This window comes from Coffea arabica, chromosome 7c (genome assembly GCF_036785885.1).
Source record: "Coffea arabica cultivar ET-39 chromosome 7c, Coffea Arabica ET-39 HiFi, whole genome shotgun sequence".
Taxonomy (NCBI): domain Eukaryota; kingdom Viridiplantae; phylum Streptophyta; class Magnoliopsida; order Gentianales; family Rubiaceae; genus Coffea; species Coffea arabica.
In genome coordinates, this window is record NC_092322.1 from 14,696,546 (window position 1) to 14,747,599 (window position 51,054).

At 35.2% G+C, this 51,054-nt stretch overlaps 6 protein-coding genes across 11 annotated transcripts; 4 read left to right on the plus strand and 2 right to left on the minus strand.

Moving 5' to 3' along the window:
• Positions 1 to 3,062: 3,062 nt before the first annotated feature.
• Positions 3,063 to 8,250, plus strand: LOC113700163 (uncharacterized). Of its 3 annotated transcripts, none has more exons than XM_027220669.2 (8): positions 3,063 to 3,487; positions 3,615 to 5,577; positions 5,699 to 5,789; positions 5,915 to 6,072; positions 6,197 to 6,248; positions 6,349 to 6,428; positions 6,517 to 6,610; positions 7,335 to 8,250. In XM_027220669.2, exons 2-8 carry the CDS (start codon positions 4,603 to 4,605, stop codon positions 7,910 to 7,912), a joined length of 2,028 nt encoding a protein of 675 aa, XP_027076470.2. In that variant the 5' UTR covers positions 3,063 to 3,487; positions 3,615 to 4,602; the 3' UTR covers positions 7,913 to 8,250. The 3 variants fall into 3 exon arrangements, with proteins under 3 accessions (XP_027076470.2, XP_027076471.2, XP_027076472.2); XM_027220670.2 differs by having other exon boundaries at positions 3,063 to 3,453; XM_027220671.2 differs by having other exon boundaries at positions 3,063 to 3,258.
• A 1,151-nt stretch (positions 8,251 to 9,401) lies between these two features.
• Positions 9,402 to 15,432, plus strand: LOC113698459 (uncharacterized). Of its 3 annotated transcripts, XM_027218284.2 has the most exons (7): positions 9,402 to 11,052; positions 12,549 to 12,634; positions 13,179 to 13,511; positions 13,650 to 14,009; positions 14,236 to 14,457; positions 14,544 to 14,668; positions 14,766 to 15,432. In XM_027218284.2, exons 1-7 carry the CDS (start codon positions 11,023 to 11,025, stop codon positions 15,074 to 15,076), a joined length of 1,467 nt encoding a protein of 488 aa, XP_027074085.2. In that variant the 5' UTR covers positions 9,402 to 11,022; the 3' UTR covers positions 15,077 to 15,432. The 3 variants fall into 3 exon arrangements, with proteins under 3 accessions (XP_027074085.2, XP_027074084.2, XP_071914242.1); XM_027218283.2 differs by having other exon boundaries at positions 13,179 to 14,009; XM_072058141.1 differs by lacking the exons at positions 9,402 to 11,052; positions 12,549 to 12,634 and adding an exon at positions 12,646 to 12,784 and having other exon boundaries at positions 13,179 to 14,009.
• Positions 15,433 to 15,761: 329 nt separating this feature from the next.
• LOC113697884 (splicing factor Cactin-like) lies at positions 15,762 to 17,416 on the minus strand. The gene has a single exon (XM_027217484.2). The coding sequence runs from the start codon at positions 17,374 to 17,376 to the stop codon at positions 15,883 to 15,885; it is 1,494 nt and encodes a 497-aa protein (XP_027073285.1). The 5' UTR covers positions 17,377 to 17,416; the 3' UTR covers positions 15,762 to 15,882.
• A 1,925-nt stretch (positions 17,417 to 19,341) lies between these two features.
• LOC113698035 (uridylate kinase PUMPKIN, chloroplastic) lies at positions 19,342 to 25,032 on the plus strand. Of its 2 annotated transcripts, none has more exons than XM_027217701.2 (7): positions 19,342 to 19,676; positions 20,940 to 21,090; positions 21,217 to 21,270; positions 22,133 to 22,224; positions 23,741 to 23,967; positions 24,346 to 24,522; positions 24,643 to 25,032. In XM_027217701.2, the coding sequence occupies exons 1-7, from the start codon at positions 19,483 to 19,485 to the stop codon at positions 24,750 to 24,752; spliced, it is 1,005 nt and encodes a 334-aa protein (XP_027073502.1). In that variant the 5' UTR covers positions 19,342 to 19,482; the 3' UTR covers positions 24,753 to 25,032. The 2 variants fall into 2 exon arrangements, with proteins under 2 accessions (XP_027073502.1, XP_027073503.1); XM_027217702.2 differs by having other exon boundaries at positions 20,943 to 21,090.
• Positions 25,033 to 34,917: 9,885 nt separating this feature from the next.
• On the minus strand, positions 34,918 to 36,439 carry LOC113698550 (protein MKS1). Its single transcript, XM_027218412.2, has one exon. The coding sequence runs from the start codon at positions 36,181 to 36,183 to the stop codon at positions 35,527 to 35,529; it is 657 nt and encodes a 218-aa protein (XP_027074213.1). The 5' UTR covers positions 36,184 to 36,439; the 3' UTR covers positions 34,918 to 35,526.
• Positions 36,440 to 44,078: 7,639 nt separating this feature from the next.
• On the plus strand, positions 44,079 to 48,510 carry LOC113699627 (uncharacterized). The gene is made up of 7 exons (XM_072057856.1): positions 44,079 to 44,100; positions 44,831 to 45,190; positions 45,363 to 45,839; positions 46,102 to 46,274; positions 46,414 to 46,558; positions 47,184 to 47,620; positions 47,736 to 48,510. Exons 1-7 carry the CDS (start codon positions 44,079 to 44,081, stop codon positions 48,360 to 48,362), a joined length of 2,241 nt encoding a protein of 746 aa, XP_071913957.1. The 3' UTR covers positions 48,363 to 48,510.
• Positions 48,511 to 51,054: the final 2,544 nt, after the last annotated feature.

A 51,054-nucleotide genomic window follows, 5' to 3' on the forward strand; every position in this document is an offset into this window, starting at 1 on the left:
TCTTTTGTATTTATATTTTTGTTTTTGTTTTTTAGTGTTAAAGGTCCATGATAATCCATCAGCCTAACCAGCCATGTGCGGTCAATATCCCTAGGATTCTGCTTTCTAATAAAGCGAAGGCAAATACGCCTGTAGACCTACCATTAAAGTGGATTTGATTGAGTTTTCTGTTTTCAGGAAGGGGAAATTTGTTTTTTTTTTTTTTTTTGGTGCTCTAAGACTAAGAGCACATTGTAAGAATTGATTTGGTGTCACTTTTTGGGTAAATTTTTTTTTTTGCCTAAAATATATGTACTTCAGAAAAAGCTGAAAATAATTTTAGAGTTCTAATAGTAGTTTATCTTCTTTTTCTGTGTATTTATCATGTGTTCTCAGGGCATGAAATGAGGGGAAAATTAAGAAAGAGAAATTAGAGGAAATCAAACGATATATTTGACCCTTAGGTAATGCAATTTTTATACAACTAATGAAATGTTCCCTTCTTGAAACTTGAAAAAGCATTAAACATTTTTACTTACACTATAAACACATTTTTCAACTCATCTTTTTAATTTCTGACGATTTTTTTTTATTTCATATATATTACATCGCTCTCATAGAAAGAGATGCAGTAACTATTTCAAATTATATTTCAAATAATACTTTATCGAAACACAGTAGTCTATTCGGGCTAAGCCAGTTATTATTAAGTCATTCTTGGATATTAAATGCCTTAGTTTTTTTTTTCTTTTTTAATCTAAAGGAACATATATATGGACCAAAGAAACTTTCTAGTCCAACTACATCAATACTGCGTAGCTGCTAATGGACCCTTCCAGTTCCCATCTTCACAAAATTAAGGGTTATCCATATCACTTTGCTTCTTCATCATTCCATAAAGTGTCTTGTCCAATAAATTCAGAAATTTCTTTTCACGAAAATTTGTGTCCAGCATATTCTATCAAGTGTCATATTTTTAATTTGCGTGTATTTGACAAGGCATATATATATGCATTGGTGAGAATTCCTGCCACTAAATTGTTTCTTGAAGGCCATATATACATAGGAGAATGATATTTCTTTTCTTTCTTTAATTTTTTGTTTTTCTAAAGCAGGAGAATGATATTTTACTTCTAATCTATAGACCCTATATATGCATTTTTTTTCTTTCTTTTATTTTTTTTCAAAAGCCGGAGAATGATATTTTACTTCTAAGCTAAAGACCCTATGCAATTTCTTGTAGTTTCTGGAGTTCAGAAAGTAACAAGAGGGATATCATGTCCACTTTCCTTTTTTTTTTTTTCATCTAAACGTCATCGTTTTTTGGCTTAGCCCCTTAAAAAATTGAAAGTTTTCAAAGATATGCCTTATATATAGAGTCATAGATAAAAAAAAAAAAAAAAAAACTTGCTTACAAAAAAAATTAGAAAAATGAATAACAATACAAATCTAAGTATAAAGTTTGTCCCTTGAAGTAAATGCTCTTCTTCCCTTTATGTCCAAAGTGGTTTTGCGAGTATAATAAAATGATCACAAAAGATTCTGAAGAATTCTATGAATGCGTCGAGGAGGCCTTAATCTAATAGTAATTAAAATTAGAATCCAGAAATTAATAGTTTTGGATTCTAATTCTTTAGCCCTTCCCTGCTTTTTAAATTCCGCCCCTCTTTGGTTAGAAATTTTTATTTAAATTCTAGCGAGTGAATTAAAAAAAAGAAAAAAGAAATTGGTCTGTAACATTCACTTGCGATCCTTACCATAATGTACCTTTAATTGATGCCACGTGAGTTCCTTTTTTCGGTCCAATTCTGCATCGTCTCAATTATTCACCTCCCTACTACGTGCCCATTTACAGCTTCTCCCACTTCTACATCTCTATATGGTATATAACTGCACCACTATCTCAGCACTGTGTGTTGTGCGTGTAAAACTTCCTGCATGCAAAAGGGCAAAGAAAGAAGATGGCAGAAATGGAAGTACTGAAAGCTAAAGATGATCCAAAATGGAAACATTTCGGCTTGCTTTTCTACTGGCAAAGAGAAAACAGAAGCAGTAAATACTAATCAATGCAATTTTTAGGGTCTTTTGTGTCACTCACGTATACATACGCCCGTGTGGTTCTCCGTACAAGAAACTTAAGCTGCACAAAATCCAAAGGTTAAAAGCCATAATATCCTGTCCTGCATCTACCATACCATATGTGTATACCCTCTATCATCATAATTAATGTTCTTGAAAATCATTTGATTTTTTTTTCTTGTTGCATATTTAGGCTACACGCCAACATATATGTTCTTTATGTTGATGGCCAACTAAAAAGATACCCTATTATCCTTCAATTATTGGAGCATAAAAGTTTTGATCCTCAAAATCACTTTGGAGTGAATTGCAGTTTAATCCCTCATCTTCTGACTTTGATGTACCTGAACCTTTTACGTTTTGATTATATGTTTCGATCAAACCCTTGAATCTTTTCTTTTCTTTTTTTTCCATTTTTGGCACGTCTAAATCCTCTTTTTTTTTTCTTCGAATTATCTTTTTTAGGATTCTCAATGGCAAATAATTGGGAAAGAAATTCTAAGGCTAAAATATAAGGGTTCAAAGTAGGATAAAACTAGAAATTAACATGGACCCTAGCAAAAGGCGAAATATAAATATAAGATGTCCTAGCAAAAGAAGAAGAAGAAGACAAAAGAGGTCCTACATCTATATCTATATTCAAATTTGCACGATCAACTTCTTAATTAATTCATAATTGACAAAATCTCAGCGGCTCACCAACGAAATCCTACACGCCCTCCTAATTGAAAATCTCTAAATTGATCTAAATTGATGAAATAAGAAGATTTGTTTGATCATTGATGCTTTGCTACACTCCAAAAATTTGCACATGCTACCAGGATTTTTGCTTAAAGTAACAAAAAATTCTATTGAAATAAAAGATTCTAAACAATAACAAAAACAAGAAAGGGACTGCCACTCTGCCAGCATGGTTGGCTACTTAGACACTTGTCACTTGATGATGCCCATTCTTTTTTCCTCATTTCCTCCTCCTTTATTTTGCTCCAGTATTCTCTCAGGAGACAGCTTCACTTCTGAGCTACCACCCCCCACCCCCACCCCATCCGCTAGCCTCCAAGAAAATATGACTTCTATGGATTTGGACCTCTTCACATAGAATGTCACAATGTGTGTGTTTCCAGTGAGTTTGTGGGGGTGTGTGTGAGAGAGAAAAAATACTGAAGAGGAGGAACAACTAGACAGCCTCACTCACAGCCTGTATGCATGTGTCCAAGGCTCAATTTTTTAGCTTTAGTTTAATCCCTTTAATTTATTATAATTATTCTGCCGCTCTCCCCATCAGTGATTACCTATATGTTTCCTTCATTCCTTCATCTTCTCGATTTATTCAGTAATTTTTCAGAGCTACTCTCCAAAAATTTTGAAGTTTCCTAGGATTATTCTAAACAAAGGGTAATGGACAAATGCCTAATGCCTTTAGTCTCAAGTAAATAAAGATTCAATTTTGATTAGTAGTACTAATTTTGATAGATATTATTGTTATCAGTTGGATTCATTTCTGGGTTTCTAACCTGGGTCCTTTTTTTTGTTTCTTTTTTTTTCGCTCTTCGCAGCATTTTGGCTCAAGTGGGATTCTTGAAATTCGCGTAGAATTGACTTTGGATGGTGTTTTGAGAGAGGTGACAGCACATTGAGGAGAGAAAGAATTCAATTCTCAGAGTAGCAGCCGAGTAGAGTAAAAACACAACCTATTATAGGCTTCTCTAGTCTTTATACAATTTATCTGCAGCATTCGTAATCAGTAGTATCTGTGGGTGCCGCTTCTGCTTGTCCCTAGAGCAAAATTTTTCATCCAATGCCACAGATCTCGAGACCCTTTTGATAAAAGCCAATTCTTTGGTAGTTTTGGACTGTAAAATGAGCTGGGATTTCTGTTTGAGTTAAAGGGAGGGTCTTGTTTACTCCACCTTTCCTTCATTCATGCACGAGAGAGAGAATTGTTGGAAGGATGGCTGAATACAGAGAACTTGACACAGGGCTTTGACTCTTGCGCTTTTGTTTATATTTAAGGGGTTGACCTTTGGTGAAGTGGTACAGAGCCCCACAATCGTAGGAGGGTCGGTGGTTCTGTTTGTTTTTGCCTCTTGCTTTGGATGAAAATCGAGGTAAAAAATAGTAGTATATGTTTTTGAATTTCATCAGTTGTGCTGGTCATTGTTTGATTGGTTAATTCTGGTTGTACTTTAGTTATATAAGCTTTCGTTGTGTTGGGAAGGCAATTTTTACCACTAGAATGTGTGAACAATAGTTGCTTGTTGCTGGTTTTATGGGATTTGGTTAATTGTACCTAGTACAGAGACATGGTTCTTGAATATATGCAGTAAAATATAATATGCACTTGTGTTGAAGGGGTTGCATTGTATGGGTACACGCCTACTGTTTCCCACTGTTTTGTGAGTGAAACGTGGACCGTGAAATTGGCATTAGCAAGGTATTTATGGGGATGGTGGTGGGTATTGTCCAGATCTTGATTTGCTTGAGGAAGTGAGAGGAGAATTTTGGGTTTAATGTGGAATTTTGATTTTAAATTCACTGCAAGAAATGCAGAGGTTTGATGAGGGTAAAGAGGTTTTCTTTGATGCTGTAGAGTCCTTTTCATCTGAGGAGTCTTTTATAGTTAGAGAAGACTTGGATTCTGTCAATTTAGGTTATGACATTTGGTTGAGTGAGCTAAGAAGTGTGAAGGACCGACGAGAGAAATTTTTGGTTTCAATGGGATTTAAAGGGGTTTCATCTGTAAATGATGTGGCACCTAATGAAGAATCTGGGACCATGGGAGCGGACAGGGTCGGAGAATGTAGTGGAGCAGTTAGTTGTTCTTCTTCATCATCTGTAGAGGAAAATTTAGTGTGTGACAGCAGGGAATTGAATGGTGAGGCAAATTGTTTGGTTGAGGAATCCGGGGAGGAATGGTCAGAGAATCTATCCATTATGACAGAAAGGGAAACAGCTGGAAGTCCTAGCTCTGCTTCTGCAGTTAGATGTAGCGAAATGCAGGCTCATGTTGAAAACTACAAAATTGTTGATGTGAAAAAGAAGAAAACTAATGGTTGGTTGAGAAGTTTTTTGTGTAAGATGAAGAAAAGTAGATGCATTGATGCATCCACGGCACAGAAATTTTCTGATGAAGAAAGAAAAATAACTCAGGTGAAAGTTCAACAGAAAAATAAAAAATGTAAGGAATTTACTGCTGTTTACGCTGGACAAGAAATTAGGGCTCACAAAGGCTTAATTTGGACGATGAAGTTCAGTCCTGATGGACAATATCTGTCAACCGGAGGTGAAGATGGGATTGTTCGGATTTGGAGTGTTTCATCAGTAGAAGCCTCCTGTACGACTTCAGCACGTAATTTGCAGAGTAACAACTTAAAAGGGAGCTCCACTTTTAAAAGAAAACAGTCAAGAATTGCATCTATTGTTGTTCCTGAGAAGGTTTTCCACATCAACGAGTCTCCACTACATGAACTTCATGGTCACACCAGTGACATTTTGGACCTAGCTTGGTCCACATCCAATGTGAGTAGATTAGCAGTTAATGACCTTATTTCTTCACGTTTTCATTGTTGCAATCAATTTCTTGGAGTTTCCAGTAGTCCTTAATTTTTATCATGAAGCTAATTTGGAGTTTGTAATGCAGCATCTTTTGTCATCATCCAAGGATAACACTGTTCGTCTATGGCAAGTTGGCTCGAATAAATGCCATTCAATTTTTCTCCACAATAATTATGGTAATTGTCAATCTAATTTTGAGATCCATGGTGCCTAGGCTTGCCATATGTTTTTCTTTTTTGACTTATAAGGTTGCAGCTTTGCCATTAAAAGTCTAATGGTTTTTCTGTTTCCTGTGGATCAGTAACGAGCATTCAGTTCAATCCTGTTGATGAAAGCCACTTCATCAGCGGATCTATTGATGGAATAGTACGAATTTGGGGAGTACAGGAGAAGAGAGTTATAGATTGGGCTGATACACGGGATTTAGTTACAAGTGTACGTTACCAGCCAAATGGGAAAGTAAGATCCAGTTCCATATTAGATATATGAATTGGTAAATAATTCAGCTTAGTATTATGTCTTTTGGAAATTGCCCTTGTGAGACGAAACTGACAGGATATTTGTGCTGATATGATGTAAACAGGGTTTTATAACTGGTTTCATCTCTGGTGCCTGTCGTTTTTATGAAGTATCAGGTATGTAATTTATGCATGTCGCTACTGTCGTTTAAATCTAAAATAAAAGAACCCGTTTGTGTACCTTAGGAGCCACTAAGTATGTTTCCTTGTCATGCAGGCTGTGAACTTTTGCTACGCGCGGAGATGCGAATTAGTGGTAAAAAGAAATCCTCTGGAAGCAGAATAACTGGCATTCAGGTTCTACTACTCGTATTCTAGCTATTTTAGGTATGATTATGTATCTCTAGTTTCAATGCTGCTCACACAGGTTTCTCAATTCTTGCAGTTTCTGGATAATGACTCACAAAGGGTTATGATAACATCTGAAGATTCCAAGATTCGAATACTTGATGGACTTGATATTGTCCACAAATACAAAGGTATAAATTCTGTTCATTCTTGTTTGCTGTAAAGTTTCAAGCTATGATCTTCTATTAAGTGTTTGAATACCTCGTTTTCTGTAAAGTTTCACGTAGCACAAGCTGTTTCATACAGCTTTATCAACTACTACGGTTCTAGAAGTGCCTATTTATGTTCAGTAAAAGATTTATAAAATTACTCGAGTCCATATTGAATGCAGTGTATCAAAAGTCTATCTGATATTTTGTGGATCTGCAGTCTTTGAATGTATTTTTTTTTTTATGAGAATAGTATTTGGATGACACTTTAGATTTTTCACTTGGGGATGTATTGGAACCATGTCCCTGTAAGTTGAATCTACATCTGAATTTTTAAATTATAAATGAACAATGAGAAGGAAAATCAAGAATGCAATCATATCATACTAGAAACAAACACAGAGTTATGGCCAATTGATTTTTCACCAGCACATCATCAGCATTTGGTATAGGTTGATTCCCAAATATTACATATACAGAACTTGTGTCATGTACGTCTTGTAGTAGATCGATTCTCTGTAAGTTTGTCTGTCTTGTTAGACATATTGAGTCTTTCAGACAACAAATCTAACTGAAAACTTTTCATATTTTTGCATACATCATGACCTGCAGTATGTGCTTTTGCAGCATTTGGATAATGCTGAGTTTAGAGCTAAGAATGTACTATTAGGCATCCATTTGATGAGCAACTTGTCTGGTTTAACAGGTCTAGCAAAATCAGGAGGTCAGACATCAGCTTCTTTCACTTCAACCGGGCAGCATATAGTATCGGTTGGAGAGGACTCGCGCATCTATGTCTGGAACTATGACAACATAATGATCCAATTATCCAAAGCAAAAAAATCAGCCCGCTCCTGTGAGCATTTTTCCTTTGAAGGTGTATCAATTGCAATACCTTACTCAGGCATGGGGACAGAAAAAAGGAGGGCTGGTAATGACAGCACCTCTGCGTCCTCGCAGACATGTAGCAACCAGAGCTCGTATTCATTGGCTAGAGATCAAGAACGATTTTCTTTAGCTAGTTGGTTCTCCATGGATGTCTCATCAAAAGCTTCTGCAACATGGCCTGAGGAGAAACTACCCATGTGGGAGATACAATATCCAGAACATGATGATCAAACTTGCGACTGCCCTGATGATCATCTTCAACAGCTACATCAGCATCAGAATAACAGCCAAAGTTGTGGGAATTTCCCCGCATCGTGGGGTCTGGTGTTCGTCACAGCTGGTATGGATGGAATGATCAGGACATTCCATAATTTCGGGTTGCCTATGAAGACTTAAAATTTCCAAGAAACAAGAAGACCTGTCTCTCTTGTGGATAGCAAGTTGGCTGACAAGGCCTTGAATAGTGCATGAGATGATTACTTGAGCAGCACGATTTTGCTTGTCTGCTGACTCCTCCTTTCTCTAACAATTAGCTAATTTCTTTGTAGACTAGATTGGAAAAACTGGCCATATAATTTCATTGGCATTTATTCTCAAAATGAAATTGTAAATGACTGTATAAAACCACAAATATCAAAAAAAAGAAAAAAAAAAAAAGAAAAAATCCCAATGCCTGGCTCTTGCTTTCCTTGTACAGTTTGAGGTACCCTAGAATTGCACCTATTTCTTTTAGCTGCACAACCATCCTAGCTTTTTTTTTCTTTTTCTTTTTTTTGCTTCTTGATTTAATTGGAAATGGGATGTTAAGAATGACAAACTAGGAAAGTAAGGGAATTTCAAGGAGAACCTAAAGTGAAATAAGTCCTACTGCTAGAGGAACATCTAAACAAATTTGGTGAACCTTCCAAAGTCTTACTGTAGAAAAGGCAATTCATTAATTTCACATCAGAAGGAAGTGAGAATGCATCGGATACAGACTACAGGAGAGTAATGGAACTGTGGAAGCTGATCCTCGTAGGTAATTATTTAGTTTACCAACGCATGGACATAAACTAATTTAGTTTAGTGTAGGAATAACAAATGAAGTGACACTACAACAGAGGAATTTTACTCTGTCTTATTTTGCTATAAAGCTCTGGTGAAATGTCGCTATATTACCATTTTTAAAACGGGGCTTTTTTGCTAGTAGATGTGGATGAGGCGTAAGTTAGGATCCATGAAAGGAGGTCGAGTCCACCAAGAAAGCTATCACCCACCCCAGAAATTTTTTTTTTTCCCTCGTGGTTTTGGAGGGGCACCAGAAAACTTTTTGATGAAATGCAACTGAAATTCCAATTTTATCCCTTCTCCCCTATCCTCCCTCCTCTTCCTCCTTCTCCCCCCTCCTTCTTCTTCTTCCTTCATCTTCCCCTCCTCTCCCCTCCCTTCCCCTACACCCCCTTCTCTCTCATGACCAAATCATGGAGGAGGAATAGGGAAAGGGTGGTGGTGGAAGTGGTATGTGATGGAGGTAGGTGGAGAAAGAAAGAGGTAGGATTTTTTTTAAGTATTTTTTTATGTTATTCTTAGGTGTATTTGAAGTGTCTTTAAGATGTTTTTAAAGTGTTTTTGAAATATGTTACTATAACATTGTGTTTGATATACTAGGGTTTGCATGGGTTAGATAATTTTGGATGTATTTTTGATAAACTATTCTGTATTAATTAGGTATCTTTAGAAGTGTTTTTGAAAACTTTTATGATAACAGTATACGTGAAAAACTTTATAGTAGATGGTTAGGTATTTTTCCAGTGTATTTTTAAAAGTGTATTTTAGGATATTTTTGGAATTTAAAATTTTTTTGGAGTATTTTTTTTAAAATTAAAAATAACATCACCTATCATTATCATTCACTGCTATCGGTCACCGCTATCATTTCTTTCCCCACTTCCTTCTTCTCTCTCCTCCCCTCCTTTCTCCTCTCTCTCTCCCACTCTTTCTCTCTTCCCTGTTCTCCCCTTCCTTCCCCTATAACCTCTTCCACTTCCTTCTCGCTAGTTTGGTCACAAGCTGTGATTTGTCTCATGATCAAATATGGTCATAGCCTATGACTAGATATCCGGTTGTCATGGCCACGACTAGACTAGGAAAGGGAGAAAGGGGATTGAGAAAGAAGGGAGGAGGAGGGAGGAAGAGAGAGGGGGAGAAAGAGGAAGAAGGAAGGAAATGGAGAGAAAGCAAAAGGGAGGAGAAGAAGAGAGGAGAAGGAAGAGGCGAAAATGGAGTAGAGGTGGAGGAGAATGATGGAGGAGGGGAGAGGGAGAGGGAGAGAGGAGAGGCAGTAGGGGTAGTGGGTGGTGATAGTAAATGGAAGAAGAAAATATGGTAGAATTTTTTTTAAATTTTTTATTTTATAAGTTATATTTGAAATTGTGTGTATTTTTCGAGCTATTTTTGGAGTTGTTACTGCAAACTCCATAAGTAAAAATAATTTTGAAAAAATGGATAATCCATATGAAACCACACTATATCATTGTGTTTGAAAATCTATCCATTGTATATAGTCCATATGAATTAAGTATTGTTTGGAACGAGTTTTGTTGTATTTTTAAAATTTATTATGATATTTTTAAAAATTTATTATTTTTGACCACCATCCACCACCACCTGCTCCTTCTCCCTCCTCTTTTCTCTTTTCCCTGCCTCTTTTTCCTCCTCATTTTCCCTCTCTCTTTCTCTTTCTCTCCTTCCTCCTCCTCCTCCTCTCCATTTCCATTCTTTTACGCAATCCTCTCTCCTTCATCCCCTTCTCTTGTCTCGACGTGGGGTAAAAAAATTATTGACGCCTCACAATGGTGGGCTAAGATGGGACCAACGGCAATGGAAGTGGAAATAGTCAGGGAGGATGATAATAAAAGAGAAAAATAGACATGTATTTTTTTAGTCTTTTAGAGTGGGTATTTTAAAAAATTTATAGTGTTTTTAGGGGTTTTTATAGACGAAATTGTTAAAAATTTTGTATAATAAAAACATGCCAAAGAAGGCAGCTCCCAAGTTACCGCGAATTTAGAGTGTTTTTGGAGTTACTTTTTTAGTATGTTATTATAGAATCCAAGGATAAAAACATCTATATAGAAAATTCACCATGCAAATAGGGCCTAGATGAGATTCGGGTCAATTAAATTAAAATTAGATTGAGTTGATTGGACGTACCTTAACTCGACTTGAAGATTAGATTCGGCTCAATCAAATCAAAACTAGACCAAATCGAGTCGACCAGCCTTGACTCGGCTCGACTCCTACAGAGTCCTACTCTTCTCAGCCGCCTCACCTCCACATGCAATTCCATGACCAAATATAGGACAGAGATGAACTCATCAGAATCTCCTTTGCCGTTTAATTCTCGAAGTTCCATTTCTTTCCCTTATTTCATTTCTATACGGAAAAATCCCTTCTTTCCTTTCCTTTCCTCCGTGGCAGTTCACAATTGACACACGAGCTCCTTCTCGCTGGCTTGCTCAACAGCAATGGCGTCGTCCTCAAGCGAATCTCAGGCGGTAGGATGTCGTGTTCTCATCATTGTACTGCTTATTACTTATGTACCAGTATTTCTACTAAGTTCAACACGTTTCTACAATTACATCGTCAAGCGGCAATGCAGTAGTATGACTGTATTGGGTTAAGTTTCGGCTAATATATGCTCATTTCACACGCACACAAATCACGCTTACTGTGTGAATGGTGGTTGTTTCTGGTCATGATGAAGACCTTATTTTTGGCGAAAATGTCTCTTTTTTTTTTTTTTTTTTGGGTCTGTGTTGAGATTATGGTCAGTGTTTGGTGAGTCTGCTGGTTTGGAGAGTGAGAATTTTTGGCAAAGAAAAAGGGGAAAAAAAAACCCCCCAAAAAACAAAAAGTTTTTTTTTTTTTTTTTGGGAATCTGAAAAGGGTTTTTCCTAATTGGGTTGATTTTGTCTTTGCACGCAACATCTTAAATGCTCATATCAGTATTTCTTTGTTTTAGAAGTTCACTTTTGGTATTAATTTTTTTGGGGATTCTGCTTGTTCCTTGATATATTTGGATGAAGGAAATGACACTTTTTATTGTATTTAATTGGTGAAAGTTAGAATATTTCCTGTAATGGGGAGTTAAAGATGTCAAATCCTTTGATTTTTGATCAATTGCTAGTGGGCTCTGTTCTACAGTTTGAATTCCTCTGTTTTTTGTGCTGTTAAAGTTATGTTCCCCGGTATTTTTTCATATCGAACAGCTATGGTTATTGTGTAATGGGCAGTCGGTTAAAGTCTACAGCTATGGTTCACATTACTCGTTTTTTGACTCGTCTCTGCCGCATTATAATCGCAACTATGCTCAAGAAAAACCTTGTTCAATTAGATTCAGCAAAAGAGCAATGCTTTGTGTCCATGTATGTATTACCGGGTATGTTAAGTGTTGTTTTGGCATGTGTGTTGGATGAATTAGCTAGAAAAAAATGGAAAAACGGAAAAGGAGAAGGGTTGTAATTTTCCTCTGTCATTTTTGGTATTTATTATTTTTCTTGTGCATGGATTTTTTTTGTAGTTGTAATGAGTTTTTATTGAAATCGTGCAGAAAATTGCAAAAGGGAAACGTTTCTATACTGTATATTTTTTGTTTGATTTGTCTCTCCTCTCCAGAATTTGTAGCTTTGAGTGGTACGAGAGGAAATAAATAGGAAATTTATTAAAAATGTTAGCACTATTATCTTTTGTAGCTCTCTCTCTCTCTCTCTCTCTCTCTGCGCACATGGTTGGACATCAAGAATTTTTAGAAGTGGATAAGAAATGGTATCTTTTGCACTCAATTGCAGAGATCTTGGACCATGTAATATCTTTTTATGTATCCACTTATAGTTTTATGCTAGGTCTGTGGGGAAAGTATGTGGCTACATAATTTGATCTTTTTGTGATTGCCCCACGCATAAAGACTTGAGAACAAAACAGAATCTTCTGTACTATTGCTTTTTTATGTATTTGAAAATTCTTGTTGTCTGATGTTTCTTTTTCCCCCTAGAGGACTGTATGTTTAACTTGTGGTGACAAAGGAGATGAAGGGCTTCTTATCTACTGTATCAACTGCCAAGATTCTGCAGCACACTTGTATGTCCTCTCATTAACTAAATACTTCTTTTCTTGGATTTGATAAATTAAACGTTTGGATTGCTTTCCTATTGGGATGATCTTTCAAGTACTGTGCATCCATCCCTCTTGGCAGATGATGTCAATCCAATTTGAACTAGACTGTGAAAGGTGAATTTTACATTGGTGATTGTTTTGCTCTTGCAATATAATCTCACATACCACACATTACGAGCATATTGAAACTTTGAAGTTTTTCCATATTTCATAATTGAACTTGCAATGAATGCTTTGCAAGTCAGTTGTTGCCCTTCAAGCATAACTCAAGCTTTTTGGGATGCTTAGCGCTTCTGCACCGTTTAAATCATTTTAGAATCTTTATGCATATTTTAAAAATTTTGAAATTTGTAGTTTTCAGCTTTGTATGTTCAGAAATATCTTTGGATTGCCCAAATGCCTTTGTTTGTCGTGGAGATGTTTGTGACTCTACAGCTGAAATTTATTTTAAATAATAAATTGAACCAATGTGTTTGACTATTTGTGTTTGGTTCATGTGACTTTCCAGCTATTGCCTCGATGATTTCTGCTCAACTGATGACCAGTCTGGTTGGAAATGTTGGGATTGTGCACCCAGAAAATACAAGGTTGATTCATTCAGAAAAAGTGAAAGAATAAGTACGAGGATAGATAGAGCTATTGATGTTCGGATGAAATTGGAGAAGAAACTGTATTCAAGGAGTTCACTTGCAGGAAGGAAATTTGTTGCGACAAATCATGGAATGGTGGAAACACCTCAGCTGTCGGGAGATAGTTCTTCACCAGTTCTGTGTATGAAGAACTTGTCTGACAGCAATGATGGGAATATTGAACTTAGGGACTATGATAGGCTTAAAGAAAGGTTTGACAAAGTTGAAGCAGAATCCTTGCCATTTACTTCTAACATCCATGATAGTGGTTTTTCTAGTCCAAAGAGGATAAAATATAGAATGACTGAAACTGCTCAATTGGAAGATGATTCTTCAACATTAATTGACAGGATAACGAACGTCCACTCATTTGCTGAACTTCCAAGAAATGAAGAGCTCAGAAACAGGAGGAGGAGGAGGAGGTTAATGATTGATGACAGCTGCAGTTCTGAGGAAGACAATCCAATTAATGTTAAAGAGTCTTCTCTGGCTTTTCAAGGATATGTTGGTTCACTAAATACGTCAAATAGAAAGAGGAGGCTAATGATTGATCATAGCAGTTGTTCTGAGGAAGATTGTACAATCAGTGTTGAAGAGTCTTCTGTAGCTTCTCAAGAACATGTTGGTCCACTTAATACACCTAACGGTCAGCTCTCATCACGACCTCACCGCCAATTGTTTGCACGGTCATTAATGAATCCAATTTGGCGGTAAAACCATTTTTCTTCTTAATGCATTCCCATATTCTGTTGCTGCACAAATTCAGTTTGTTTGGCATGCCATCCCACTTCTTTCCACAACTTTGAGAAGATTAGAAAATGGCTTTACCATTAATTCCCCCATGCCATTTTCTAATTATGTTTGTAATAAAGCCTTGTTTAGAAATTACTTGAACATTATGTTTCTTGTTTTGTTCATTGTAAGATTTTCTTGCAGAGGTTCCTTTAGCATTACACGTGAAAAAAATCAGACCAATCTTGGTATCTTAGCCCACTTGTCAAGGAAAGCTTGCTCGAAGGTCTCTGACATAGCAATTATGCTGCCTCCAGAGCTTGTAGCAGAAGTTCTAGCCAAACGCCGCGTGTGGCCAAAGAGTTTCCAGAATGTGCCACCAACAGATGGTAGTATTGATTTGTTCTTCTTTCCGGAGTATGAAAGGTACTGTTATGTGGATATAAACTGGATGTATTTACTGTACATGTAAAATTACCCCATATCTAATTTATGTTTATTGTCTGCTAAAGGGATGAGAAAGTTTACGATGGCCTTCTTGATGACATGATTGAAGGTGATAATGCTTTGAAGGTCATAATGAAGGATTTGGAACTTTTGATCTTTTCCTCTCGTGAATTGCCACTAGAGCACTGGAGTAAGTTTGTTACACTTTTCATTACAATCTTTATGTTTGGCATTACGTACTTAAAAAGGAATTCTGCTAAATGCACACCATTTCAATTAATTTGCAGGATTCCAGCAGAAATATTATTTATGGGGTGTCTTCCAGAAAGTGCATAGTTCTCTTCCTGTTAACAATAGCAGCAATGAGACTATAACGCCTTCCAAACAAAGCAACCAATCTGGACATAGTTCTCCTAGTCATAATAAACCTAAGCCTGATCCGACCTTTCAAATTTGCCACCGCCCTTCTAGTACAATTGGCTGTCCCTTCCCTAGTACGCAGTATACTGCTTTCCTTAACACAAGTAGAAGTTCCTCAGAAGATTCTTCAATATCTTCCACTACTATTAGCGTAGCAGAGAAAACAGCCAGCAGTTGAAGAAACACAGGCTGAAGAGCAATGACACTGAGATGAATGCAGGATAGATGCATTTCATGATAGCTACATGCAGCAGGAAGAAAGAGCTTTGCACATTCTTCAGATTTGATATGTATAGAAATGATCTAGTTAGGTCTACTCTGTTTCTTTATCTAGATGTCATCATACAAGTAGAAATGAAACTCTCCATTACGACTACTCTGACATGGCGAGGAAAGTATCTTCTTTGATAGTCACTTTCCTCAGAAGCATTATTTCTGGTGCTTTGGAGCTTTTCTTGTTAGATTTGACCTAGACAGGTGACTTGCACAACTGGTGATATTGAAATACTATTGTATACATACCATGTTTTATGAGGTTGCATAGTACTTGCTACACGAAATTATCAAATAGTCTGTGCTTCTGAGAAAGCCAAAAAAAAAAAGCCATTGACAGAGTTGAGCAACAAAGCAGATTTCCTATTGTTATACTCAAGCAGGATTCAAGTAATCATTTAATTTTCTAAGTAAAACTGATATGGAATTTCAGAAGCATTGACGAAGCTGATCAACTAGTCTTACTCATACCTAGCCTGCTTAAGGCACTAAAGAGGACAAAACTATATAGGATACAAGTTGTTCAAATTTTAAGATCACATCAGGTAATTGACTTCTGGAATAGTCAGATACTTTAGTACCTATGATAGTTGTTAAACAAGAAGCCATGAAACCTTTGTCAAAACAGAGAAGCATAATCATATAAGACGAAAAGGAAAACAGCATCGAGGTACATGACAAATTGTGTCTGAACAATTTCTTTACAGGGCATCACCTGCGATAGCTGTAACTTTTTATGTTAAAGTACAAACGAAGTATTCCACCTTCAAAGTTGCACTTAAACCCCTTTTTTCGTGAATACTCCCACTCCTTATTAGCTATCCTAAATGCTATGTCTTGATAAGGTGGCCCTGCACGAAACCTTACTATGCAAGTGTCATTCCTATCTGCATCCTTCTCAATCAAATAAGTAGGAGCTCTTGCTTTATCAAGAAGATCTGGATAGAAAATGTTGAACTTGTATCCCACCACCATCTTCGGCGGAGGATTATCATGGTCGTAGTGAGTTTGATTGTACTTGTTCCATCGGTAGCCAGTATGAACAAGATTGAAATACTTTGGCTTTCTTGTGAAGTACTTGGTATCAATTGCTTCCCCATTTTCATCATCATCATCGTAAATCATCAACTCTGGTGGATATGATCCTAAAGCCTCCTCATCAAGCTCTGAACTACTTTGTCCATCAGTACTACCATCACCAACCTCCAACGGTTTCTTATTCTGCTGGATATGTCCTCGATCATGCAGCACCTTGGCATGGATACTTTTGAGACGAGCCTTAGCCTTGAATACACAGAGCCTCTTCAGAACAGCTTCCCAAAATTCAACTTCCTGAGCATTGCCAGACCTCATATTAGACTCAATATGGGACTCTATATCTTCCAATTGGTTGTATGATTTTCCTTCAAGAAACCTTTCTACATCTGCTTCAATGCTCCTATGAATTCCCCTCTCTCCACAAACTCTAGCGTGATCCAAGGCATCCTCACAAACAACCAAAACTGTCTCCCAATACTCCACATGCATTTTTGTTTTCCTGTCCAAGCAAAGTTGCAACTTTGTCTCCTCGCGAAGTTTTTCCAACTCTTCTACATTGAGCCCCTCAAAAGCCACCATGCTAGGTTCTGCATTTTTATCCTTCTCCAAATCGTCATCATTTGAGCATGAATCAATGAGCCTAATCAATATATCGATTGGCTTTGGACGGCCCTCGCAAAACCGTTTTTCTGTCCTAATCTTCCTTTGAGCTAAAAGAAATTCTTCTTCCTTCTTCTCCCATTCCTGGACCTCGGATCGAGCACGCTCCCGAGCTAACAAAGCCATCTCTTCCTCACGTTTCCTTTTGGCAATATCCCTTTCTTCCCTCCTCTTCTTTAACTTCTCCACTTCACCAAACCTTTCCATCTGCCTTTTCCTCTCTGCCTTTGATGATAACATGTTACCCTCTATTCGCCCTTCCATCACATCCCGTTCAATCTTTTTCCTCCAAACAAATACTTCATTGATATGAGAATCTCCAAAACGCTTGCTTGAACCATCAACAGAATACTTTGACCTCCATTCTCTTGCAACTTTTGCTCGTTTTTTCTCGACCTTTCTCGCCAAATAGTCAGCAATTCTCATATTATGGCACTCATCATCAGAAGTATAAGGGGTGGTGGGGCACTGTTGTGATTGGCCAAGCCTCTCCATTCGCCTCTCCATTATGTTCTTGGTAGTATGCAAGAATATATAAGGCAGGCCTGAAAACTGAACAGTACCGATGAAACACGAGAAAAAAAAAATTTTTGCTGCTCCAAGAATATGCCGTGGGCACCAAACAAAGTATGCAAGAATTGACTACGATTAGCCGAACGTTTGCTCCAAGAATATACCGTAGGCACCAAACAACGTATGCAAGAATAGACCACGATGCCGCAAGGCCGGCCTTCCTTCACTAGGTCACGAACTCAGAATATTTTCTGTTATAGAACAGATACGTAGCGACGTGTATATTTGTAGAATTCTATCCGTATAATCCGCCTTGCAAAAGGTAGCGTAGCTAACTGATCAACTCACCAAAACTAGGACTCAATATATATACACACATAAATGTTTGCCGAATCCTATGCTGCTTTGGATTTAAGCGGACATAATGGTACGTATAAATGTTGTAGAATTTTGTTTTGTTTTCTTTTTTTTAAAGGCAATGTTCTATGTGCCGAGTGCCAATAAATTTTTTTTTTTTTTCATTTTTGCCGAATTAACATAGATAGTATTGGGGGAGGGATGGATTAGGTGGTCGGAGGAGGAAAAAAAGAGAATTAGATATTATAGGATTTTGTTTTTAAGCGATATTTTATGTGCCAATAAATGTAATTTTTTCCCCCTTCATTTGTTTGCGTTTTTTTTTTTGGGGCTCCAAATGGCGCCCTATGTTAAAGCCATGAGGGAAATATTTTTCCACATTACCTTGTAGCAAACGTCTTATAAAAATGTTTATAGCAAACTTTTGAGAATAAAATGCTATTTATCTTCAAGATTTTCTTAGAAGTGAAGTACAGAAGTAGAACTCGAAATCATATGGTGAAATTTAAAAGAAAATTTTGATAATAAACTAATGTTTTTCAGAAGGGCCATCATAGTAGGCTCAAAACTAAAATTGGATGGTGTAAATTTTGTAATGTACCTAACCATCCATACACTAAAATCTTCTAGTGCTGTTAATGTTGCAGTCCATTTTTTAATTCCACAATCATTTTTGCACAAAATGCTAAAATTGCCCTTTTTAAGTCCAAATGCAATAGGAGGGATAGTTTTATCATTTTAACATAAATTTGATGTGGAAATAAAATATGAACTATCACATTAACTATCATCATTTGCCATCTTCTTTACATGCCTTTTTTTTTGTTTTTTTTTTTTTTAAAAAAAACAGCTTCTGCCTATTATACTAATGTGCTCCATGGACAATATTCTTGTTATATATATATATATATATATATATATATATACATACATACATATATATATACATGTGTGTGTACATGTATATATGTATGTATGTATGTATAAAGGACATTGACCTAAATGGCTAAATCCCCACCACCCATTAAGTCCCCTCAAATAAAGAAAAAAAGCACTTTATTTGTCCTTACAAATAATAAGACATGTGTACCCGATGACTACAAAGATTTCTTCCTAACAAAAAATTGACTACTATAAATTTTTGACTTCCATTATCAATTTTTTTAAAAAACATTGTCAAAGTTATTTCTTACAAATAAAATACTGAAAAGATATTTTAAGTTCCCTAGATCTCCAATTGTTATAATTTGTTTGGATTATTATTTTTTAGAGTTTTTGTAAAAAAATATATTAGCGATATGATATATATAAGATAAAAAAATAATTAAAAAATATATTTATAAAAAACATAAAAAAATTTTCCGAAAAACTCCAATACAATCATTTTTTTATCTTAAAAAACATAAAAGTATGCATCGCCCTTTTTTGGACTTTAATTTCCTAGTCTGCCTGATGAGACATTTCCTTTTGCCTTCCCCTTTCTGTTTTTGGGTAGAGAAGACATTTCCCTCGGAAAATCACGTTTCCCACAATACCGCAATACCCAAAATAACTATCGTTATCCAAATAGAACCCATCAAAATAACCCAAAAAAATCCCTGCAAGAATCCTCATTACACCCCCCCAAGAATCTTGAACCAAGGCGTTAAAGAATCAATTTTGCAATTTCTTTCATTAGACGAGAAAAAGAATTCTAGTAGGGTTCTTGTTCTCGTTTTGCTTTGTGGTGTTTTTTGAGTAAAAATGTCTATTTTCTCAACCTCTTTAAGCCGTCCCATTGCTTCTTTCAGTGCCATTTCTTCTTCACCTTCTCTCTGTTTCTTGAAATCCCATCACCAAAATTACCATAATTTTGGTTTTCAAGGCTGTTCTCAATCTTTAGTTATCAGCTGTTGCTTCTCTGAACTGGGCTCCTCCTCTGAACCTATCAATATTAGGTAATGTACAAGAAACTTCTTGAATTCCTTTTGGTAATGGGCTGCGATGAATTGATCTGTAGCAAACATTCTTGAAAGTTGTTTGGTGAAATTGCAGGTGCTATTCTTAATTGTCATTTTTGTTCTTGGTTTTTTTTTAATTGTTTTTTGTTTGCTTAAAAGTTTCTTGCTTGATGAAAGCTGCAGTTCGAGTGGCGTGCAATTTTTAGACTTATTATAGTGATAGAACAACAGTATTATGGCAAATGGGATAGATTTTAAAAGCATATACAAGTAAAAAGAAAAACAGTAATTTTGCGCAGTGTTGGTTTCGTGAAAATTGGGACATTGGTCATAAACCATTAGGCCTATGCAGTGTGGGGAAAAGAAAAGTTTAAAGGTCATAAGCGATATGCAGTTTAAAATTCGTGAGCCTTCACGAGGCAAAGAAGTGGAAATTGTGGCGTTGATATGCATTTTGGCAAATTAAAAGTATTTTCCCTTTGTTTATGTTGCCATGCTCTTATTTGAAGCTGTTTCTTACTTCATTCTGATTGGGTGGAAAAGAGAAAGATCTATTTCTCTGGAATCAATTGAGAATGGGCAGCTTATCATCACCATCATAAATCCTTAGTCGTAAGGAGGATCATAGGGAACCATTTGAATTGTCTAATTCATGCAGAACGGTCAGTGTGGAGTGAAATTTCATTAAATTGTTTGTTTAATGCAGCTTGTGCTATTGAAGATACCTCCCATTTTGGTTGAACATAATTGGTTTCAAGTGATTTTTAAAATGCATTTGTTAAGCTTTGTCTAGGATGGCATGTCTCTTTCATGCAAGTTTACACACTGGTAGTGCTGTGTGACAATGTTGCCAGGCACACGGATTAACTTAAGAAAGTATATGAAGTGTGCCAAAAGCGTGCTTAACAGCAGTTGTGGTTTAAGAATAAGAATAGGAGGAGAACTGGATGGCACCTTCTTTATTACTGCAGAACTATACAAGACACTCCCCTTTGCAGATCCATGCTTCTTAAATAATTTAAAAACTTCAAATAAGCAGTTGTATTTTCTATTTTGGTTTGCTTATGACATCATGTTTGGTTACCTGAGATACCATAAAGGTATTATCATCATGTACTTGTTTCAAGAGTTTTACTATGTACAGTATTTGGAATTTCCAAATAAAGTTCTGGTTTGCAGTTGTCATTGTCATCTAGTATTATCCCATACAAAACAGAATATGTTCCTTTTCTGGTAAGCTTGATTGTTTTTCATATCCAGCAGGCAACCTCAAGTAACTTCTATGGCTTCTTTTACAATGACACTGAATGAAAATGGTACTCTACAATCATCATATAAATGGCGTAGGGTCTTGCTTAAAGTAAGTGGGGAAGCACTTGCTGGAGATCAAGAACAAAATATTGACCCGAAGGTTGGAATTGAAAGAGCCATTAGAACACGTTATTGTGCTTTCATCCTCTCCAAGGCCCTAAAAATGGGGTGCTTGGCTTAGTAACTTGTATACTTTTGAGTTAATAATTCTTTTGTGCTTGTTTAGGTCACTATGGCAATTGCAAGGGAGGTTGCATCAGTTACCCGACTTGGCATCGAGGTGAATTTTCATTTCCTGCTTATTGTTTCACTTTGGTTTCCCATATTAGGGACTATATATAATTTATCTGCCTAGCTTTCTGATCCTTGCCCCAGAATAAATAGTATCTTTTAACTTGGTGCAGTGTTTTAAGGTAAAACTTGAATCATGTACTTATTAAACAAAAATTAAAATAAAAAGAAAGCCAATTCTGGAATGGCATTGTATGTGGTTGAAACTATTAAGAAGATGTAGTAGCACATGGAGGCCACTAGAACTTGTTTATGTTTAAGTAAAAAGCTAAATTTTCGCCTCTATATAGGTGAACTTATCTTGTGACAACCTAAAAGGATAGAGTGGCCTCTAGTTTGGAAGTGCAGAATGAGGCGTTCGTAATAGTTTCTGAGAACATGGGCTTATGATGAATAATAATAATAAATATTATTATTATTATTAAAACTGTGTTCAGTTAATTCTTTTCACTTTGCTGTTATCTGTTTTTCAAGGATCTCGGCTACTGTATCTAGTTACCTTGAAGAGGTTTTACATAACCAGTTAGCTTACCTATTTAGCTTCTGAACCCATTTAAATATTTCAAGAGTGAGTCACCCAAAAAGATGGCTTTTTGCATGGACCTCAACAGTGGGATAAAAATTTGATGAGAAATTGCAGCTCTAACCTTCTGACAGAATTGAATGATTATTAATTGAATGATCTTGTCTTGAACATTTGAAACAACATTTTGGGTCTTCTTTTAGATTATTAATTCTTTAACCAGTTTATGGATGCTGAATTCTCTTCAGAAAGGTTGCATGAGTGGACCATAACTATTCACTGGATTTACGAAGATATTTTTGTTGGCTAATTTGGGATAATTTTTCAGGTTGCAATAGTTGTTGGTGGAGGAAATATTTTTCGTGGATCATCTTGGGCAGGAAGTAGTGGTCTTGACCGTTCTTCAGCTGATTACATCGGGTATTTTCTCATCTCAGATTTGTGTAAATAAAGTTCTAGTTTTAGCTACAAAGCATACTTTTAAATCAAGTTTCTACTGATTACCTGCCATGAGCTGTACCACATAATTGCCACTGTTCTTCATTTTCTTCTCTTGAAACTGTGTGTGCATATTTTACCTCTGGAGACTTGTACATGGTAGAGGTTGCAATAGTATAAGGGATCATGGTACTGGATCTTTTGTGATAATTAATCTTTCTGAGTATGGTGTGCACATGCATGTTCGTTGGATTGTGCATCTATGTGTTTGCCAAAATGCTTCCTACCAGCCTTCACCCTTTACATTGTGGTGCTGGCAAAGAGTGAAATGCCTCAAAGCACTCGAAGAAGCTCGTTTATGCATGGACGCTCCAAATGGTGCTTGCTGGATGTGTACAAACTAAGAGATGTATATGAAGCAAAAGTATCAGAGTTCAGTTCTTTCTCACATCTCAATTAAACTAAATACTGCATGTTAACGACTAGTTTTCTTGTACATTTCAAAATAGTAAAGCGCATAAAGGATGTTTCTCATCGTAGTGTTAATACTGTCCTCAAAATTCGGTTACAAAAACTTTCATTGTTGGTCAGCTTCATGCGTCTTAATTGAAGACATTAATTTCCAGGTCAATTTTGACATAATAAATTTGCGCACTATCATTGGTTTGTATAACCATTTTGACTGGATAGAAGTGTTGCTTATATCTTAAAGTTTACAAAGCTGCAATTTGTAAAAGATAAAATCTTGTGTCGGATTCCTAAAGTTTGTGACAGAAAAAAAAGTTGGGAATGTATTGTGAAAGGTAAAAGCTTCAATATACTCCTTTTGTAGAAGTCAAAATCTTGTGAAAAGTTTAGCTTTGATGGACTTGCTAGATTCCGGATTTAAGAGTGAAAAAGATAATGAAGGATTGAGTGGCAGTTGGCTATCTTAAAGGGAGAGTAATTCTGGTCATTTCTATATTTCTTGATTATCCATGTTCCCTTTTGCTTTTTATAGAAAGTGCATGATAAGTTTTTCCATATAAGAAATCAGGAAAGTTGCAAGAAAGAGAAAAGACAAAATAAGAATTAGAGTTCAGGGACCTCATCTAGATTCTTTTCCCAGCAATTATCTAGCATTAGAACTTAACAACATGTATCAAAGGTCTATTTAGATCATCAGCCAATTAGCCTATTTACTCACTTGAAGGTTGACAACCACAAGGTAAACTTTTTAGTTCAACTAGGACCAGGGACAGTTTTCTCTATAACAATTCAGGATTACTCAAAATTTCAAAGATAGGCTAAATCCTAAGTCATTGATTTTGTGCATTGTTTGATGTCAGCCATCTGGCTTATTTTGTTAATTGGGTTTGATTTGGTTCTAATGTGTGTTATTACTTTACCTGGATTAATATTCTTATTCACTATTCCTGTTTGCAACCAATTAGGGTTTTAGGATGTTTGACCATTGGTACTGGACTGATGGCACTAATGTTTTCAAATCCTTGTTCAGGATGTTGGCAACTGTAATGAATGCTATATTTTTGCAAGCAACAATGGAAAGTATCGGGATCCCGACAAGAGTCCAGACTGCCTTTCGTATGTCAGAAGTTGCCGAACCATACATACGCAGAAGGGCTGTCCGCCATCTAGAGAAAGGAAGGGTGGTAATTTTTGCAGCTGGAACAGGAAATCCCTTTTTCACTACAGACACTGCAGCTGCCTTAAGGTGTGCCGAGAGTAAGTTCACTTTCCTGACCCAGACCCTGATATGTTCAGAATGTCTAACATGGATGAGAGGATAATGTATTACTTGGAATGCTTATTGCATTTTCCCCATGTTTGTTCCTTTTCTCCTAATAAATGAACTGTCACTCATCTAAAATCGATGAAAGATGGCCCCAAAGGAAAGGCACAGTTTTATGATATTTGACATGAAAACAAGATCGCCTTCTTTTTGCAGACTTGAAACTTTGGAAACCACATATTTGCTACCAAATTTTGTAGACCCCTACTACTGCACTATGCTGATTAAGCCTTTTAAGACTGCCTGGTGTTTAATTCTTCTGTCAATATTTTAGTGCTCCTAATTGGGTTGCGTTTCAAATGTTTTTGCAGTAAATGCCGAGGTTGTGCTGAAAGCTACAAATGTCGATGGGGTTTTTGATGATGATCCTAGGCGAAATCCCAATGCTCGTCTTTTGGATACCCTGACATATCACGAGGTAACGTCAAAGGAACTTTCAGTTATGGATAAGACAGCCATTACCCTGTGCCAAGAAAACAACATTCCTGGTACGTATCTTCAAGTTTCATATTCATTACCATTATTTGGTTTCAGGGCTGATAAACCAATAACGTTGTTGCATTTTAACCCGTTTAAAGCTGATTTTAACCTCACTTTTCTTCATGCAGTTGTCGTCTTCAATCTCAACAAACCAGGTAACATATCAAAAGCCATTCGGGGAGAAAGCGTGGGTACATTGATTGGTGGCACACGCGATTCAGCCAATTCTAGGACTTGAGAGAGGAAGGCTGAATACTGCTAAGTAAGGTTGTGGAGCCTTTAAGTGATGAGCATTATGCAGAAGAGCATCCTGGAGCTATGACGTGACCGTTTAGAACCACATAAAACCTTTAGGATCCCATTTTTGAGTATTCTTCTTGTTGGATTAAAATTCAATCTGCTGATACTGTAAATGATTCCACTAGCACCATTGGACTTCTCTGATGCATGTTTTGCAAATAGCTCGGAACCCATCAAAAGAAAGAGTTATATATCACTTTTCACTAAACATTTTTAAACTTTCTTTGGTGCTTATGACTGCTTCAACTTCCATCTTTGACTTACCTGTCAACTTAAACACTTGCTTACTGCTCTTGACATTGGGGTTCAAAGTTGTCTACGGTAAAAGGTTGAAGAATAATTTTCACCTTCCCTTTTCAGTCTGCTTTAATTTTTACATGGTCAAAAGACCACCAAAGTGCCAATCCTCTTCCTTTGGATCCGGAAATTCTGACCCATAAATTATGCAGATGCAATGGAATTGAAAATCCAACGGTTTCAAATAATACTACTGTTGCCAATTGCTTGGCTGTTCTCGCCTTTTTTTCTCTTCTTTGGGATCAAATCATTCGTAGTTCTAATCTGGAGTAATATGATGGCAAAGTGCATCATTCAATCTGGTGCATTGTTGTAATCTAACCAGTAATCACATTCAAACTTTACCTGAAAGGGGTTAAGTATAATATGGCCCTTCATTAGTCAATCACCCAATTCTAATACCCATGAAAAGATAAAATAAGGAAGAACTTCTCTTCTTTCCCAACTTTTCAAAAAGCCTTCCCCTCCCTCTCCCGGATTTCGTTTTATTTTATTTTTCTAATGTAATATATCCTAAATTTTCATAGTGAGAGTCCTCTTTTTCTCCTACAAGCTTCTAGTGAGAATTTTCTGTGTCTCAAAGTCTCTAGTAAGATTTGTTTGCGTTGTTTTTTCTTATTTTATTGTTAGACCTGAATTTATTTCAGATCTAGATTTGAAATTTATTGGATCTTGGATCTATTTCAAAGTATCTCATCATTAATATCAGAGCTTAAACCAGTTGATTAGCAAATCTAATGATTGCAACACGTATATAAGAGAGTTGCGGCGATTTATTAGAATATAGTTTTGAAATTTCTTGTATTTTTTAGATCTGTTCATAATTCATAATTTTTCAGATCAATTCATAATTTTTTAGATCTGTTATATCTAATATTTCTTGTGCATGTTTAACCTACCATTAGGACAGTGCGTGTAAATCAAATCGTGTTGGATGATTTCAGCAATCTGTTAATGAAATTTGCTATTTATTAAACAAAAAATAAGAAGCAAGAAAAAGAAAGATAGGACTAATAAAGTATTGCCATTCATTAATGCATAATGGATAGCAATTATATCCTTTTTTCCTGTATAACCGCATTATGTTCGTGGTACCCGCCGTGTTCAATGCACACATGATTGATGACAGGAGACTGCCGGAAGCCGTGAAGGCTGACTTTTGTTTAGGATTTCTGGTTCTAGTTTCCTTCCATCTGCACGTTTTATTAATGTTTTTGAGGGAAAATCTAAACGTTTTTCAGTGAGTAGAAAAATGGGACTGAGATTCTTTACAATTGAGATGGCAACGCACCAAAAACCAACGGCCCAAATAAGTTTAATATAAATTCAGATTAGTGAAATCCGTCGTAGGAAATAAATTTAAATGATTAATAAAGTTTGTAGCGTATTTGTACGTTATTATTAATTGTGATAAGTGCACAAATCACCCCTGAGGTTTATAACAATTACAGCTAGCTACCTCCATGTTTAAAAAATTACATCTAGCTCCCATAAATAGTAGCTTTGGGGATTTTTTTTTTCCAAAAAAAAAATGTATAAGTAGGAGGTTTCGAATACAAAACCTTTCATGTACGTTCTTTCTTCTCATACCACCCAATCCATCCATCCTTCCCCCTTCCTCTCTCTCTCTCGGTAGCTTTGGGTTTCATTTGGCTGAGTTGTGCGGAAAAAAATCATACTAATATCCCATATTGCCCTTGACCATTTTTTGGTTTTAAATCAAATTATTCAATGAATGCAATCATTTTTTCCGTCTTGTCTCAAATATTCTGCCTTACATAAACCTACAATCACTACCTCTATATTCCTTTAGCCAATTTACTATTGGCTTAACTGTTTATTGAACATTGGTAGGAGACAGAAAAGGAAAACAATGAGAAGAATGAAATATGGGTGGATTAGGGAACATGATTAGTACTAAAAATTGTGAGATATGAAAGTGGGGATTTTGCAGAAGGATGACAAACTTGGATAGACAAAAGAGAAGGGTCAAAATTATATAAAAATAAATATTAGTGGTGATGATAGAGCTATTTAGTGAGAAGAAATGCTTAAAGGCAACTTTGTGGGTTTTGATAGCCATTTAACTAATTTTACTACATTTTAAAATTTTTTTCCTCTTTTAAAAAATTTTGCCCTGAAATTTTAATGCATAGAATGGTATCATTGTTTTGGAAAGGTTATTATAGTTGTTTTGAGCTATGAAGTGAGGTAAGTGCAATATCTAGAATTAAATAAGTGATAGGTGAAATTATCAGAAATCTTGGAGAGGCTTCTAAAATTATCCTTATTATATGAACTTTAACTTTGGATACATACATTGTGGATGCAACCCTACACAATTTCTTCACCTGATTTAACCAAAATTTCATCTCTGGATTTTTCTTTTGTCTTTTGTCATTTTCTTTTTTTCTATTTGTTCTTTTCTAAAGACTAGTACTAACACAAATGATCTACTATCCAAACACATCCTATCTTATGCTATCGAGGGGAGGAGGAAGGACAAGAAGTTCGAGAAAGATGATATAAGATATGGTGCTATTACATGTGGTTCAGTTGCAGCCTCCACCTCATTTTCCATCTAGGGCTAGCATCTTGGGGCTTTCGGAAATATGGGAGGAATGGAGTCAAAAGAAGAAGGCAAAATCGATGAGAGAAGTACAGAATTCTTATACTAGTTGAATATTGAATTCCGAACGATGATGTGAGAACTTCTGTATCGCTTGCTTTACGAACGGGACCATAGACCGAGTCTATACAAGTTTTGTCAATCCAAAATAGATAGGAAGTGTTGTACTTCAATATTGTATTAATAAATACAAATAATTTGTACCATCAAAAGTTAATTTGTCGTGGGTTGAGGTGTAGACTAGCTCTTAAAATTGTTGAAGGAGAGTACATGAACAACTTCTGATCATCAAGCTAACTATCTTGAATTTGATAGCTACTAAGAAATTCGGTAGAGTTGAGACACATAGAACGCTTTTTTTAAGACGATACGCGCCCCCACAATATTTTTTTTAACTGATGCAGGAGCTCTAGCATGCCGTCTCCAGGTACAACAGCCCAACTCTATAGTTGTTGCTTCCCTTTGATCTGCACAACCAAGAGAAGTAGAAGCTTCCCAATATCTTACTTTGCCCAAAGAAAATCAGAATTAGGGAGAAAGAAATGAGTGAAGGGAAAAATAGTATTTAAAATAATCTTTTTGTTGAGAGAAATGTGTATATAAAAAATTCTCCCAAAACTTCACTATTTATAAGCTACACAAACCTTTAGAAAATAGGTTGAATGTCCAAGTTAAATGTATAATGGTTTTTTTCATACTAAATTGTAGTTAATTTGGAGAATTTGTAACCTAAAAAATGATTCATATATGAATGGCTTATAAGACTCAATAATTCTTCATTTGACCAAATAATTCACTTGTAACTCCTATTTAAATAATTGTATAATAGCTCCATTCAAAATGTATTGTAACTCCCAACATTATAATTCCCATAACTCTCAAATAAATTATTATAACTCCTTGTAAAGATTTGGCCAAGGAAAATTTAAGATTTTATTAAAATACATTAACATTTCCCCACTTATTTTAATTAAATTTGAAAGAGATAAAATTTTGGACAAAGTGAGAACATCATGCATAATGAAAGTGGCATTGCCTTGAAACCTTCATTTAGTGTTTCCATAATCCTCATATTAGAGTCAAAGTGGACTAAATCCTTGAAATTAAAACTACTTTAATATATGTAAGATTATGTTTATCGCGTGTATGACAGCTATAACCAGTCTATTAATAAATGTTTGAATTATTTTCGTATCAATGATCAGTGCATGAACTATTTCTGAAGTGTATCCTTGGCTAGAGTGCTTCTAATTATTTCTTTTAATTAATTATTTTCTACAATTAATTTATTTAGTTAGAATTTAATCCTTAAACCCCCATTATTCTTGACTCAAAAGGAAACAAATTTCTCTCCAGTTCCTAAAGAGACGATCTTACTTGTCACTGTCTACTAGTTAGTAAATTTAGTCAGATAATTAATTCTGGTATATCAGATTAAGCAAACTCTTCAGGAATAGGGTGAATCAAGTAACCCATTGCACATCTAGAGTCCTTACTCCAGTACTTAGAATTGATTATTGATTGCTTTTGGTGGTAGTTAGGTTTTATTTAGGCACCTGTCGTTCATGCGTTAAACTAGTATAGAAATTGTGTTCTAGGTACTCTAAACAATATACACTCAGAATAGTACATAAGCGTAAGAGCTATTTTAGTGGGTACAAATCACACATTAACAGCAACAAGAAACTTGACTTTTTTACAAACAAACAAATTCAACAACTAAATAGTTGCAAAGTGTTTCATATATTTTGAGATCATCATTGTTTAAGACGAGGCTGTCTGCAGACTTAGAAATTTAACTTGACTCTACGTGCATTGTGTTTAGTATATCTCAACTGGAGTTGAATTCAAGTTAATGGCCCGCTAGTTTATAATTTTTAAACTATAATGTCATAAGACTTTTACTTTTGCATGGTAAGAAAATACTCATATACATGTCTAGTAACATAACTTTAGGCATACTTCAAAACTATGAAATCATACACATTGAAGCAATGAACTTTTAAATTTGAATGCGATTAAACAATTATAAAATGCATTGCATTCTATAGATAAATTATAAGTCTTGGCAATTGAATTAGTCAATTACTTACTCTTAAAACCTTATCATTAGATTTTGAGTGCATAAATAAACATGACACATCTAAAATTACTTCGTAGTTTCACAACCAGTTCAAAATTTTTTAGTATAAAGCCTTTTGAACAAGAGCAATTTCGTCTTAAAATTGTTGGACTTCAATATTGCATTAATAAATGCAAATAATTTGTACCATCAAAAGCTAATTTGGCATGGGTTGAGGTGAGAACTAGGTTTTAAAATTACTGGAGAAGAGTACACAAATAACTTTTGATCTTCAAGCTAACCACCTTGAATTTGACAGCTACTAAAAAATCTGGTAGGGTTGAGGCACATAAAACGCTCTTTTTAAAACGATACGCGCCTTTGCAGTATTTTTTTTAACCGATGAAAAAGGTATAGATTGTCGTTTCCAAGATACAACAGCCCAACTCTATGGTTATTGCTTCCCTTTGATCTGCACAATAAAAAGAAGTAGAAGCTTCCCAATATCTTACTTTGCCCAAAGAAAGTTAGAATGAGGGAGAAAGAAATGAGTATATGGAAAAATAGTATTTAGAATAATCGTTTGTTGAGAGAAATGTGTATATAAAAAATTCTCCAAAAACTTCACTATTTATAGGTTACATAAACCTTTAGACAATAGGTTGAATGTTCAATTTCAATGTATAACGGTTTTTTTATACTAAATTGTAGTTAATTTGTAGAATTTGTAACCTAAAAATTGATTCATATTTGTAACACAAGCCTTTCTTTGCTTGTATTTTTTTTGAAGTGATAATTATATGCTAAGTCTTGTTGATGAATAGGTGTTTGTACTTTTAATGGTTGTTGCTTTATAGACTTTTTGTGTAATTTATTTGTCTACTGAGTGGAAGTTATTTATTTCCTTATACTATATAAGAATGAGTTTGGGTCAAAGAATGGCTTTGAATTTCAACCGTAAGAGTAGGGACATTTTAGGACTGTAAGGTTGTTTTGAGTGTAGTTATAACGCTGGGTACTACTTAAGATAGCATGCGTATTTTTATATTTACTGAAATGTTCTTGTGATTTGTTCAAAGGTTTGGGTATTTTGGGAATGTATGATTATGTGGTTATCTTTTCTACAATAGGTATAACCCATGATAGCTTCTTTATTGATGTAATTACTTAAATATTCTTATAGAGGCATTGATTGGCTTGTGTTAATTAAATTATAAGTAGTATCAATTATTACCATTGCTTTACTATTATAACTTGAAGACATTCAAATACCATTTTCATCTCAATTAAAGCGTTTATTAAGGAATTTATGACTAAGCATCAGTTTCATCTTCATTTCTTCAAATGTGCTCTCCTTCACATTCTTCCGTTATGTTCCTTTCATTTTCCAATAAATAATTATTTGTACTGCCATTGTATTCTAGATTTCAATATGGTTTTATACTGAAACTATTCTTGGTGGTTTAGCTTGAGATGAGCTTTTATTATTTTTTTTATGGTATGATTTGCTTGTAAAATCATAGTTTCTATTGTGAGTTAGATGCTTCTATTCTGAAATTAGATACTCCGTTAGCGTAATTTAGTGTTAATATTATTGCTTCCCACAAATTTGGTTGCTGTGTACAATTTAAACCGTGTGATTTTGTTGGAATAGGTTTGAAGCAACTATGAGAAAAAAGTTTTTGCAGGGAGTATTTGGAACAAGGTAAGCCAAAAAACTACTGCAATTGATGCATTATGGTGTGGTTTATACTGCAATTGATTTTTCTACTACAATTGAATTTTTTGAATGGTGTGATTTCTTATCTAATTGTTTGCTTTGGTAATAAGGTGGTTCTTATGCAATTGATTTTGGTGATAGTTAGATTCCGAGTCATTTTGAATTGATAGTTAATACTTTGTCCTACTGATTTGAGTTTGTGTCAAAGTTTATTCTTTCATGTATTCTTTTGTATATTTGCTTAAGCTATTCATCAAAGTACTTGACTTGAATGTGCATGATTAGAAGGTTGAAACCAATAAAGAATAACTACCAATAAGAATTGAAATCCCAAGTACATCTACCTCTAATAATCAAACAAGTAGTTGGCTAAAGTCCTCTGATGATCAAATTCTAAACATTGTGATCATGTTGTCCCGTAGATCATTAAGTACATTTGGAATGCTCCTAACTTTTGGGAACTTGGTGGAGCTCCTATTATTTTAGATTGTCTGTTGAAACTGTTAAATCATTGCCATGCACACAATTTTCTCATGATTATTTTCCTGTTCAGTTCTTTTTCTTAGTTTCCTGTTTGGAGATGAAAGTTCCTATAGACATTTAAACAACAATATAATTTATTCTTCTGCCTTTATGACTTCATAAGTGCATTTTTTATGTAACATTTGTCCAGGAAAAGAGTTTCCTGAAGATGATAAAATACGAAGACTCATGCTTTATGCTGGTGCTAAACACGTTTTACATAAGGTTTCAAATTCTAGCTTCTTTAGTGCTGAACAATGAATTCCAAACTTTCTTTGTCGTATTTGATGATTATTTCTTTTTAAAATGTACTATTATTTGTTTGTTGGTAGTAGTAGCTTGCGAACCTTGATTTTCACCGGTATGATTTGATTCTATTCTTAGTATCATTTTGTTGTGTACAAGAATCAGGTAGTACTATCCAATGTCATCTATTGTTAAGCACAAGCACTTCTATGTATTATTTCTTCCTGTTAAAATACATTTTTTTCTCATCTGGATAGTCTTATGCTTCTCATTTCTAAGTTGGGGATATTCCTCTTCTGTTTGCTCAGAGTCTGCAGGAAGTTGCAATAGTCAAGTTTCATTGTTCATTGTCTGATTCATAATAGAGAAAGTGAAGGTTTTGCTCTGGAAGAAGGCAAACAATGATTTGGACAAATTAAAACTGAGATTTTAATCTAAAAATATATCTAGAAATTTTGCAGTTCTCAACCTATCTACAAGATAACAAAGACAATGCAAGGAAAGCTACTACTACTACAACAGACAACTACCATGTTCGATAGAAGTTAAATGCAACAGCCTACTACTTTACTTTCATATAAATATGAGTACCCGTTAGGAAATGAAATTTATGGATTCCGTTTTTACTCAATCTTCCATTCTTACGAAGTTTAATATATAGTTATCCTTAATCTTTTCATGGTTATCTTTCTATTATTAAAAATTAGTTTTCCATGCTGTTACATCAAATAAAAAATTAAAAACTATTTTATACCATATGTACCAAACTCCCGCGCATTGAGCGGGCTATCTTCCTCTATATAATGTAAGAAATGATTGTAGTTGTTGGGAGTTGTGTCAAGAAAATCCATTAATTCATTGCTAAAAGTCTATATTTGTTGAATATTAAGTGAGTAAATACAATAGTATACCCTACTTTAAGTACATAAAAATTTTATCATTTGTTTCCATCCATGCTAAATAATTGTCTTTGACTTTGATATCCCAATTGTTCAAGACTTAGATACAATTAGTCAAATCTTATTAACAAATATAGTACATTCACTGTAACAACAAACAAATTACAATTTTTCATATTATTTAAACACAATTCTATTAAATATCAATGCATTTTACAAAAATATTAAACTTCATGTTAATTAATGTTGAAAATATTCACTTACTATTTAATAAAAAAATATTAACATAATCGCACATAATCATGGGCACTATAATATGTACAAAACCGTGCTATGCACGGTTTTCTAGCCTCCTAGACCTAGTATTTTAGCAACAAAAGTAAACTGAAACTAAAATCGTGGCTGACCAGGATGCCCTGACGCGTTTTACTCCAGCTGCGGCGTGGACCTGGTGACTATTCTTTCGCGCATCGAAAGTTGACTATTCTCGCGTTATGCAAGACCGCCTTTGTTTGACTCGTAGCATTTGGTATGCTCCTTTCCAGGAACATTTTTAAACTAAGTATGAAAGCAGATTTTCTACGTTTGAAATTGCTCAAAATTCAACTATTATTTGTTTATGGTAAAATACTAAAATTAAAATCAGAGAAGAACTTGACCCCTTAAATAATTAATTAACGTAAACATAAGTCTAAATTGCTTAAACTATTTTTCTTCAAAATAAGTAGATCCACACTTGTCAGCACACTGCAAAAGTCTCTTTAGCATCACCATGATCTTCTTCTTGCAAAAATCTTGGTACAGATAAATGTTTAATAACAAAAATGCACAATTTTTTTCAGCCAGGTCAAACTTTGTGCAAATGTTTAACAGAATATTATTTGAAATATTATTTACAATACAAAAAAAATATTTTTCTTACATTATTTGTTTTGTGATGTGATGCACATAAAATAAAAAAAAAGATAAAAAAATAATTGAGAAAATCTGTTTATAATGCAAATAAAATAATATTGAGAAAAAAAACCAAACTAATATCGTTTGTAGAAAAAAAAAAACCAAATATCCAAACTCATCCCATGATATTTTTTCCATAGACAGAAAAAATAAACACACACAATTAGATTAGAAAAGCTTATAAGTCATTGCCAAATTGGGTCCAAAAACCGATATAAGGGGGACTCACAAACCAACACCATCCAATCCATTGGTGACAGGAGGTGCGATTGAGGAGTTTAAATCCAGAGTAACTACCCCACAATCTTTCGATGTGGGATGGAGTGTCCCATCCCCCCCCCCTCCCCGAGCACACCCTCGCCAATTACATGGTAACTCATCCCATGATAACTACATGAGAAACTGGTAACAACACTCTGATGTCTCACAATTCCATGCTTGTTACAAAAGAAAACTAAATCAAAGATTTTTTTTTCTTTGTTAAACCAAAGCAAGACTTCTCAATAATTGGGCATGTTATGGACAATCTGCATGCTAAATTAGCTTATAATCTGTATGGTAAGTTGTATGATTGGACAATTTTTAATCCTCCATTGCAATTTGTAAACGAAGCATTAAGTGATATGATTGAATGAAAATTTTCTTCTTTTCCTTGAAAAAAAAGCCTAAAAATATATAGTGCCTTTACCCAATAGAAACCTTGAACATGCAAGAAATTCATTTTCATGCAAAGACATGTGAAAAAAAAAACACTTATTTAAGCAATAAAAAGAAAAAAAAAATATAATACAATTCTCATTGAGATTCCATATACAAAACTCATTTGCTTTTTACAACCAACTCTCAAAAGAAGTACAAAAAGATAAGCCTAACTCCTCTAATTTGGCCCACCAACAACCTACTGGCAAGAATCATTGAATAACAGCATCATCTTGAGTTTTCCCCCAACTTCCTCCCATCCATACTTGCAAAGCCAAAGTAAGCATATGCAACCAAAAATTTCTACTTGTTCTTTTTGACTTTTCCTTCTCCTACCCCCAAAAAAAAAAAAAAAAAATCTAGAAACAAATTTGTTTTTCACCTTCTTCTCTTTTGAACAAATTTGTTTTTCACCTTCTTCTCTTTTGGCTTTTCCATCCTTCTAGCTAAAAAGATTTGAGTTAGTTTATCAATTCTTTACATCTACTTGTGGAGAAATTTCCTACTCCCATAAACTTCAAGGCTAGTAAAAAGTACATCAATAATCAATTCTTCGAAGGGGCCAAAAAAAAAGAAAAAAAATCTAATCTGGACTAGCCTAATTTTTGGGTTTTGGAAACCCAAAAAAAAAAAAAGCTAGAAATATATAAATTAAAAAAGAAAGGAAAATTTGAAGTAATACTAAAAGTCAAAGAATGTGTTGAAGAGATCATACGAAGGAATGGATGGTGAAATGAGTGGTGAAGAAAGCAAGAATGATGGGCTTGGTAAGAACATATTATTCCAGTTCAAAAATGGATCCGGCGCCGGCGAGAAGAGTCCCGGAAGCGAAACGGGGGGCAGAGTCCCCGGGGCCGGCGATAGTATCCCGGGATTTTGACCCATTTCAAAACTAGTTCCTTCAAGAATTTCCATCAAATCTTCAGCAAAATCAGAACCAACCCTTTGCTGTCTCTCTTTTTCCCTTTCCGACGGGCTAGCTTTCTCCACCGAAGCTAAACGGGCTGCCGGAGAGAGATCGCCTGCGGCAGTTGGGGTGTTGCCTGGACGAGGAGAACGGCCAGTGAGACGTTGGACCAAGTTCATGAAGTCATTGACTGTGGTGTGGATTACTTTCGGGGAAACGGCGTAGATGACCACCGGTTGGCGGTGCTCGCTGTCGACTGTGGGCTGAAGATGCGGCGGAGCAGGCTGATTGAGGTGGTGCAGCTGCGGTGCGACTGGTGGTTTCTTGATTTTGTGGGAGTCTTTGCTTACTTTAAGTGGAGCTGGACGTGGGCCCTGTAGCTCTCTCCTAGGAGACGGCCTGCCGCCGGTGGAAAAATCCTGTGGATCCATGGTGATGGAAGATTTATGGAGTGATCGATTGGAGTAATTTGTAGAGGGAACTGGGAAGAAAGAAAAGACAACAGAGAGAAGCCAAATGGTAAAAGATGTATGGACTTTGAAAGTGCTATGAATGTGCTGATTTCTGTTTCGATAATGTTTTTATGTTACTAAGGTAGGATTCGAGGAAAGACATAAAAGTTGACAATAATGACATGAAAATGCGTTAAACTCGTTGCAGAAACTAAAAGGTACACTAGACCTCATTTTCCAAGGGTTGAGATGCTAGGAAACTTCACATTGGAATTGATTTAAAGGATTAAGTCCGTCAGCATTACAAGTTTTCGAAGTTGCCGTGGAGAAATATATTATGACGATTTGACGTTCGTGATGTCAAAAATTGATTAAAATATGTGTTGAGAGAATTTTATTATTATTTTTTTTTTTGGCAAAAACTTGCAATTCAAGTAATATCTTAAGTTTACTAACAATAAACAAGAAATAGAACATTTGTTGACTCTATTTCTTTTATGGTATCATCCATCTTTTCTACCAAAAAAGGGCAAATTGGATTGCACACATTATTCATGTTGTGCTAAAAATAAAATATGGGGATAGTGCCAATTTGGCCAAAACTTTAATGTGACATCACAAATTGAAAAAAGTTTCAATTTAGCTTTTGCAATGAAAATGTGCTTATTTGAGTATGGCCCTCTAAATTGAGAAACATTTTCAATATGGCCTTCCAAGTTCAATGTTTATATCTGGCCTTCTAAATTGAAAAATAGTAATGTGCCCTTTGGTTTTACTTCCATCTAGTTAATGATTGTTGATTCTCTCATTAAGGGCCATCTTTGAACCCCTTTTTTTCTCGAATCTTAAATCGTCCACACAACACAATTGGGGGTAACAAAAAATGAATTAATCTTATAATACAACTATCTGAGACCTTTTTTTTTTTTTTTTTTTACTGGGGGGAATATATTTGCATATCTTAAAAAGTTCTTTAAACACGATTTGATTTTTCTTAAGCCAAATGATGAGTATATAATTGGCCAAATGCATTGCAGTGGTTTGCAAAGAAACCTTTTCACGTGTGTAATATCATTCCCTTCTTTCATATGTCAAGAAGCAAATACCGACTTTTGCCTTCAATTTTCTATGCATGAGCCTTCAATTTTCTTATATATGTTTTGTAAAATAAGCAATTATGAGAGACCTAGGCTTCTTAAATTACAAAGAAGGACAAGACAAAAATGAAATGGAGGGCCGCAATAGAATACCATTTTCAGTTGGAGGGTAGTATTGAAATTTTCTTTGCTTGGCCAAGTTGACACTTTTTAGTTTGGAGGGCTGTATTGATATTTTTGCGCAAATTGGAAGGCCAAAATCACAGCTATCCCAAAAAGGGCTTCCCATAACTCTTTAAAAAAAAAAAAAAAAAGCTCAAGCACTCGTGGTAACAAATATAGTGACTAAAAAACTTCTTTATGGCTATTATTGCCTTGATCTTTTGCTTAAATTGTCATGCTTTGGAAAAAAAAAAGGAATAATTCCTTAACACATTTTTGAACTTTTTTTTAAATCTTACATACATTTCATCTAAAAAAAAAATTAAAATGCAATTGGAAGGAAATTTTTTTGTTAAGGGATGGTTATTGTCAATGTCATATGATCAATCCATACTATAGACAGAGGTGATTTAGATTACAGCCATATGAAATAAGAAGATAAATATGACCTTCTTTTTATAAATAAAGATGCAGAAATGGAAGTCACTCAAATAAAAGAAAATTGGAGGGTAGATTTTTAAAGTGGTACCCATTCCAACAACTTTTTCTGCCCACTTAAAGCCCGTGATCATCTACATAAATTACTTGTCAAAAAAAGTGTCTATGAAGCAATTTGGGCCTATTAATAACCCAAATGTGGCCCATTTACGGGTAAGATTGTCCACTTGAAACTAGGGCTGCCAAAGCTCACAAGTTTTTTTGTTTAGTAGTATCAGAAATTTTAATTTGTATCCAAAAAAAAAAAAAAAAACGAAAGCTCACTTTTCATGGGCTCCCACTTTGGATCTGTGGCAAGTGGTATATACATATATGTAATTTTTTGATGAAGTGCTACTGAGTTTTGGGGATTGATGTTTTAGGTTCAAGAAAAATTCAATGGCACATTTACATCAACATGCATACAATCTAAAGTATAGCTAGGTGCTTTCTTTCCTTTTTTTTTTTTTTAAATTTTTTAATAAAAAAGTATAATTCAATTAATTTTCAACTAAATCCACCATTAGAAATGACCCAATAAAATTTAGAGAATACCTACACCGATTATTGATCTTGCATTTTAAGCGAAGACATTTTGCAAGTTGACAGGTTAGAAGGTATGTGTAGTGTCCTCCCTTGTAATAGAGTAGGATTTCTCCTTCCATAAAATCCCTCCTTATAATAGAATAGGATTTAAAAAAAAAAAAAAAAAAGGCTAAGACGTGCATCACTTTGGTATTATATCTAGTATTCCATGAGTCAAGTCCCTTATGATGGCCAAACAAGAGGGCTTAAACTAGATAGACAATCTCCTCCCACCCCATTAATTTTGGATGGGTCGGGTTTGAAATTTCAGCCCACTTTATTGTTTGGCTCAATTTAAGCTTAACTCAACTTAAACCTTTTTAATGCTAATCACAACCCTGATTTTAGTGGACAAGGACACTCCTTAGAGGGGCTTTTTTTAAAAAAAAAAAAAAAAATTAGTTTTCAATAAGGTAAGGGTAAGATTTAAGAGGCACAAGAGAGAACATGGTAATTTGAATTCAAGACTTTGATCGATCTCAGCCTTAACTATTAAACTTAACCTTCTCTAGCATATGTAGAGCAGTAGAGGGGCGTTTGAACATTAGACAAAGGAAAATCTCTTCTTCCTTTATTTTTTTGGTGTTGGGGAGGAGGGGGGGGGGGTGGTTTGGGGCAGGCTTGACCAGTGGAAATCATGGTACAAATACCCTTAGACGATAAATAAAAAAAAAAAAAAGACCAAGAAATCATTATGGAGACGATAAACTAACAAGGCAAAATCTAGTCCCCATAGCAGCGTTACCAGTTAATAACAATTAACAGATACATTATGCACTATCTAATAAATTATCATACCCTTAAATTTTGGTTTTGTTCATTCATAGAAGACAAGTTTTATTTCAACTACAAGTCCAGATTTGTAAAATTAGACAACCTTCATGCAAAAAATTACTGCCATTTTACATCGATGCAAAAATCTCTGGGATTTCAATGCAATTTTACTTTCGCATTTCATCTACTACATTAAGATAGCTAGGCAGATATTGAGGATGAATAAAGAAGAGGGCAAATATAGAATAAATAAAAATTACCATTCTCGAACTTGCTGCAATAACCAAGGCAAATAAGAGCATTAATTAGCAATTCAGTAGTATTTCATAGAGGTGGCAAAATGGGCGGGATGGGCGGGATTTGCTTGGGTTTGAGATGGAACCGAGTCATATGGGTTTGGGCCAAACCTTACCCATATGTGTTTTGGGACTAACTTGGGCGGGATCATTTTGGGATGGGTTTAGATTGATCCCGCCCAATACCCAAATCCATTTCCTACATATTTTTTTTCCTTTAATTCATTTTTTATTTTTTATATAATTTTAATATTTTTGATTTATTAAATTTTTTTTAGTTTCATTAAATAAATATGCAAGTGCTTTATACTCAAGATTCCCACCAAAAATTAGATTAACAAATAAAAGAAAAGATAGATATACAGCTATATTCTAACATATATCAAGATGACCAAGGTCCTTAGGATGTTGAATATTTATCCTGATCATTGTCCAAGGATGACAGATCTAAACTGACTGAAATGCTAGAAATTCTTGTAGATAATGACTAGGAAGACTACTAGATTATATTCGCTGGTATGACTATAAAAATTGTTAAAGATGATTTTTGAATCTAAGACTCCGTTTGGATTGACTATTTTTCCAAAAAATAAGTTTTTCAAATACAATGTTACAGTAATATACAATAACTCAAGAAACATCCCATCCATATTAGTATATCAAATATTTCAAAAAAAAATTTATAGTAAATATTTTTCATATACACTGTTACAATAAAATATTTCAAAAACACCTACCAAAAACAGCTAATCCAAACGGAGCCCTTGCCATTTGAGCCCAATGGGTACCCAAGTATTTCCCATCCTTTCCCATTCATTAATGGGTATAGTTGGGATGTGTCCCAACTTAAACCCAATACCAAATTATAATACCCATCCCGCCCAAAGTTCCTTTGGGCATGGGTAGCCCATTGGGACTTGGGACAAATTGCCAGCTCTATTTCATGTTAAGAAAAATTCACCAAAACCCACCACATATTTCAGAGATCTTTTTCTTCCATTAAGGGAAAAAAAGGTGAAAATTTTCTTGTGGTAAAATTGGCTTTGTCGAACGAAGAAAAAAACAAAAGAAAAAAAGAAAAAGAATGTATTCAGCACAAAAAGGGTACATATATATATTAGAAAAGGAATAGAGTTAATGATGTTATTTGCTACTGAAGAATAGGAAAAATTCATAATCTTTTCTATCTTCAATTTATTACGTTCAAACAGTTTATAGAAATTAGAAAAGAATATCTTTCTAGGTTTATAAACTTTCGCTAAGTAATTCGTGCGTTTACCATATAAATTCCTTGGTTTTTTTAGGAAATTGCTTAATAATTTGTGAATCCGTCCTCAGTAACTTCCCTTTTGAATTTTTGCAAATTAATTTTTCATGTATATAATTTTATGAGCTTTTTCTCAAATTATAATTTCAAACTTCTCATGACAAAGAAAAAAAAAATAAAAACTAACAAAAATAATTTGTGAAATTTATTTTAAATTTGCCTTTTACAATTTAGGTCTTTCTTCTTTAATTTAAATGTATACTTTATAGGACATATGTCTAAAGTGCTTCGCTTCTTCCGTGATGATTCCATGCTATTTGGGTAGTTTCAACATATATATGTGAATTGTGCGAAACGTGTATTCCATTTGCATTAACACGAAGTTCCTGATTCAGTGTTTCTGCTTTGCCTTTTTTGGCTTTTCTTTGACCAGTTTTAACACAAACAGACGAATTTTTTCTCCCTTCAATTCCGCTTTGGGGCTGCACTTTATAAGAGGTAAAGCTCAGTGGCCACCGCCTCTCCTGGTGGGTGGGAGGTCAGGGGTTCAACCTTTGCGTCCCATTAAATTGTCTGTCCCTCATGAACAATTCGATTGGTATCAGCAAGCCTCCTTAGGAGTTGGTGTCCAGTGCCCGCAAGGGTCCGAGTCCTATGGTTATCGTGTTCGGGGGGATGGGGCCTCTCCTCCCAGATCGGAGTGAGATTAGTCGGGTCCTGAAAGAATTGACTGACCCGAACACCCACTCCGTCAGCAAAAAAAAAAAAAAAAAAAAAAAAGAAGGTAACTTGTCACCAAAACGAGAGTAATCATTATATCACTTGTAGACAAATGCACGGTCTGGTTTTGTTTGCTTTGTTGAAAATATGCAAAGGTTTCATGGTTGACACACCAAGAAGATTGTTAGATTACCACATTAGAACTTGTCGTACATTGCAACATTCTTTATTGCAATTTGCTGCATGCTTGCACACCTTTTATGTATTTTATGACTAAAACAGCTTGATTAATGGTATAACTCTTTTTTTTTTTTTTTTTGGGTGCTTGATGAGCACTCGAGCAATTTACAAAAGACAACACTAGTCGAGACACTTATAAAAGAATCGAGGTGGACATAAATTTCACTGAGGCATCCAATGTACTAGAATTAGTCTTGTTGGAAAATAATAACTTAAAAGAGTTATGGTGGTTATTGAGCAATTGGTGGGAGAATTCATAAGTTATTCAATGACCAATAAAATTTGTCCACTGGATAATCAACAGCCGCTATCAAAATATATCCTAGAATGAGTTAGAAAAGAAAAAAGCAAAGAAAAGAAAAATCATTAATTGTGCTCTTATAAAACTTCCATCAGATTTGGAAAATCACCAAGAGTCATTCGGGCCTGAAGTGTTAACTCTTCAGAGAAAATATTAACTATCGTAAAAAAAACATCGAAGGCATTAGCATTGGCAGAAATGATATGCTCTATCGTGCATTTTATCAAACACATAATACACACCAGATATTTTCACCTTGATCATGGTTCTGTGAACTCATAAAGAAACATCATGACACAAGCTTGTGAGACATAAACACTACAGTTCGTAGAAACATTTGAACACAAACTTATATGATACTAGATTCTACCAGAAGAAGCAAATACCCTTTTTTAGGCAAAAGATATCTTATTTTATGAATTACAATTCCTGAAGCTTTTTGAACTTATAAACATGTTATTGTATTCGCCTTCCAACACATATCTTCATCGATTAACTCCTTTCGCTTTCAGTTTTATGCATGATATAGGAGGAGTTGGTGGGTTCTACTTCTTCTTTGAAATCAGGAGGATGGGAAGAGGAAAAAAATCTTCTTTTTTTCTTTAGCACCTTGTGAAAGGTGTCTCTAAATCTGAAAATTTCTACGTGCAATGAATGATAAGTTTTGAACTTTTTTGGAAGCCAAGAAGCAAAGACAACAGATAGGACAAATACTAGACAAGGTTTAAGGTGTTTTTGGCATTTGCACAAATCACTGATTATGATTTGGCGTAAGCTGTAACAATTAGACCCAATAGTTAATTAGTTACCAAGTTTTAATTGGTCATTGAGCAACTTATAGATTATAAAACTTGCCGTTAATTCACTGTATTCTCTACTAGTGATAGTATGCTAGGGTTATAACTCACTTCCATGATTATGGGTATCACTTTTTGTGTAGGATATTTCTGGATTCAATTGACGGGGGTTATTTAGGTCACATCTTAATAGGATACTATGATTGGTTGTTCCTCTTACGATTTTGTTCGGAGCTGATTCCAGAATCGGACTAAGAACATATCAGATTAAGATTTTACTTTGTTCTTGATATATGAACAACTAGGATAAGTTAATTAGCTTCCATACAACAATAATCGAGTCTTTCCCTTGAATATTTTTGAGACTTGTACGTCGCTTAACAACCCTTAATATGATCGAGTTTGAGAATTCTGCCATTTTGCTGGAGAAAAAAAGGCATCCCAGTACTAGCAACGAAGTGGAATCCCATTCAACACTGAAATATCTACCAAAATCTGCAGTCAACTCATTTGATATACTCTAAACAGTTAATCATCACTTTTTCTTGTTCCAATTTAAGGTTGAACCCTCACTTTTTTATTCGTCGTTCGTCTCTCCAAGTCTGAAATGAGAAGTCCTCAACCTCCAAGAGGGTTCTCTAATGGCAAGCAAACCATTAGCCTCTGCCACTAAGTTAGTGGCAAGCACAAAATGAGCAAAAGTGTTTGTACAGACCATTAATCTGATCAACCATCACCATTTTCTCTTTGACGCATTTTAGAGTAGCAATCATGATGATGTGGTCAAAGACATGCTGTTACTCATTTACCATTTGAAGCAGCCCTTGCCAAAATGTGAGTCGTGAGTTCGTGACACACGTTATCAACTAGTGAATATATATATATATATATTTAATGTATATGCGGAATAGAGTCTATTATATATTGAGAGGTAGAAGATGGATTCCCAGAAGTTAATCTTGATTGCTCTTTGGTAAATCTCAATCAGATTCCACTAGTCATTTTACACAATCGAATTGCATTAATAGCTCAAGTTTATGAGATTTTGAAAGTACTACAATTCTAACTTCCTAGCTTCTGTATTACCCCTAAGTACCATATTATAGTAGCAGGGAGAAAAAAGGTGCTAATTCATTCTCAGATTGGTTAGTTCTGGTTATGGCAAGCTTGAGGAACAAAGGTAATCCTCAAAGTGCCATAGCATGCAGTAGAATGTCTTTTAAGTTATTTAATATTTGATAATATTTTCTATAGTGACAGTGTATTATTTACATTAGCCGGGTTTGGATACAATATTCTTATATCAAGAAAGCGAATTAAAATTTGAATAAAGGTTATGTGTCATGCATCGAAATCTGCTTATGCAATGAAATTTTTGTATAACCTTGGTGATTTTAACCTTTAATATTTGTAGTTTAGTACTTTGACAATGTTCTCTTTGTTCTTGACATTTTGATATTTGGTTGGCCAATAGAAATAAGTAGACCTTTAACTTGATCTTTCAAAGTCAAAAATTTCAATGAAATAGTAAATGCAACATTTCCATTTCTCTAAAACAGGGCATTTTTTGAAGCTTAAATTGGAAAATTTGATTTTTTTTTTTTTTTGGATTTTAATGATTCTTCAACTGATGAAAATGAGCGCGAGGCTATCAACATGAAAAGCCAAGATTGTAAAATTACTAATACTGTCCAAGTTAGGAATTCAACTTTATTACATTGAGGTTACATAGTTACCATTCTGAAACGTTCTTGTAGGAATTTCGGCATTTGAAGTAAAGTAAAGAAACCTTTTGATTCTTTGTGTTCTTTATGGTCTTCAAAACTGTCATATGATAAGGAATAATGAATAGTTTTATCCTTCTTATGCCTGGAACATTAGCATTTTCATTTTGATTCATGTATAAGCAGGAGAAAAAGGTAGCAAGGCTGCAACTGGAATTGTTCCCGAGATGCTGACTGAGGAAAACTACGAGGACTGGAAAGTTTGCTTGAAACATTATTTGGTTGGGCATGGACTTTGGGGTGTTGTATCTGGAAAAGAGCCTGAACCAAGTAAAGATAAGAAACAAGAACATGAGGAATGGAAGAAGAAGAATGCATTGGCTTTACATGCCATTCAACTTTCATGTGGACCAGCCACATATGCGAAGTTTAAAGAAGCTCACATTTGTGCACGAGTTGCATGGAATCATTTGGCTGAGAAAATCAAGCGCCCACACAAGTTCAAAGAGCATGATCATGAAGAGGAAAACCATGTGGAAGATGAAGGTAATTTACAATTATGAAGCTGATGAAATTTGTTTTGCTTTTGTAAGTTTAATCATCTGATCAAATTCTCATTTTTGAGACAGATTAGTTCTTAATCAGAGAAAGTTCTTTTGAACAGTTCGTTCAAATAGGCAAGTCATATATCTATACGTTAATTCAATAACATGTCCAGGAGCAAGAGAGTACCTTAATTATGGGTACTTGTACAAAGCAATTGAAGAAGGAAAGTGCCATTCTATAAAGAGTTTCCTGGAGCAGGATCCAAATGCTGTTAGGGCAAGAGTTTCTTCACATAGGGACACAGGTCTTCACATTGCCATTCTGGTTGGTCATATCAAGATTGCAGAAGAGTTGGTGAAGAAAATGCAGCCACAAGACTTGGAATTGATAAATGAGTATGGTGCCACAGCACTTTCTCTAGCTGCAATAAGTGGTGCAACAAAGTTGGCAAAGGCAATAGTAGAAAAAAATCCTAAGCTAGTTAGCATGGAAAATGACCATGATGATGGACAGCTCCCTGTCATCGTCGCTGCTTTGTATGGTCAAAAGCGTATGGTTCGATACCTATACAAGGTGACCTCAAAGGACGAGCTTCAGGGTGAGAGGGGTGCTACATTGCTCAATTGTTTGATTACAGCTGAAATTTTTGGTAAGACTGTACGCAAAGAGACCTATAATATTATGTAATATTAGGATGCCTGCCTCATGTTGCAGGAAGTTCAGAGTTTGACACGTCACAGCCCCCTGTCCAATACCTAAACATTTTAATTTTGGTTATTCCTGATTCTACTCTAGCCATGGTTTTGACCATTTTCCTCCTTCAATATGCTTTTAAGAGAAAGGATAGACTTTACACCACAAATTTTCATATTCTGTGATGCATTTCTAATCTTGTTTTTGGATTGCTGCAGATGTTGCCTCAATGTTGCTGAAACGATATCCGCATCTTGGTGTCACCCCAGATCATAATGGCGACTACACCCTCAGAATATTGGCTCACAAGCCTTCTGCATTTCCTAGTGGAACAAAACTTGTCCTCTGGAAAAAGTGGATCTACTCCTGTGAGTATATACTTCTACTAATTGCAAATTTATATACCAATCATCCTTAAACTCACATGTAGTGCTGCAATATTCTGTATCAATCATCTATGGCATTCAAGAGCTACTCATAAGAGGGTGTATAATATTGTGGTAGGTGTAATGGTGCATTCTCCTTGGGAGAGTCCAAGAGGTTCCCAAACTTATCATGAAGATGACAGCATTGGAAGTCACAGGTCAAGTGTGATGGATTTCCACAACATTGACATTCCAGATTCGAGTGATGGGGATCTGAGATTGCATGAAGGCCATTCCATTCGTCACTGTGGTATGTACCCGAAATCTGCCCGCCTCTCTTTCCAGCTGCTAAAATTCATATATTTGCACTGGAATAGAAAATCTTTTTGATAGCAATGTCAAATGGCAAACTTGTTTACACCCTATAAATTCAACTTTACAATGATGCTATATAAAATAGAAGTGAGTTTTTCTGCAATGAAATTAAGATATTCTTGCTGTTTGTTCAATGTTGAACAGATTAATGCAGGCAAACATGCATTTCTAGTACGAAAATGTTGTAGGTAGTACTTTCTTGATAATAGCCCATGGTAGGAAAAAGACAATTACATTAGGAAGTTTGGTTGGAATGCAAAAAAAAAAAAAAATCCCAGATACTGCATCCCAAACGAATAAAATTACAGAAAATTTGTGTTAAATACTCTATGTTGTACTTACCTGATTTCTTGAAACATTTTTGGTCTGAAGCATCTTCATGAATTTTGAGTTTTCATCTTGTGTTCTGTATGATCTAATGATAATCTTTGCAGTAATCAGTCTCTTGCATAGGATGGTGTGGAGCCTCTTAAGATGCCTTGGTTGGTCTCATCTACTGGTGCTGTACTTTCAATAAAACTTCCGATAATTATTTTACTGATCTGTTGTTGATTTTCCAGTCCCAGATATTAAGCATATACATGACAGGAAATTGGTTCATGATGAAGCAGTTAAACTCCTGAGCTGTATATTTAAGGAAATCAGACACATGAGCAAGTCACAACTTGAAAAGATGGAGATAGACAAAGTTCTATATGAAGCTATCAAGCATGGAATTGTTGAGTTTGTCGTAGAAATTCTCAAATTTACCCCAGAAATTATATGGAGAAAAGACAAAAAGGGAAGAACAATTTTTGCACATGCAATTGTGCTTCGCCAAGAGAAAATTTTCAGTCTCATATATGGTTTGGGAACACAAAGATGTATAATGGCACGTCGACATGATGTATTTGGGAACAATTATTTGCACTTAGCAGCAAAATTGTCCCCTCAATCCCAACTTGACCGGGTCTCGGGAGCAGCTCTACAAATGCAGAGGGAACTACAATGGTTTAAGGTTGTATCAATTTTCTTATTAGTCATCTCATATTGTTTTTTAGCCTCAAAACAACTTTGAGACCTGCATAGCAAATAGTAGGAATTTGTCTGGTAACCTCATGATTACATTGTAGGAAGTAGAAAGTATTGTACAGCCAAAGCTGAAGGAAGACATGAATGATAACAAGAAAACCCCATCCGCATTATTCACTGACGAGCATAAGGTGCTGGCCAGGGAGGGGGAGAGATGGATGAAAAATACTGCAGGATCAAGTATGATTGTGGGCACTCTAATCTCTGCGGTCATGTTTACTACAGCGTTCACTATTCCAGGCGGTAATAGCCAATCAGGCCTCCCAATCTTGCTGGAAACTCAAACAAAGGCTTTCTTGATATTCATGATTTCAAATGCACTATCCATGTTCACATCTTCCACTTCAATACTGATGTTCTTAGGCATTCTTACAGCACGATATGCCGAAGAAGACTTTCTCAAGTCCTTACCTACAAAACTAGTAATCGGGCTCGCATGCCTATTCTTTTCCATAGTCACCATGATGGTATCTTTTGGTGCTGCTATATATCTGATGTTGAACGAACAGCTAACTTGGGTTTTCTATCCCATTGTTGCTCTCTCCACTGTTCCAGTTGCATTTTTCTCATTGTTGCAATTCCCTCTCCTTGTTGAGATGATTAATCGCACCTATGGATCGGGCATCTTTGGCAATTCCAAGAGAAAACTCTCATGGTGTGGTTTATGAGTTTTACAACGGGTGTTTGGACTCCGGACATCCTCTATCTCACTTTCTGTACCAATTTCTATCCGACTTTATCACTACTTGTTAAATAGAAGATCCCGAGTTGAGCTCATGTTTTAGGTGGACATCAAGCTTAAAAGCTTATATTCAATTGATCTCTATAATGTATGTAATAGTGATCATATGATGTGATCTTCTAAATAAATTTTTTTTTTTTTTTTTGCAAGTGAATTCAAATCACTCACATTAATTGGTCTTAGTCTTATCAGTACCGAAAAGGTATGATCGGCTGATGCCAGCCTCCATCTTGTAACATCTAAATAATTGCCAACCTTTTCACACTTTGTGGTTTTGCCCCATCATTTCTCCATCTCGATCCACTTGCCCTTCTCCAATACTTCTCTATCTCGATCACCAGCAGCAGCTGTTGCACGTAAACAACTTATGATTTTGGAGGTATGCTTTGATTCATGGTCGTGATCGGATTTGAACTCACTCGAACTGTTTTTCAAGGAAAAAAATTCGCTGGGCATATATTCAAGTTTACATTCTGATTAGGTTTTATAAGTTTTTTCCAACCACTTTACCAAAACAACCTCAGGCCTTGGGGCTTTGGAATTGTATAAGCCAAATGGCACCATTTAGCACTAAGGACAACCTCAGGCCTTGTGGGGCTTTGGGATTGTGTAAGCCAAATGGCACCATTTAGCACTAAGGACTACAATTCTATTTCCGATTTTAAGGTCCATCCAAGAGTATTTTCTTTGGAGAAAAGCTGAAAAAGCCTTACAGGGTTGATTTTATTATCGAACTTATCAATCAAAATGAGGTCAGTATAATTTTTCAAATTAGAGGGAATCTAAGTGAAGTAGTTAAAAACCTCAATTGAAGTGTTTAGTTCGTTATGAATGATCTATTTTCAAATGATTCTTTTTTGGGATAATGTTTATTTTCAAAGAATTCTGAACCTGAAAAGCTTGCTTTATTATATATTTTCTAGGATGAAAAAGGAAAGGGAAAACTCCAATGTCCAATTCCATCAGAGTACCACCGCTATGGCTCCATTTTTGTCCATTTTCTTCAATTGTGCCCTGGGTCAAATCAAAATATCATGTCTGCTCTTATTAAGAATAATTATCCTCACAAGTTGCACTCAAATATCTCATTCGTCATATATGCCCTTTATATATTTTTTTCAACCCTACCATTCTTGTGGGCATTTCCCCCCCAATGCCACAAAAGAAAGCATGATTGGCTCAAATAGAAGCACACAGGGACAAGACATGAAGCCTAAAACAATTGATTTGTAAACGAGGTTAGAAAGATGGGCTTGAATTCAGGCAAGTTATTAAGTGTCCAAAAAAATCAATTTTATACAGTGTTAAAAGCCAATGCAATGTGAGAAACAAGTGTCCAAAAAGGCAGTATCATATTCTTTAACAGTGAAATGTGAATGTGGTGAGTGAGGATTGATTGGTATTCAACATTCCGCAATGCCGATTTCAGCACTACAGAGAGGGTTTCAAATTCTCACGCGACTTTTTTTTTTGTTTTTTATTTATCGGAGACGATAATTGTTGTATAACTTAATCTATTCTACACTAAAGGGGAGAGGGTGGACCTAAGGAGATCCAGAGATAACTTGGAGGGAACTGAACCACCATCGGACCAAACGAGTACACAATACACCCGTCTGAATTTTTTTGAAGCAAATCACTTAAATGTGGCATTTTGGTGGGAGGCAAGTTTTGAACTCTTGCCTCCCACCTCACCAAGTTTAAAAAAAAAAAAAATTTGCTGCCCGTCGCGCCATGTAGGAGCGACGGGCATAGAATGATACCACGGAGCTGATGGACCACATTTGACGGAACTTTTTGGCAAGTATCTATATTTCAATCAATTAGCCGATTTATGACTCCACTCATAAATGATAAATCGAGTGGTACAAAATTTGTCACATTATACCTTTTTATTGCCGTAAAAGAGAGCAAAAAAAAAAACGGTTACCAAACACCAAATGAGTGAAATTTTATTCCAATGCCAGCCCAAACAGTAAATGCAAGCAGTAATTTCTCAAGGTTAGACTAAAAACACAAAAGTAAAAAATAGCCTAAAAACACAAAAAAAAAAAACGTCTGCTGCCATGGATGACCGTGGAAATGGTCGTAAGTTCCTTTTCAATCCACCCAGACTGAATTATTGAAATGGCCCAGTGACTTCATTATTGGTTCAGACTTCTGAGCATAGCCTCAGTCAATCTGAGATAATAATGGGAATCCAATGCAAGCACAGGATAGAAAAACACATGGATCTCGTACGGGTTTGTCTACTTGTGAAAAGAAAGCAGAAAAAGGTCCCAAACAACGAACAAGTGTAATTCTTTTTCAATGCGAACCCAATTAGTAAATGCAAGCTATAATTTTTCAGAGTTAGATGCTGAGAAATTAAATTCCATCTGCCTTTTTTTTTTTCCTTTTCTTGATGAAATCATTTAACAAGGGGATGGAGGAACTTGTGATTTTGGATAGAGATTATTTGCAAAAAAAAATCATTTACATGTAATAATATCATCACGTCTCAAGAGTTCTCTCATATTTCTTCTTCTTTGTTATATTCTTGTGGGATATTTTCTGCACCACCCAATTTTAACGAGTAAGAAAGCATTGCCGTAAGAATCAAAGGAGTATATCATTAT

Excerpts from the sequence above, each read along its gene's own strand:
- LOC113697884 (XM_027217484.2), bottom strand. The coding sequence starts at position 17,376 with ATGGAGAGGCGAATGGAGAGGCTTGGCCAATCACAACAGTGCCCCACC.
- LOC113698550 (XM_027218412.2), bottom strand. The coding sequence starts at position 36,183 with ATGGATCCACAGGATTTTTCCACCGGCGGCAGGCCGTCTCCTAGGAGA.
- LOC113698035 (XM_027217701.2), top strand. The coding sequence starts at position 19,483 with ATGTCTATTTTCTCAACCTCTTTAAGCCGTCCCATTGCTTCTTTCAGT. Across the intron at positions 21,091-21,216 it reads AACAAAATATTGACCCGAAG|GTCACTATGGCAATTGCAAG; the intron begins GTTGGAATTGAA and ends GTGCTTGTTTAG. Across the intron at positions 23,968-24,345 it reads TGCCTTAAGGTGTGCCGAGA|TAAATGCCGAGGTTGTGCTG; the intron begins GTAAGTTCACTT and ends ATGTTTTTGCAG.
- LOC113698459 (XM_027218283.2), top strand. The coding sequence starts at position 11,023 with ATGGCGTCGTCCTCAAGCGAATCTCAGGCG. Across the intron at positions 14,010-14,235 it reads TTAATGAATCCAATTTGGCG|AGGTTCCTTTAGCATTACAC; the intron begins GTAAAACCATTT and ends ATTTTCTTGCAG. Across the intron at positions 14,458-14,543 it reads TTCTTTCCGGAGTATGAAAG|GGATGAGAAAGTTTACGATG; the intron begins GTACTGTTATGT and ends TGTCTGCTAAAG.
- LOC113700163 (XM_027220669.2), top strand. The coding sequence starts at position 4,603 with ATGCAGAGGTTTGATGAGGGTAAAGAGGTTTTCTTTGATGCTGTAGAG. Across the intron at positions 5,578-5,698 it reads TAGCTTGGTCCACATCCAAT|CATCTTTTGTCATCATCCAA; the intron begins GTGAGTAGATTA and ends TTTGTAATGCAG. Across the intron at positions 6,073-6,196 it reads GTTACCAGCCAAATGGGAAA|GGTTTTATAACTGGTTTCAT; the intron begins GTAAGATCCAGT and ends TGATGTAAACAG.
- LOC113699627 (XM_072057856.1), top strand. The coding sequence starts at position 44,079 with ATGGCAAGCTTGAGGAACAAAG. Across the intron at positions 45,191-45,362 it reads AAACCATGTGGAAGATGAAG|GAGCAAGAGAGTACCTTAAT; the intron begins GTAATTTACAAT and ends TAACATGTCCAG. Across the intron at positions 46,559-47,183 it reads CCATTCCATTCGTCACTGTG|TCCCAGATATTAAGCATATA; the intron begins GTATGTACCCGA and ends TTGATTTTCCAG.